At 41.4% G+C, this 72089-nt stretch overlaps 1 protein-coding gene and 1 pseudogene across 1 annotated transcript; one reads left to right on the top strand and one right to left on the bottom strand.

Moving 5' to 3' along the window:
• Window positions 1-28869: 28869 nt before the first annotated feature.
• LOC132095766 (uncharacterized) lies at window positions 28870-36829 on the top strand (annotated as a pseudogene).
• Window positions 36830-40913: 4084 nt separating this feature from the next.
• On the bottom strand, window positions 40914-43577 carry LOC132095754 (fucolectin-1-like). The gene is made up of 3 exons (XM_059500862.1): window positions 43406-43577; window positions 41235-41514; window positions 40914-41141 (listed from the first exon to the last, which is right to left on the bottom strand). The coding sequence occupies exons 1-3, from the start codon at window positions 43575-43577 to the stop codon at window positions 40991-40993; spliced, it is 603 nt and encodes a 200-aa protein (XP_059356845.1). The 3' UTR covers window positions 40914-40990.
• Between the last annotated feature and the right edge of the window lie 28512 nt (window positions 43578-72089).

Here is a 72089-nt window from a genome sequence, read left to right as displayed (position 1 = left end):
GCTTGGAGCCACAGCACAAGATGGCCGACTCAACGCCTGAGTCTCCAGACAAGGTGTCACCGACTCGCCATCATAGAGGGCGGAGGAGGAGGAGACAGGCGTCAACCATTCCTCAAAGCCCAGAGGACGTTCCCGAGGCGGTGCCCGATGCTGTTCCGGAGGCCAAGGCGGTGCCCGATGCTGTTCCGGAGGCCGAGGCGGTGCCCGATGCCGTTCCGGAGGTCGATGCTGTTCCGGAGGCCGAGGCGGTGCCCGATGCTGTTCCGGAGGCCGAGGCGGTGCCCGATGCCGAAGCGGGGCCCGATGCCGAGGCGGTGCCCGATGCTGTTCCGGAGGCCGAGGCGGTGCCCGATGCCGTTCCGGAGGCCGAGGCGGTGCCCGATGCCGAAGCGGTGCCCGTTCCCGATGCGGAACGGTTGTGGTGGTACACGGTTGTGGTGGTCTTCCGCTCCGCCCTGGGGGACTCTGGCGTCGACCACGAGGACGTGGTGGTCCTCTGCTCCGCCCTGGGGGGCTTCTGCTCTGACCACACGGACATGGTGGTCTTCTGCTCTTTCTGGGGGACGCTTGCCCTGACTACACGGTTGTGGTGGTCTTCCGCTCCGCCCTGGAGGACTCTGGCCTTGACCACAAGGGTGTGGTGGTCGTCTGCTCCGCCCTGGGGGGCTTCATGTTGTTTTTTCCTTTTGTTTTTGTGTTAATGTCTGTCCATGTTCCTTTCTGTTAGTCTGGCCCTCCGGTCCTCCTCCCTCCTGGTCTTTCTGTGTTGTGTTTACATTCTGGTGCCTGTTCCCCATGTTTTTCTTTTCTGGCCCTCCGTCCCTCCCCCTGAGCCTCCACCTGTCTGCCTCCCTCCTGGTCTCTGTTTTGTGTCTGTCTTGGAGCGTCTGGGAGCCGCTCCGTAGAAGGGGGGTACTGTCACAGTGTCTGGGTTGTGTTCCCTGGGTTCCCACTAGGTGTCCTCAGTTCCCACGGTGTTTATCATATTATCACTTCCTGTCTCCTTATTTGGTCACCTTCCTCCTTGTTTAGTTAATTGATTGTGCCTCACCTGTCTCCTGTTTCCCCATTATCCTTTTGTGTATTTATACCTGGTCTGTCTGAGTCTTAGTCACGGAGTCCTTGTTTAATGTGATGTTAATTCATGTCCGTCATCTTGTCGTGCTCTTGCCTTGTGTCCTTGTTTGTTTATGTTTGGTTTGGTTTAGTTTGGTATCGACCTCTGCCTGGACTGTTTACCCTTTTGGATTGCCCTAAATAAAAGACTTACTCGCAATTGGTTCTATCTCTGTGCCTCATTGGATCCCGGCCGTGACAGGCCAAGCCTGTTGTGATTGGCCCTGAGAGGAGTCCTTGAGCCAGCGAGTGCTACCATTGACAAAGCACCTTTACATAAAACAATAATATAGTGCTCCAATCCGTTCTTGTAATCAGGCATGTGCAGAAGGGGGGTGAGGGGGGTATTTGGGGGCTCAAGCCCCTGCCCTTTTTCATAATCATTCAAAAGTGCCCCTCTCAGACAAAGAGCAATGATATTGGGCTCAATAAAACAAAATGCATTTGAATTATAATTAACATAATGTGTACAAAACAGTAATCAATCGCTCAAAAGTCTGAAAATTCCTGTTTATTTTTACATATTTGTCACCTGAGGCGTTACTATGGTTGAGTGCATTTTACTTGACTGACTGATATTTTACAGTCTGTTTGGAAACCTTCTTTCAAAGAGTGGATCGCCAGAAGGAATAAATAAACTAAACAATATTTAAAACTTGTTTTATCAATAATTAAAGCTAGTGTGTAGATTTAGTTATTTTTAGAATATAACATAATTCATCATTGCCCGGTTGTCATGTATAATACACCAACCACGTTTTAGTTCAAATTTCATTGGACAGTAATAGAAGTGGAGTGGTCATTTTCCATTCTTATTCATAAATCAGTTGAAAATTACATGGACAGTTGTCCTTACATTTGTGGAGCAATCTGGATCTGTGGGTTGTCACATTTTATAAATCAAATTACATTGGTGAGAAAATGGATGCTAAATGACTATAAAAGCACTTCACAAAACTGTGCAGCGCCAAACGTTGCAATAATGGAAATCAGTAGTCTATTCATTTAACTTATATTTACACTGATGACTATTTCATGAAACCATCGTAGTTAATGAAGCCCGAAGTGCCACTTACAGGCCTGTTATGTGAAGTATAGGCTGGCGAAATGGTCATGTGATTAATTAATAATTAATTAATAATTTATGCATTTATCAGATGCTTTTATCCAAAGCAACTTACAGTGCATTCAGACAAAAATTTTTTACCTAACATGTTTCCTGGCAATCAAACCCACAACCTCTTGTACTGCTAATGCAATGCTCTACCAATCCTTCATTTATTTGAACAAAAATACAGAAAATAAAACTATAAAAAAAAATTATAAGAAATTTTACTCAATTTAAAAGAATGTTTTTCTATTTTAATATGTTTTAAAAATATTTATTGCTGTGATCAAAGCTATTAAATAAATTTAACAAATCTTTGATGAATAAAAACTCTTTAAAAAAATGAATAAATAAAAATAAATACCGACTTCAGTCTTTTGAACAGTAGTGTACATTGTTACAAAAGATATATTTTAAACAAATGATGTATTTTTTTTAGTTTTTATTTATCAAAGAATCCTGAAAAAGCATTACAAGTTTCCAACACTGATAATAAATCAGCATTGCATAAAATGTATTTTAAAGTATATTAAAAGTTAGATAAAATAAATGCTGGCTTGATGGCCATAAGTGACTTCTTTGCAAAAGCATAAAATATTACTGTATCTGAAATTTTGACCTATAGTTTGTTTTTCATTGCCCATATTTTCCATTTGAGCCCCTGTCCCTGAGGAACTCTCTGCACATCCCTGCTTAATTCTTCATCATCACTTATGAATCTAGATGTGTTATTTGATAACCTTATTTCCTTAGCTATATTTCTAGCATTTGTAAAACTGCATTTTTCCATCACAAAAATATATCTAAATTACGGCCTATGCTCTCAATGTCAAATGCAGAAATATTAATCCATGCATTTATCAACTGCGGGCGGCAGATCTTTTTCTTATTTGGCGCCTAAACTCTGGAATAACCTACCTAAACAAAACAAAGCAACCTTTATTGGCTTATTGAATATCAGATCCCTTTCTACGAAAACACTTTTTGTAAATAATATGATCACTGATCATAATATAGATGTACTCTGTTTGACAGAGACCTGGCTAAAACCTGATGATTACATTATTTTAAATGAGTCCACCCCCCAAGATTACTGTTATAAACATGAACCACGTCTAAAAGTATGGAAGCAAAATAATGACTTATGTCTTTGAAACAAAAAAGCATGCTGAATAGCACTAACTGAAAAATAATGCATTGAATTAACAGTTCTTGCATTTTAATGCCTTGAATTTCCAGGGCTTGCATTGTTAGGTCCTGAAATTTTATATAGTTGTTCATTTAAGCTGTGAATATTTCAATTAAAAATATTTCACACACCTTTTCATAATTAAAAAAATCAATAATTCATATTCACGTTCCAGAATTCACTTCCAAAATATTAAATCGGTTAAAAATACGATGTATAATATTCAACAGGCAAATTTCGGTCCGTTTTATTTCACTTTCCAAATTCGCTTCCACAAATTCAGTGGTTAAAATTCGGCAGATAATTCGCCCTTCCACATCCGGGAGCTGCAGGAATAGCAGTAGAGCACAGAGGCATGATCTCTATCTACTGTCAGTCGCTCACCAACAGGTGGTGCAAGCGGCTGTTAAATAAGGCCAAAGCAACAGGTGGATTAAGTAATACAGTTACAAAAACTGATCTGCAGAAATTAAGCAAGCGCTAAGTAGAAGTTTTGATTATCGGGGCATGTGGAAAAGCTGATTGTGCGTATGTTTATTTCAACCTCTTTTCTGTTACCAAGTAAGCAGCATTCAAAGGAGATTATTATGGTGTTTTACCCAACGCTGAATTACAGAACTAACATTACATCTAAGGAAGACATATATTGCTTTCGGTTGTTTAGTTTGCCTAACTTTGTGTCATGGCTTGTGCGTCGCTGTGCTGTAATACTGGGGATCCCCTCACGTCACACTCCAGGATTCCCCAATGACAAGTAACGCTTCTCAATCAATTAATACTTTGATATAAGACCTCAGATCTCAGAATAGATTTTATTGATGATTATGCAAACTATATACAGGCAAGCAAATGGGATCAAAAAGAATCCAATGCACTGCATTTTCTTTATAATTGATTTCCATTACCACTGGTCTATAAAGTCGACAGTCACACAAGGATATCAATACCATGATTAGTTTTAACAATATGCAACCAATTTATATTAACATAAAAAAATGAGTTAAAAACAATCTAGGTATATTCTGAAAATGTAAACTGAAGAAATTATTGACGTGCTACCGCACCCAAGGGACCGTCTGACAATTCCACTGACTGGGTTAAAAGGTCCAATGTGTTTTAATTAAAATTCTAAATAACACAGTCAAATTCTTAATCTTGTATTTCTCATAGTGATTTTCTACAGGTGAGATTTTGCCAATACCTCCCTTCATATATTTACAGTATACAATCATTTACATATTAAAGATCCCTGGAAAGGGTTTTCATGTTCCAACAGTTGTAGTACATTGCTAGATACAAGACTGACTTACTAGGGATGGGCGTTTTCCACAAATATCACATTCGACTATTTGAGCTCACAAAAAAAATAATATTCGAATATTCGTTTATTTAAATTAAGTTTAATGAGTCAGACATTTTTCAGCAACATTTGTTTTCGTCATTTTGAACAAGCTTACACACAATAAGCTTGAACATTACACATCGTGTTTTGTAGCTGAAAACCTTTAACAATGCGTGCAAACAAATAAAAGTACAGATTAAAAGCAAAAAAATAATTATAAGTGAACAAAGAAAAAACGTAAAGCAGCCTGCAGCAATTAGGCTATTGTACACTTAACTTTTAAACTGTCAGCAAATCTTTTTTTCTATTGTTTCAAATGTTCTTGTTAAGAAATACGGGCATGTAAACATGATTGGGGGAAAGTCGGCTCCTTAGTCTGTTAACAATAAGGCCAGCCGCGGAGAAAACGCGCTCTGACGCACAGACGTTGTCGGGACTCACAATAACGCTGTGCTAAGCGAATACGTTTTGTGAAGCGCTTCGTGTTTTCGTTTCACCACTGAATGGGATCCTCATCTGGTGGAATACATGGAATACATGGCTCCAGCAAGAACTGTTCCCACTCGTCTCGGCTGGACTCTCTGTAATCATCGCTGAAGTACTGGCTCAGCCTTTTCCTACGAGTTATTGCATCCTCTTCATCGTTGGTGACAGCGGCTGCATCCGCACCACTTGCATCAAGGAAAATGTTCTGATAATGTTCAAATAAAGTTTTTTTTCTTAATTCTCTTATGTTTTCATCGAGAAACCTGAGATGTTTGTGCCGAGGGTCTAGGGCAGACGCGAGAAGAGGAGTTTTCACTGTATTCTCCAAGTTAGCGGTGTTTATTCGTTGCATGAGAGATGCTGCAACAATGTTCTTGAATTTGGTCACTTTCTGTGACTCTCCACGGCATATTTGAAGTACTGTAGAAGACCGCAGTTCTTAGGGGGCGTTCACATATCGCGTCTTTTGCATGCTCAAGGTTGTTATTTCCAATGTAGGCGCGCGGTATGCGCGCTCATAATGGAAGCGACGAGGTCGCGATGCGCACGCGGTGCGACGCGCCCGTTTTTTCCAGGCGCGTCCGAGCAGCATCGAGTTAAAAACATCTCAACTTTCAGAATGCCGCAAGCGCACCGCATGTCATGTGACAAGAACCAAACATTCAGCTTCATCCTTTCCCGTAACAACGTTGAAAGCTCAGCCAAGATGAAGGAACTGCTGATCATAGCTGCTTACTTGGTAACAGCAAAGAGGTTGAAATAAACATAGGCACAATCAGCTTTTCCACATGCCCCGATAATCAAACATTCTACTTAGCGCTTGCTTAATTTCTGCAGATCAGTTTTTGTAACTGTATTACTTAATCCACCTGTTGCTTTGGCCTTATTTAACAGCCGCTTGCACCACCTGTTGGTGAGCGACTGACAGTAGATAGAGATCATGCCTCTGTGCTCTACTGCTATTCCTGCAGCTCCCGGATGTGGAAGGGCGAATTATCTGCCGAATTTTAACCACTGAATTTGTGGAAGCGAATTTGGAAAGTGAAATAAAACGGACCGAAATTTGCCTGTTGAATATTATACATCGTATTTTTAACCGATTTAATATTTTGGAAGTGAATTCTGGAACGTGAATATGAATGATTGATTTTTTAATTATGAAAAGGTGTGTGAAATATTTTTAATTGAAATATTCACAGCTTAAATGAACAACTATATAAAATTTCAGGACCTAACAATGCAAGCCCTGGAAATTCAAGGCATTAAAATGCAAGAACTGTTAATTCAATGCATTATTTTTCAGTTAGTGCTATTCAGCATGCTTTTTTGTTTCAAAGACATAAGTCATTATTTTGCTTCCATATAAAAGGCAAACGTGGAGGTGTTGCTTCAATTTATAACAACGTTTTCAGGATTTCTCAGAGGGCAGGCTACAAGTATAACTCGTTTGAAGTAATGGTGCTTCATATAACATTATCCAGAGAAACAAATGTTAATGATAAATCCCCTGTTATGTTTGTACTGGCTACTGTATACAGGCCACCAGGGCACCATACAGACTTTATTAAAGAGTTTGGTGATTTTACATCCGAGTTAGTTCTGGCTGCAGATAAAATTTTAATAGTTGGTGATTTTAATATCCATGTTGATAATGAAAACGATGCATTGGGATCAGCATTTATAGACATTCTGAACTCTATTGGTGTTAGACAACACGTTTCAGGACCTACTCATTGTCGAAATCATACTCTAGATTTAATACTGTCACATGGAATTGATGTTGATGGTGTTGAAATTATTCAGCCAAGTGATGATATCTCAGATCATTATTTAGTTCTGTGCAAAATTCATATAGCCAAAATTGTAAATTCTACTTCTTGTTACAAGTATGGAAGAACCATCACTTCTAACACAAAAGACTGCTTTTTAAGTTATCTTCCTGATGTAACCAAATTCCTTAGCATATCCAAAACCTCAGAACAACTTGATGATGTAACAGAAACTATGGACTCTCTCTTTTCTAGCACTTTAAATAAAGTTGCTCCTTTACGCTTAAGGAAGGTTAAGGAAAACAGTGTGACACAATGGTATAATGAGCATACTCGCACCCTAAAGAGAGCAGCCCGTAAAATGGAACGCAGCTGGAGGAAAACAAAACTAGAGGTATTTCGTATTGCTTGGCGGGAAAGTAACATATCCTACAGAAAAGCATTAAAAACTGCTAGATCCAATTACTTTTCTTCTCTTTTAGAAGAAAACAAACATAACCCCAGGTATTTATTTAATACAGTGGCTAAATTAACGAAAAATAAAGCCTCAACAAGTGTTGACATTTCCCAACACCACAGCAGTAATGACTTTATGAACTACTTTACTTCTAAAATCGATACTATTAGAGAAAAAATTGCAACCATTCAGCCGTCAGCTACAGTATTGTATTACAGAATTGTATAAACTTGTTAAATCATCTAAACCAACAACATGTATGTTAGACCCTATACCATCTAAGCTCCTAAAAGAGGTGCTTCCAGAAGTCATAGATCCTCTTCTGACTATTATTAATTCCTCATTGTCATTAGGATATGTCCCCAAAACCTTCAAACTGGCTGTTATTAAGCCTCTCATCAAAAAACCACAACTTGACCCCAAAGAACTAGTTAATTATAGACCAATTTCAAATCTCCCTTTTCTGTCCAAGATACTAGAAAAGGTGGTATCCTCACAATTATATTCCTTCTTAGAGAAAAATGGTATATGTGAGGATTTCCAGTCAGGATTTAGACCGTATCATAGTACTGAGACTGCTCTCCTTAGAGTTACAAATGATCTGCTCTTATCATCTGATCGTGGGTGTATCTCTCTGTTAGTTTTATTGGATCTTAGTGCTGCGTTTGACACAATTGACCACAACATTCTTTTGCATAGACTTGAACACTTTGTTGGCATCAGTGGAAGTGCATTAGCATGGTTTAAATCGTACTTATATGACCGCCATCAGTTCGTAGCAGTGAATGAAGATGTATCCTATCGATCACAAGTGCAGTATGGAGTACCCCAAGGCTCAGTACTAGGGCCGCTACTCTTCACGCTTTATATGTTACCCTTGGGAGATATCATCAGGAAACATGGTGTTAGCTTTCACTGTTATGCTGATGATACTCAGCTCTATATTTCTTCACAGCCCGGTGAAACACACCAATTTGAAAAACTAATGGATTGCATAGTCGATATAAAAAACTGGATGGCGAGTAATTTCTTACTGCTAAATTCTGAAAAAACAGAGGTGTTAATTATAGGACCTAAAAACTCCGCTTGTAATAACCTAGAACACTGTCTAAGACTTGATGGTTCTTCGTCATCAGTTAGGAACCTAGGTGTGCTATTTGATCGCAATCTTTCCTTAGAAGGCCACGTTTCTAGCATTTGTAAAACTGCATTTTTCCATCTCAAAAATATATCTAAATTACGGCCTATGCAGCAAGAGTTCTTACTAGAACCAGGAAGTATGACCATATTAGCCCGGTCCTGTCAACACTGCACTGGCTCCCTATCAAGCATCTCATAGATTTTAAAATATTGCTTATTACTCATAAAGCCCTGAATGGTTTAGCACCTCAGTATTTGAATGAGCTCCTTTTACATTATAATCCTCTACGTCCGCTACGTTCTCAAAACAAAAAGCAATTTGATAATACCTAGAATATCAAAATCAACTGCAGGCAGCAGATCCTTTTCCTATTTGGCGCCCAAACTCTGGAATAACCTACCTAACATTGTTCGGGGGTCAGACACACTCTTGCAGTTTAAATCTAAATTAAAGACCCATCTCTTTAACCTGGCATACACATAACATACTAATATGCTTTTATTATCCAAATCCGTTAAAGGATTTTTAGGCTGCATTAATTAGGTAAACCGGAACCGGAAACACTTCCCATAACACCCTATGTACTTGCTACATCATTAGACAAATGGCATCTACGCTAATATTTGCTTCTCTCTTGTTCCAAGGTCACCATGGCCACCAGATCCAGTCTGTGTCCAGATCAGAGGGTCTCTGCAGTCACCCGGATCCAGTACGTATCGAGACCAGATGCTGGATCAGCACCTAGAAAGGACCTCTACATCCCTGAAAGACAGCGGAGACCAGGACAACTAGAGCCCCAGATACAGATCCCCTGTAAAGACCTTGTCTCAGAGGAGCACCAGGACAAGACCACAGGAAACAGATGATTCTTCTGCACAATCTGACTTTGCTGCAGCCTGGAATTGAACTACTGGTTTCGTCTGGTCAGAGGAGAACTGGCCCCCCAACTGAGCCTGGTTTCTCCCAAGGTTTTTTTCTCCATTCTGTCACCGATGGAGTTTCGGTTCCTTGCCGCTGTCGCCTCTGGCTTGCTTAGTTGGGGACACTTCATCTACAGCGATATCGTTGACTTGATTGCAAATAAATGCACATGACACTATTTAACTGAACAGAGATGACATAACTCAATCCAATGATGAACTGCCTTTAACTATCATTTTTGCATTATTGACACTGTTTTCCTAATGAATGTTGTTCAGTTGCTTTGACGCAATGTATTTTGTTTAAAGCGCTATATAAATAAAGGTGACTTTGACTTTGACTTTGACCTTTACATAAAACAATATCGTAGTTAATGAAGCCCGAAGTGCCACTTACAGGCCTGTTATGTGAAGTATAGGCTGGCGAAATGGTAATGTGATTAATTAATAATTAATTAATAATTTATGCATTTTTCAGACGCTTTTATCCAAAGCAACTTACAGTGCATTCAGACTAAAAATTTTTACCTAACATGTTTCCTGGGAATCAAACCCACAACCTCTTGTACTGCTAATGCAATGCTCTACCAAATCCTTCATTTATTTGAACAAAAATACAGAAAATAAAACTATAAAAAAAATTATAATAAATTTAACTCTATTTTAAATAATGTTTTTCTATTTGAATATGTTTTAAAAATATGTATTGCTGTGATCAAAGCTATTAAATCAATTTAACAAATCTTTGATGAATAAAAACTCTTTAAAAAAATGGATAAATAAAAATAAATACAGACTTCAGTCTTTTGAACAGTAGTGTACATTGTTACAAAAGATATATTTTAAACAAATGCTGTTCTTTTTTTTTTTCTTTTTATTTATCAAATAATCCTGAAAAAGCATTACAAGTTTCCAACACTGATAATAAATCAGCATTGCATAAAATGTATTTTAAAGTATATTAAAAGTTAGATCAAATAAATGCAGGCTTGATGGCCATAAGTGACTTCTTTGCAAAAGCATAAAATAGTACTGTATCTGAAATTTTGACCTATAGTTTGTTTTTCATTGCCCATATTTTCCATTTGAGCCCCTGTCCCTGAGGAACTCTCTGCACATCCCTGCTTAATTCTTCATCATCACTTATGAATCTAGATGTATTATTTGATAACCTTATTTCCTTAGCCATATTTCTAGCATTTGTAAAACTGCATTTTTCCATCACAAAAATATATCTAAAGTACGGCCTATGCTCTCAATGTCAAATGCAGAAATGTTAATCCATGCATTTATCAACTGCGGGCGGCAGATCCTTTTCTTTCCATTGTTCGGGAGGCAGACACACTCTTGCAGTTTAAATCTAGATTAAAGACCCATCTCTTTAACCTGGCTTACACATAACATACTAATATGCTTTTAATATCCAAATCCGTTAAAGGATTTTTAGGTTGCATTAATTAGGTAAACCGGAACCGGGAAAACTTCGCATAACACCCTATGTACTTGCTACATCATTAGAAGAATGGCATCTACGCTAATATTAGTCTGTTACTCTCTTATTCCAAGGTCACCGTATAGTGAATAATTATTGTCGAATATAATTTCAATTTATAATAACAGTTATTTATGTAAATACATCTTAAAATGTAATTTATTTATGTGATCAAAGCTACATTTTCAGCAACATCACTCCAGTCTTCAGTGACATCATTCTAATATGCTGATGTGCTGCTCAAGAAACAATTGTAATTAGCAATATAGAAAAAAGTTGTGCTTATTCCTTTTTTTGTGTGGAAACCTTAGTATATTACCATTCAAAAATACAAAAAAAAAAAAAATAAGGATATCGTTACCTCATCAAAATGATATTGTGCCATTTATGCTGTGGCGCCCAGGGAGCAGTTGGGGGTTCGGTGCCTTGCTCACTTTATATGCACTCCCCCCACCTACAATTCCTGCCGGCCCGAGACTCGAACTCACAACCCTTTGTTTGCTTGTCCGACTCTCTAACCATTAGGCCATGACTTCCCCGTGTAAGGGAAACAGGTCAATTTAGCTCAAAGGGAATCATTTAAGATTTTAAAGGGAATTTGAACAGAATCACTGTTTCGCGGCTGATCACTGGGACGCCCTGCTATTCACTGAACGAGCCCTTTAACATCAAATCTGCGCTGGATATTAATATCCAAACTATAGTGAAAACACTATCAATTAGCACAGTAACAAGATCGGCAGTTTAAGGCATTAACTTGTAAGCACAAAACACAAGATACTTCTCTTTTCAATATGAATAAGGCTTTATTAGATAAATCTAAGACATATAAACTAATCTAACATATAAACGCGCGCACGCACACATTCACACAAGTTGCAGGAAGAACGAAAGTTAGGGAAGAATGAGTTCAAGAGAATGAAAATGTGGAATCCCAAGTTAATACGTTAAATTGCATAGACATGAACAACCATCAATCACTTAATTAGCCCTCGCATTGTGTTCCTCAATGAGGTTAAAATTATATTAGATACACCAGTAAAGGTCAGTCTGGAGGTACATTGCCTGTGTTCCCTTTGTTGTCGTTGAAAGGGGGTTTCCCGATGTCGCTGATTGGCTGGAAGTTCAGTAGTTGCTGAAGTGATGTCTTGGGAAGCCCGTGGTTGGGGGTTGGTTGAAGATGCAGAGTTGTGTGGGCTGGTTAAAGTTGAATGGGCACTCGAGGTCAGACGTCAGAGCAGAGACTCGACGTTACAAAACTTAACTCAGAACACGAAACTCTCAAACGGAAAAGAAAAGAAGTAAAGTTTGGCAAGACTAGATGGTGTTTCTTCTCATTGTGGCTAAGTAGCAGCAGGCGTGCAGGCCGAAAAACGCCGGAACAGCGCTCAAAGAACAGTGATGACTAAAAGCATGGCTAAAAGCTAAAGCTAAGAAGCAAAGCTAAAAGCAAACTAAAAGCAGGCATGACTAATAGTAGAAGCTAAGAAGCAAGCTAAAAGCTAAAAGCAAGATTTTATGGTGTCCTAAGTATTTAAACTGGCCTGTTGGCCACACCTCAAATGTTGTCTTGACCAATCAGATATTGTCTTGGCTCGGGGGTATCATAAATCATATGTTATCTTATCAAGCACATGGTCCGAATTTTCCCGCTCTTGCAGGGTATAATTTTGGACATCATTCCTATAACAAGAATATGATACATTTGACAAATAACTGATGGTCATGACTGTTTCAAGCAAGCAAATTCGAATACATACATACTAGACATGAATATGTATCATTAAGCTATCCAATAGTTATTAAAAGACATACACAATAAGTGATTATAACATGATAGTCAAATGTGTGGGTTACATATAAATGAATAAGGAGTGAAGCGATGGACTGATATTCATTTATAAGTCTTTTTGAGTTCATTTTGGTCCATATATATGTAGAAAAGGCATTCTTTTGACAAAGATTTCTGTGGAGACCAGAGGTTAAAAGGCCCCCCTTAGGAATTTCAGTCAGGTGGGGGAAGTGTTTAAGGATATGTTGTATAACTCTCATGGGTTTACATGTGATGTCCGGCGTTGCATCTCAATTACTTGCCCCAGATTTGACAATCTCTTTTCTGAATAGAAATTGTCAGTAATTGTTCTAGTGGTGTTAATGTTGAAAGCTGTTCTGTGAAAGCGTTGGTTGGTTGGTTATCTTGCTTGGGACTTGTGGCACAGAATGTTTTATGACTTCCTGTTGCCTTTCTGAGGGATTTGGCTCGTGTTTCAACCACAGTTCTGATCGACTCTTTAATTTGTCTGATTCGGGTCATATCCGCTACGCCCGTAAAGTTGTTCCAGAGTGTGGGACCAGCCACTTCAAAGGCTCTAGATCCTTTGGTTTTAATCGGGTTCTAGGGGTCTGGAGCACAATTTGCCCTCTGATCTTAGTCCCCACGTCGAAGAATAGGGGTGGAGTAACTTAGACAAATAAAATGGAGCTTGACTGTGATTGTGGAAGTGATTTATAGACCGCAAGGATTTAAACAATTCGATAGTGAACTGGCAGCCAGTGCAATGATTGCAAGAGGAAAGTGGCATGATCCACCTTTTATATCCCTTCAAGAATCTAGTTGCTGCATTTTGAACTTCTTGTAAATGAGAGCTTGGGACTTTGATATACCGTAATAGAGGGTGTTGCAATAATCCAGCTGAGACGTAATAAAGGTATAGATAGCAACCTCTAGAGAGCTTTTTGAGAGAAATGATGGAAGAAGCTAGAACCTACTACAGCACTAATTTGTTTATCAAATTTTAAGGAATTATCAAACACCACACCCAGATTTCGAACATGGGGAGAGATGTTAGATTATTACATTGTGCTTATTTTTTTATTGCTTAAGTGTGTTGAACTTGAATTTTCACGTTGTCCAGGTGTGAAATTACTTTCTCTTCAGCTGGAAACTTATTAATTTAGCTTTTGTTGTGAAAGGGCTTTTACATTTACCAAACAATATAACTTTTTATATTAATAACAAACAAGCCCTTTCCAGATTGAAAAAGTAACGCAAAGGTAACATAATGCATTACTTTCCATAAAAAGTAACTACTGTAAGTAACGTAATTACTTACTCAAGTTACGCAATATTGTAATGCATTATTTTTAAAAGTAACTTTCCCTGACACTGTCAGAAAGTGCAAATGAAGGACTTTTAAAAAGTGGAAAAATTAGAGCAGATATAATAACAGAGAAAAGTATTTTAGGAGTACAGTGATGCTTTTCAATAAGATCTGAAAAATAGAAAGCCTTCCTTCACAGCTCTCAGATATAAGGACAAACAATTCTTCAGAATATCAAAAGAGATTTGCAATTTGTCTTTTTTCCATTTTCTTTGTTTCAAGAAGCGAATGTTATTATCAATCCAAGGTTCTGATTTGGGTTTTAGTTTAAAATGCTTTAAAGGTGCAATGGAATTTAATACGTCCGTCCAAACTTTATTTAAAGAACTGCAATGATGTTCAGCATCAAGATCCGAGAATGATGACTCAACAGTTTATTGTAAAGCTCAGTAAAATCTTCGCAAAAATGTGCCAAGTATATGCTTAGTATATGCTTAGCTTGGTCTTATATCAGGAATCTCAGGAAGACATAATAAATACATTGGGAAGGTGGTCAGATATGAGGTATTCAGTCACTTCAACGTCCGTTATAGAGAGACCAAAAGTCAATAGTAATTCCAAAGTGTGTCCTAGTAGATGTGTAGGATGGCTAACCCATTGCAACAAATTTAAAGAGTCAGTGGTGTTTAGGAATTCAATAGATAACTGCTGGTGGTTCCAGCTAACCCATCATTTCATCAAAAAAATTTTACAGCTGGACAGCCAGAAACCAAAGAGTTGTGATCAATTATAAGTTAAGCTTCACAGACCATATTGCTACAATGACCCGGTCCTGCCTTTGACTTGCATACAGGACGACCACTGGCATGGCACCAGTATACCTAAACTCACTAGTTCAAACTTATGCGCCCTCCAGAAGCTTGTGTTCAAAATCACATTATGTGTACAGACTGTATTTCATGTAGTTGCAACGCTCTCATGTCACTCATGTTTCAGCTATGTTGAATTACAAAAAACTTGATCAAATGTGTTGCAGTGCTTTTAATGTTTATCATAAAAAATACAGAGACTCTGATGGTGAAGCAGCAGCTGTTGCATTCAGTGACTTTCTGTTTCCTTATTTGGTCATCTTCCTTTTCTTGTTTGGTTAATTGATTAATCCCCACCTGTCTCCATTCACCTGATTTCTCCCTCGTGTTTAATTACCCTATCTTCCTCTTTGTTGATGCTCATGTTGTATCCTTAGTTTATGTGTTGTATTATGTTGGATGTGCCCTTATTCTCACGTGATTATTAAAAGTACCCTTTAGTATATCTTCTCCTGCCCTGAATCTCCTGTTTCTCTGCTGGCTCTGATCCCCCTGTGTTTCCTCCCATCCTTCCTCTCTCATCTCCTTCTAGTCCAGCCAGTTTCTCGACCACATCTCCGCTGGTGCCAGTCAGTCCCGCAGCTCACCCTCAGTCAGCGCAATCTGGGTGCGATGGTTCGCCACTGGACTTCCAGCCTTCAGCTCAGCCTTGGCGTGTGGACTCCCTGTCTCCGTCTCCAGCCTCCGAGCTCTGGACTCAATCCTCGATCCTTCGACCCAGCGGCTCCACCTTGGCTCTTAGCTCCCTCGTCTCCGCCGTGGTCCGGCATCCCACCAGCTCCACCGGGCTCCCTCATGCCTCTGGCTCGAACTTGGTCAGTCGTCGACCATCTGCCGCCTCGGGACTCCATTCCTCTGGCTTCGCCTCGTCACTCCATCCCTCCGGCTCTGACAGGCTCCTTCTTCCCTCTGGTTCCGCCTCCATCCTCAGTCACTCCGGCTCTGCAGTGGTCTTCCAGGGCCCCACCTCCGCCTTGGTCACCTGAGCCTTCTGCTCCGCCATGGCCCTCCGGATCCTCGGCTTTACCCTGGCTCTGCGGCTGATCTTCTCCATCATGGGCTCCTCACCCACTGGCGCAGTCTCCGTCTGTCAGCCCCCTGGGTTCATCAGCTCTTCCTCCACCATGGCACCTCCTGCCGTCGACTCCCCCTTGGGTCATCATCCTGGCCGGTCTCTGGAGCAACATCTGGCTCTTCCTGCTCTGGGCTCCTCCCTGGCTCCGCGAGGACGCACCGTTCCGGGAGGGAGCGAACAGTTACATTAAGTGACTTTCTGTTTCCTTATTTGGTCATCTTCCTTTTCTTGTTTGGTTAATTGATTAATCCCCACCCGTCTCCATTCACCAGATTTCTCCCTCGTGTTTAAATACCCTGTCTTTTGAGTTCCTCTTTGTCCGTGATTAAGTTAAGTTGATGTTGTATCCTAAGTTTATGTATTGTATTATGTTGGATGTGCCCTTATTCTCCCGCGAGTACCCTTTAGTATATCTTCTTCTTCGTGTGCCTTTATTCACACACACCAGCAGCCCGTAACAGCAGCTCCATGTCCTGTGTTTTATTAAGGCTCAGCCGCCTTGAACTTCCACTATAAACACAGGTGTGCTGCAAAAACAAAACCATTGAGTAAGTTTCACTGCCTCCTTAACCCGATCCTCCATGAGAGCAACCAAGGGGGACACAATCACAATTATCGCTTCACCGGACAGTTGATAAATTAAACTTTTCCCAAAACCTGTCACGAGTAGGGGCACAACATCACCTCCATTCAAAATGTGAAACAAACACTCTGTGAATAGCATCCCATGTCTCCATATCCGCTGTCGTTTTCGATTTCCCTAACCTAAACTACGATCTTACATTACACGCTTTAGCGTCTACGTCACAGCTCTCAGCCCACCCTCTGTTCGTTGATTGGCCGGCTGTTTTGAGGCTGGAGGAAAACTGGGAGATAGGTCGCTATCTCAGACTGAGTACAGAAGTGAAATGAAATTGAGCGGAAGTACGAAGTCTGACGTAGTCAGGCTAGTGTTTTCCATCCTACAATCAATTTCTGATGTAAAAGAGAACTAATTTTTGCAGCTCATAATAAAAATAATTTAGAGAAAGTTGAAGAGGAGTGAACTGTTAGCATCAGTACAGTGTTAAATTCTGATAACGCATTTCAGAATTTCTGCAGCTAGAGGATTTCCCTGTGAAACTGTGTCATTAAATGTGTCTTGACCCGTGACCTTTCAAACTGAAACTTGGAGCAATTACGTGTGGACCTGAGGTGATTGTTTCAAACCTGTGATGATCAATGAAGTATCTGCTGACACAAACAGAATCGTTCTCAGAAACCGTTTTCTCATTCTGGAGTGAAATTGCTGACTCTGAATTTAATTTAAGGAAAAGGAAAAGGCATACATCTTGTGTCTAATGCATGTCATCAGCAGTCCTTTTCTCAGCTTGCTTCTTAACTTTCAGTAATGGAAGTAAACATTATTTACATAGGCAAAATAATTTGAGCTAACTTTTACATCCAGTACAATTATTTGCACAATCAGGTGCAAAAAAGAAAGTGTAGGGAAATGTTCACATGGATTAGTGCGGCCAAATGAGGACAAGATCACAGGAACCATGTGATCATGCTGCATTTGATTACCTGTGCCCTGAAGGACAAAACAGCTTATTCAAATATGATCTGAGAACACTTGAGAATGTTTACTGAATATTATATCATGTATTAACTTCAAAATATATTTAGCAAAGTACACATCCTCATTTCTGCACCAACACAATGTCCAAGACCCTACAATTTATTGCCATATTATTTGTAATATCTCATTAATATAACTAAGTTTTTAATTATTTAGAATTTGTGAAAAACCGCAGGGGAAATAATCAACAGTTCTCTTACGAGAGCTCTCTCGTACTGCGCCTTAGCTAAGACGCTACGGGAAAAGTCTCTTTTCACGAAATACTGAAGCAAAAAATTATCCTTAATTTTGTATTCTGAAAGCGCATTTGCAGCAGTACACAGCCATAGGCGAGACGGCTCGCTCGCTCATTGGCTGTTCTGCGGCAACTGCACAGCCTATCGAGCGCAGGCTGATGCAACATCAGACCAATAAGCCACTTCTTGCCACTTCCCGCCGAAACGGGTGTGGTCCAACCTATAAAAGGAGCTTGAAAAGACTCACCTGATTTTTCATCTCTTCAGCGAAGCTCACGCATCGCTGGATCACGAAAAAAGCAAGCGCCGTCTGATAAGCATCTCAGCGGGACGAGCCACTTCTGAAGCTTCTGGCCTTCGCCGCCTTCCACTGCCGTTCCTGCTGCACTCTCCGGCGCACATATCCTTTCAATTCTGTTATATCAAACTATTCTTTATGCATGTGTGTGTGTTCGCCCTGCGACACACACTCGTAAAAGAGCTTGCGTCTTTTTTAAGATGCCTTCCTGCGGGCTCGTCAGAGCCCCACTCAGCGTGGGAGACCGTGGGGTACGTCATCTGTGTCTCCTGCCTGGCTGAAGATCATGCAGCGCTCGTGCTCGCTGACGGCGGATGCCCTCACTGTGAGCGGTTGCCATGGTGACTCTGAGGACTCGCTTGGCCTTTTTCTCTGAGCCTGCATTCTCCGCTGCGCTGGGGCGCCGTAAAAGCGCCGCTTCCAGCGGATTCCGGAACCGTCTTCAGCTCAACAGAGCTCGCCGATTCGCCCTGCTTCACCGGCCTCCCCTGCATCGCTTCCCGATGGGCAGCGCCCGCTGTTTGCCGCCGCGTCGTCCGAGGAAGTCGATCTAAGGGCCGCATCGGGGGAAGAGGACACGCGCTCTCTGCCAGCTTCGGGCAGTGAGGGCTGGGCGAGCTCCGAGGATCTCGCGCCTTCTTCTCAGAAGCCCAGCAAACGAGTTGACATCGAGAAGGAGCCGAGGCGAGTGCTCACGCTGGCCGCGACAAGTCTCGGCCTCGAGTGGTCTGCACCAGCGCCCCCCCCCCCCTCTCGTTCCTGGCTGGATGGTAGTTTCCTTTCGGATGAGCGTACTTCTCAAAGCCCACCTCATTTCTTCCTGATCTTTACGAAGATGTGGCAAAGGCTTGGAACGCTCCATATTCAGCGCAAACTCGTTCGTCTGTCTCACTAGCATTCTCCACACTGGATGATGCTAAGAACAGGATCTACAAGTCACTTCCGCCGGTGGAACAGGCGATAGCAACACACCTTTATCCGCCCTCTGCTGGACGGCGGACGAAAGCGGTGTTGCCATCTAAAGCCTGCTGCATGACGTCACCTCTGCTCACGCGAATCCTTTCTGCTGCTGAGCAGGCTGCGTCTGCACTACACACGATGGCTGCTTCATCGAAGCGCCGATGTACGAGTTCCGCTGTGGCCGAGCTCTCACCCAAGCGTGCCGCTGTTTCAGTTCCAGGAATTGTGACTGTCTCAGTGTTTTCTGCAACGCGCAAGCCTGCACAGTTGCCAGCTTGCCTGCACACAAAAGCCGTTATCACAACAGCTTCAGCAACGCAGCTCGAGACCCCCGTTCTCGCTCTACCGGCTGTCGCCCTGCGCTGCGGGGACCACGGCAGAGGATTACGGTGAGGCCGAAGCCATCCTAGGAAAGCGCCGGTGCACAAGTCGCCGCGGCCGAACTCTCACCTAAGTGCGCCGCTGTTTCAGTTCCAGGGATTGTGACTGTTTCAGCGTCTTTTGCAATGCGCAAGCCTGTACGGTGGCCCGCTTGCCTGCACAAAAAAAAAAAAAAACGTTATCACGGCTACCCAGATATTTCCCGAAAAAGGTTTTTTTCTGGTTTCCCGGCCACAACTGATGGTGCTATAAATGCAGTGGCGATGCATATCTCATATATGCATATCTCGATGCCCATCTCCACATATAAGCACAGCCCTTCATACAGGGCTCGCGCCCATAAAAGCGACTCAAGTCGATCGCGCGCACTGCATAGTATACGTGCCCACTCCTCAGTGCCCACAATCACTATGTCACACGCGTCATGTGATTTCTGTAAAAACGAAACCCGTGCACGTTCGTCCGGCCACGGCCGATGGTGCTATAAATGTAGTGATGATGCCCACTCCTCAGTGCCCATCTCCACATGTAAGCACAGCCCTGCACACAGGGCTCGTGCACATAAGATCGACTCAGGTCGGTCACGCGCGCCACATAGTAAACGTGCCCACTCCCCAGTGCCCGCATACACTATGTCACACACGGCGCGTGGTTTCTGTAAAAACGAAACCCGTGCACGTACACTCTGCCCAGGCAGACAGCGAGTCGAAAGTGGTAAATGTGCACACTTGCAGCCCACAGTTACTCGCAGACATCAGGAGTCCCACGGGACCCGCTCAGCCCTCCCCCAATCAGTTAAGCACCGGGACGGGGTCGAGGAGGAGCGATCTGCCCGCTGTGATCAGCGCACTCCCCGCCTCAAATGTCACAGGCGTAACGCCCATGGTGCAGCGCACCCAAGCGCCGCCGTTGCCCAGTCAACAGAGCGTGCTTCGCATCCAGCCCTTAGCCATTCATGCAGATGCATGGTCAGCGCTTCCAGGGGTTTCGGATTGGGTGCTAGGCATTATAAAGAGAGGCTACGCGCGTCGAAACTACGATCAAAACAGAAGTAGCACACATACTTCGGGCCGAAATATCAAAACTGTTGAGCAAAGGGGCTGTAGAGCCTGTGTCTCGAGCTCAAAGCGAGGGGGGGCTGTACAGCAGATACTTTCTGGTGCCCAAGAAAGACGGGGGTCTCAGGCCCATACTGGATCTAAGACAGCTGAACAAGGCATTGGTGAAACGCAGTTTCAGAATGCTTACGACCAGGAAGCTCCTAGCGCAGATTCGCAGAGGAGACTGGTTCATGTCAATAGATCTGAAGGACGCGTATTTTCAAATACAGATAGCGTCAAGTCACAGGCGATATTTGAGATTCGCCTTCGAGGGCCAGGCATACCAGTTTACAGTCCTGCCGTTCGGCTTGTCCGTAGCTCCTCGTACGTTTACGAGGTGCATGGACGCAGCGCTCGCTCCTCTCAGACTCAGAGGCATGCGAGTGCTGAATTATTTGGACGACTGGCTGATTCTGGCTCGATCACGAGCGGAGCTCGTGGAGAACAGGGCCGTTTTACTCGATCACCTCGAGAAACTCGGTCTCAGTGTCAATTGGACGAAGAGTTCGCTGAACCCCAGTCAGACGATACTGTTTTTGGGTATAGTTCTGAACTCGTGTTCCATGACGGCGTGGCTGTCACCACAGAGCGCGTTGGGCATTCAGCGCGCAGCGAGTTCTTTCCGCTGCGGCGCGACCATTTCGCTCAAACACTGTCAGAAGGTGCTGGGCCTCATGGCCTCAGCATCTCCGGTTCTGCAGCTGGGCCTGCTCCGCATGCGCCCCCTGCAGCTCTGGCTGAAGGCGAGGATATCTGGCCGACTGCGTCTCAAGGTCGATCAGGGCTGCGTCACAGCAAACGGCTGGTACCAATCAGGTGTAAGCCTGGGGACTTCCTCGAATCTGAAGATGGTGTCGACGGACGCCTCCACTTCGGGATGGGGAGCGCTGCTCGAGGGCAGACCGTCCTTTGGCCTGTGGTCAGAACGGGAAAAGCTCCATCATATCAACTGTCTGGAAATGATGGCAGTGGAGAACGCGCTGACGCGCTTTTGTCCCCAAATCAAGGGCCACCACATCTTAGTACGTTCGGACAACATGTCTGTGGTGTCCTATATAAATCGCCAGGGCGGATCTCGGGTCCCGAAACCTGTACAGGCTGGCAGAACGCCTCCTGGTTTGGGCTCAGCGCAACTTGCACTTGCTGAGGGCAGTTCATGTGCCTGGGCTACAGAATCTGGGTCCAAACAGGCTCTCCAGAGACAATGTTCCCACGGGCGAATGGTCTCTACACCCGCAAACAGTCCGGCTGTGGTGGGAGAGATTAGGCAGGGCAGAGGTGGACCTCTTTGCGTCCCACGAAAACGCTCATTGCCCTGCATTCTTTTCCAAGAACGAAAGCGCGCTGTCACGGAAATGGCCGTGCTGCCCGCTTTATGCTTTCCCTCCCGTCTCCCTCCTTCCGCAGGTGATAGAACGGGTGAGAGAAACGAGATGTTCAATACTGCTTGTAGCACCTTTTTGGAAGAAACAACCATGGTTCCCAGATTTGATGCAGTTAGCAGATGTCGCCCCGTGGCCAGTGCCGTTGAGGAGGGACCTCCTCTCGCAGGCCAGGGGTTCGATTTGGCACCCTCAACCGGAGTTGTGGTCCCTCCATGTGTGGGCGCTCAACGGTTACCCGCTGATCTCGCAGTGGGAGTGCTAAATACCATCACTCAGGCTAGAGCTCCGTCGACACGACGGCTGTATGCCTCGAAGTGGTCGGTGTTCTCCAGCTGGTGCACAGCTCGGGGATGTTCACCCCTTAGTTGTGAGGTGACGGAGCTGTCTGAAACAGCGCTCGGTCAGTCAATAGGAAGGAACAATTTGGTCATCCGCTTCCTTAGAGGAGCTAGGAGGCTGAATCCTCCCAGACCTCCGTCAGTCCCTATGTGGGACCTTGCGGCGGTTTTGGAGGCCATGAAGGGTCCCCCTTTTGAGCCTATCCAATCGATTAGCCTCCAGCATCTGTCGTTCAAGACAGTATTCTTGTTGGCTCTCGCTTCAGTGAAGGGTGTGGGTGACCTGCACGCGCTCTCGGTGAGCCAGTCGTGCTTGGAGTTTGGGCCTAATGACTCAAGGGTCATACTCAAACCTAGGCACGGTTATGTGCCAAAGTCCCTCAACACGCCATTTCGGGCTCAGGTTATTGCCCTGTCGGTGTCAGGAGAGGATAGAGACTCGAGTCTTCTTTGCCCTGTTAGGGTTTTAAGAGCTTATGTGTCTCGCTCCGCTGTCTTTCGACAGACTGAGTAGCTGTTTGTCTCGTTCAGTCGACGTTTCAAGGGAATGGCTGTTTCGAGACAGACTCTATCCAGATGGATAGTTGACGCCATAGCATTAGCTTATGCTTCAAGGGGCCTTCAGTGCCCACTGGGCGTCAGAGCACACTCCACAAGGGGCGTCGCATCATCGTGGGCGTGGTCTACTGGGATCCTTGCAGGATATATGTATGGCGGCAGGTTGGGCCTCGCCGTCTACATTTATCAGGTTCTATAACCTGGAAGTTCCCGCCTTGCAAGCAAGGCTGCTGTCGGTATAGTCGAATCAGGGCCCTGAGGGGAACTCTGAGTTGGTGAGAGTTATGCGCTGCCGACTGTTATATGGGCAGTATTGCATAAGACCAGCATTGCCACATTGGTCAGGCCTTGCCTCGGCTGTGTGATGTCATATTGCCGCATCTGCGGATACTGCTAGATATGGGAAGGAAGGGTTTTCCCCCTTCCTGTCCTGGACTCTCTGTGAGTCCCTCGGGTGACTGTGCACTGTAAATCCTGGGCGTTGCTTCAGGTTTATTGGTGTGTGATCCCTGCGCGCACTGCGTTTTACATAGGGTTCCCGTAGCGTCTTAGCTAAGACGCAGTACGAGAGAGCTCTCGTAAGAGAACGTACTCGGTTACTAACGTAACGTCGGTTCTCTCTAGAAGAGCGAACGAGTACTGTGTTCTCTGCCGTGCGTACGATTCACTCTGGTTCGCCTTTTCAAGCTCCTTTTATAGGTTGGGCCACACCCGTTTCGGCGGGAAGTGGCAAGAAGGGCGCGAAGCGTCCTTATTGGTCTGATGTTGCATCAGCCTGCACTCGATAGGCTGTGCAGTTGCCGCAGAACAGCCAATGAGCCAGCGAGCCGTCTCGCCTATGGCTGTGTACTGCTGCAAATGCTCTTTACAAAAATACAAAATTAAGGATAATTTTTTTCTTCAGTATTTCGTGAGAAGAGACTTTTCCCGTAGCGTCTTAGCTAAGACGCAGTACTCGTTCGCTCGTCTAGAGAGAACCGAGGTTACGTTAGTAACCGAGTACGTTCTCAAGTAGCTCGATTCCGTGAGAAAACCATGAACTTGACAATCATGAGACTGGAAACCATTTGGTAATGGTTTTAATCATATTGTGAAATATTTGTGTTGAAAACTTTAAAGAATGTCAAAATAACACAATTTGAAATCAATTCTATTGTAGGAAGATATATTTATTATTTTAAATCCAGCCATGACCAAGTTTATAAGTGTATAAAGGTGTATTGGACATACTAGATTAACTCATGGACATTTATTGGTTGGTGAAGAAGAACCAAAATGTCGGTATCGCAGGACTCACGTGAGAGTAAAACATGTGCTTTTGGTCTGTCCAATATTTAATGTCATGAGACAAAGATTATCAACAGGACAACCTCTGAAGGACATGTTTTAGAAGACTTTTTATAAGTTTTTTTTTTTTACAATTAATTTCAAAACATTTTTATAGAAATGTCTGTGTTATACTTTGTTATATAACTGTTATTAATTATTTGATGTTTGTATTTGTATTTTGTGTTCTACTATATGTTTAATGTATAATCTTTGCCATGAAATAGTCTGTGTGAAGCTGATGTGGCAATAAACTTCAATTAACTGTTGACAACTTTTATTTATTTTTGTCTTTTTAATTAGAGAGAAAAATAAATGCCATATTTGTAGTTGCATCATGTGCCAGCAGAGGCTGTGAGGTGCTCACTAACCTGCTGCCTGAGTGCACTGTAGTGTTCACAGCTGGCTCGTGCTCAGTTCATGAGAAGATGCAGCACAGCCAGTTACACAGCTTTACAACACATTAAAGGTCCCGTTCTTCGTGATCCCATGTTTTAAACTTTAGTTTTAAACTTTAGTTAGTGTGTAATGTTGTTGTTAGAGTATAAATAATATCTGTAAAATTCTAAAGCTCAAAATTCAATGCCAATCAAGATATTTTATTTAACATAATTCGGCTACAAAAAACGACCCATTTGGACTACATGCCTCTAGTTCCTGCAGTAATGACGTCACTTAAACTGTTTTTTTACTAACCTCCGCCCACTTGAATACACAAAAATGGGGCGTGGTCTTGTTGTGCTCCGACGGAGAAGAGGAAGAGCTGCGTTTGTGTTTGTGGCCATGAAACGCTGTTATTTTCAACTCTGAGTCCAATCACCTTTGTTTGGGCCGAAAATTATAATCCACATGTAAAACTATGTGCAGCACATTTTGCTGAGGACAGCTTCCTCAATCTCAACCAGTTTAATGCCGGATTCGCACAAAGATTATTCTTGAAAGATGGAGCAGTTCCCTCTTTGTCTGGAGAAGGCGTTGTTTATGGACCACAGCCGATAATTGTATTTTATTATTTAAGTTGGTGCATTTAACAGTTTCTGTAACTTATTACACAAAAGGGCAACGCTGTTTAGCTTTGTTAACTAGATGGTAGGGCTGTGAAAAAAAATTAATGCGATTTTCATGCGCATCTCGTTAGTAAAAATGCTCCTGTGATTATAAGTACATCTCCAGCACATGCTCCTGCACACTTGCTTCTCAAAACTAGCCCAATCGCGTTTCCAGAAGGGCAGCGTGTGCTCAGCTGCTGTCGAATCACAACACAGGAACCACTGGCACAATCAGAACTCATTATGTGTTTCTGAAGAAGGGACTTTATAGAACAAGGAAGTCATCAGCCCGTTTTTATGAAAGTGAAAACAGCGGTATACAGATAGGTGAATTGTGTGAAAAATACTTTGTTTTTTTACACGCGAAACATGAACACATGTTATATTGCACACTGTAAACACAATCAAAGCTTCAAAAAAGTGTGAAAAACGGGACCTTTAAGGCATAAAGATGCATTCAAAACAGGATGATTTGTTTTGTTTATTTTTTACCAGGAAGTTTCATCTCAGGACAGAAGCAGCGATCGGCAGTTTGCAGAGTCTGTCCTTTGTCTGATTCATCAGTGCTTTTTATATGAAAAGATAACCTAAATTTGTGGTTTCCTGTGATGTTCTAAATTAGTAAATTGTTAAATTTGGCTGATGTAAGTGTTTCACCATGTCATCTTGTTGACTGATATACATTTTTTAAGTTATATATAAACAATCATGACCAAAAATATTGTCACCCTTGGTAAATATGAACAAATATGGCTGTGAAAATGAATCTGCATTGTTAATCCTTTTGATCATTTTTTTTAAATCACAAAAAGCTAACCTTTCATTGGATAATAAGAATTTAAAATGAGGGGAAATATAGTTATGAAATAAATGTTTTTCTCAAATACATGTTGGACTCAATTAAGGACACCCCTAGAAATTCTTATGATTAAAATCTCTCTGAAGTATATTCCCATTCATATTCACAATTTTGAGCACTCCAGGGTTATTATGAACATGAAATTATCCAGCCATTGCTTCCTGTTTCACAGAAATATAAAGAGGAGGGAACACAAAAATGAATTCCCTTAATCATCCATCACAATGAGAAAAAATGTGCAGCAAAAGAGGATTGAGCTTCACAAACTAGTGAATTAGTGAAGTGGCTTTAAGAAAAGAGCTAGAGCAATGAGAATTCCCATTTCCACCATCAGGGCAATAATCAAGGGGTTCCAATCAATAGAACATTTTACGAAACAATGGCCAAAGACTCTTCACACCTGGAGACCTGCAGAAAAAAAGTTGAGTCTCAGAATTCTCCTAGCTCATCCAAAAACAAACTAAAGCACATTTAGTTTTCAGACACGACTGGAACTTCAAACGGGACTGGCTTCTATGATGAGATGAAACTAAAAAATGCGCTTTTTCAGCAGCAAACACTCAAGATGGGTTTGGTGAGCACAGAGATAAAAAATACCCCATGTGTGCAATGAAATATACTGCTGTATTTTTGATGCTGTGGGCCTATATTTCTGCTGGAGGTCCTGGACGTCTTGTTTAGACACATGGCATCTTTGATTATATCAAATACCAACAGATAAAAAATAAGTAAGTGACTGACTCTGTTAGAAATCTTATAAAGGGCCATGTTTAGATCCTCCAACCTTACAATAATCCAAACACAAACCTCAAAAATAACAAAAATGTGTCTACTGGGCACAAAACCATTCCAGTCCTCTGACCGGAACCCTACAGGAAATGAGAGGAGTGAACTGAAGAGGAGAAGCACCAACATGGAACTGGGAATGTAAAGGGTCTGGAGTCATTCTGGATGAACCCTTACGAAAAATAACCATGGTTTTATTATAGTAAAAGTGTAGTAAACCATGGTTTTTTGGCGTGTTGACTACCATTTGTATAACCACAGATTTACTACAAATACCATGGTTAAACTATGGTTAATTTAGCAAAACCATGGTTAATTTGTGGTTACCATGGTTTAACTATAGTAACCATGGTTTTTTGGTTTTATTTGTAGTAAAACCATGGTTAATTTTCATAAGGGAAGGAATGGTCTCTTATCTCTTGTCAGGTGTTCTCTAACCTCATCAGGAATCACGGAATCCAGTCATAAAAACAGAATTTACAGTTTAACGCGGAATATCACGGAATTTGTCAAATTTTGAATGAATTAATCAAAAGTAGGTCATTGCACTTACATCAAATCACGATATCGACCAGTACCTGTCAATATTAAGCTGAATTTAAATATCTATTTAAATATGAATCCTTCATGTTCTGTGTGTCTGTGTTAATGAATGGCGCAGAAGCGTGGCTTCGTTTATTAAACACACGAAAGCACGAGTGACGCTCACAGTGATTTCAGCATCTGCTGTCTCTTGAACACAAGAACAACATCTCCAGAACTGCACTAACAGTCACTTCATGAGCATCTGACCGTTCGATTTCAGTAAAACTAGCGTCATCACACACACGGAACTGTAAAGGAATTCACGGTATTTGCCAGAAATGTATTACTATTGTTAACATTTCATAGGGCCCTAAACATGTAATTTTTGTTAAACTTTTAATAAATTGTTGTTAAAACTTAAATATTATGATTTTAATTCATTAGACATGCTTTTTGATTAATACAATTTAAAAAAAAAATCCAAAAGCACATACATTTTCAAAAAGAAAGCATATTTCCTCTTCCGCTTACCATGGGTGTTGGGTCCCCACATCTTGATCCTCCACCCAAATTAATCCAACCCCTGGCCACATGAGCCAAGACCTGGCAGGCCATTTCCAGAGTGTCAGACTGGGTTTTGGGTTTAATAAAACAAGGTTACACTCAGTAACCCTCTAGCAAGTGTGGCCAGGGGACTGGTTCTTTTCTCTGGATCTAAAAGACACATAACATACTGTCACATCCAAATAGCCCCACATCACAGATGATTCTTGAGATTCACCTTCGAGGCAGTGGTATATCAATACATGGCTCTTCTATTCAGACTATATCTAGCACCTCCAATTTTCCACTCTTTGTACCGCTCTTTCTCCTCTGAGACAGATGGCAATCGCCTTTCTAAATTATCTCAATGACTGGCTTGTTTTAGCCCAGTCGGAGGACAAACTATTATCTCACAGATTCTTTCTCCCCAGACAATTTGAATGCCTGGGGCTCATGGCCAAATTTGCCAAGAGCACTCTGTCTCCCAGGCAACGGATATCGTTTCTGGGAGCAGTTTTCCACTCGGCCATCAAGCAGCTTGTGGCCTCTTTAAAAATAGTCTCTTGCCCAGTCAAGGCATTTCAGAAGACGCTAGGTCTTATGGTCTCCATGTCTCCAGTACTAAAGTTGGGCTTGCTTCATATGCGACCCCTTCAGTACTGACTGAAACCGTTAGTTCTGTCCCACGCCTGGCATCGCAAACGCCTTCATATCAAGGTGGACCAGGCCTGTGTGGCAGTTCTGAAACCTTGGAAAGACTCTCATTGAAAGGAATGGGGTGTGACCCTGGGCATGGTCTGCAGAAGGAAGGCAGTTTTGACAGATGCTTCCAAAATGCAATGGCAAACTGGCTTTCAGCCTTTGGTCGAAAGAAGAAGGACGGCTACACATCGGCTAGTCTGATCGGACAGCATGACGGTAGTGTGCTACATAAATCGCCAGAGAAGACTCTCCTTGAGGCGCCTCTTTACTCTGGCAGCGCATCATCTAAAACGGGCTCAGCACAACTTGAATTTTTTGAGAGCGACACATGTGCCAGGCAGGTTGAACCAAGGAGCAGTGTCCCTTCTGAATAGTGGATGCTCCACCCCCAAACAACTCAAATAATCTTGGAGAACTTTGGCAAGGCAAAGGTTGACCTCTTTGCTGCTCCATGCTGCTATGTTCACTAGAATATGATCTAGAGGTTTTCTCTTGATCATATTCTAGTGAACATAGCAGCATGGGGCACAGTCAGTCAATCAACATCACTTAATAACTTGAATGGCCAATATGCTCTGGATGGGAAAAACTATACCTGTACTCATACTTTGACACAATCTGACCCATGGTGGATGCTGGATCTGCTGAAGACATACAGCGTGAACAGAGTGACCATCACTAACAGATTTGACTGCTGCAACACCAGGATAAATGGGTCAGAGATTCGGATTGGAAACAACTCTTCAGATTTTTTCAGCAATCCAGTGTGAGTCTCTGTGATATATTTTCATATAGCCAACATAAAATCTGGCCAGTTGGTCAGTACATCACTTAAAATAATGTAAACCTGCAGTTAAGTGAGTCAGACGTTGATTCATTAAATGATTACTCTGACAGAATCAACACTTTCGATTCAATTACATGACTCATTTGTTTATGAATCTCACTACACTCAGACTCAAAACATGCTCATCTGCAATATGTCTATAGGACATTTCCTATCATATGTCAAATAGATGTTTAGAATATATCTTTATGATTTACAATGTATGTAAATCTGTATAAATCTTAAAGACATCTATCAGATTTGTTTGTTCACAGCAGATGCTTTCCAGATTAAGTGATTATTTAACAGACATCTTGCAGATGTATGTGTGCCATATGGAAAGAGCGTTGTCAAATAAAATGAATCACTCTTTGGTCTTTGTCCAGATGTACTGTAGTTTCTACAATTCCAGCAGGAGCTACCTACAGCTACTCGTGTGATGGGATGGAGGGACGTTATGTTACTATGAATATTCCTGGAACTTCAAAGATTCTTACTCTCTGTGAAGTGGGAGTCTATGTGATTTTTCCAGGTAGTTCAGAGCTACTTAACAATTTTGACTTTTAAGCTATTCTCATTTCATAAAAGTGTTTTTTAATGTGTAGTTCTAGTCAATGTCCATAGTCTTCAGAAATATACCCACACAGTGTTGAAAGCAAATGTCATTCTAAACTGGCCCAAATCCAAAAATACTACTGACCTTAATGTGTATCAGTCACTCCTCTCTTCCTTCTCTGCTAATGTCTTCACTGTTAAAAGGACATACTACCATAACAAAATTAACAATTCGTCTAACTCTTGGATGCTTTTTAAAACATTTTCTTTGCTCCTTTGTTCTTCTCCTCCCCCTACTGCATCAACTCTAATAACTGACGACTTAACCACGTTTTACATTTAAAAAATTAAATACATCATTGCACCACACAATCCACACCACAATCTTTCAAACACATCTCACCAGTAAACATACACTCATCCTTTCTAATCATCCTTCTACTTGTCCACTTGATCCCATTCCATCTCATCTCCTTCAAGCCATTTCTCCTGCAGTTGTGCCTACATTCACTCGTATCATCAACACATTCCTCCACACTGGTGTTTTTCCCTCATCATTTAGACAGGCTCGTATAACTCCACTACTTAAGAAACCTACCCTCAACCCATCTCTTTTAGAGAACTACAGACCAGTTTCCCTTCTTCCTTTCATTGCAAAAACACTTGAATGACTGTGTTCAACCAAGTCTCTGTCTTTCTCAGACAGAACAACCTCCTTGACAACAACCAATCTGGCTTCAGAAGTGGACATTCAACTGAGATTGTCTTGCTCTCATTTGTTGAAGCCCTAAGACTGGCAAGAGTGGAATCCAAACTTCACTACTTATTCTGCTTGATCTGTCCGCTGCTTTTGACACAGTTAATCACCAGATCCTCATATCAACCCTACTGGCAAAGGGCATCTCAGGAACCACACTTCAGTGGTTTGAGTCTTACCTATCAAATAGGTCCTTCAAAGTATCTTGGAGAGGTGAGGTATCCAAGTCACAACATCTAACTACTGGGGTGCCTCAGGGCTCAGTTCTTGGACCACTTCTCTTCTCTGTCTACATGGCATCATTAGGTTCTATCATTCAGAAACATGGCTTTTCATACCGCTGCTACACTGATGACACTCAACTCTACCTCTTATTCCATTCTGATGATCCGACAGTATCTGCTCGCATCTCAGCTTGTCTAACAGACATTTCTTGCTGAATGAGGGACCGTCACCTTCAACTCAACCCTGGCAAGACAGAACTGCTTGTGGTTCCAGCAAACTCATCGTTTCATCACAATTTCACCATCAAGTTAGGCACATCAATCATAACTCCTTCAAAAACAGCCTGTAGCCTTGGAGTTATGATTGATGATCAGCTGACTTTCTAAGACCACATTGCTAAAACTGTCCGATCCTGCAGATTTGCTTTATTCAACATCAAGAAGATCAGGCCATGTCTTTTTAGAACATGCTGCACAACTCCTTGTTCAAGCTCTTGTTCTGTCCAGGCTGGACTATTGCAATGCAGGTCTTAGCAGGTCTTCCAGCCAGTTTCTATCAAACCTTTACAATTTTATTCAGAACACGGCAGCAAGATTAATTTTTAACGAGCCAAAAAGAATACACATCACACCTATGTTTATCAATTAGCACTGGCTTCCAATAGCTGCTCGCATAAAATTCAAGGCATTGATGTTTGCCTACAAAACTACCACTGGCTCTGCACCCATTTACCTAAATTTGTTACTTCAGACTTATGTGCCCTCTAGAAGCTTGCGTTGTGCAAGTGAACGTCGCTTGATTTTGCAATCCCAAAGAAGCACAAAGTCACTTTTACGGACTTTTAAATTAAATGTTCCCTCTTGGTGGTGTAATGAACCAGAACTCGACATGGGATCCATAATGCAGGCTTTATTATAAAGACTTGTAGTCGTACAGGCAATGGTCGGAACCGGCAATATCAACAGCATGGGCAGAACAGAGAATCAAAATCCAATAACAAGCAAGGGGTCGGTAGGCAGGCAGCAAAGGTACGTAAGAGATTTTTTTTTTTATTAAGGACCATGTACAATTTCTAACATAAATGTTGCCATTTTATGCATTGTACCAGAGTTAGCCGCAGGCTAATTTACATCTGCAGTCCATACAAATAACACTCCCCCACCTCCAATACAAAAGAGAAAAAAAATAAAAATAAATAAAATATGAAAAACACACACACAAAAAAACACAATTTGACAGTAGCACATCAATGTAAGTGATTACAAATTTGATTGTTTTTCAGAGAAACTTTCAGTTCGGATTTAAAACTCTTAATGGAACTGCAGCTTTTTGTAACATCTGTGCATTCCACTGTGTGGTTGCTTTAAAAGAAAAAGCAGATTGTTTAAAAGTCGAGCGGCAATAAGGTATGTTACAGTCAAAAATAGACGCTATTCTAGTAGATTTGACAGAAATCGCAGAACGAGTGTGAACATAAACCAATAAGCATGCAGGGGCCAGGCCATGTAGAATCTTATACACTAGAGTCAAGTTAGAAAAGAGTATAAAGTTTTCAAAACTCAATAGATTGTGTTTCTCTAGAATCTTACAATAGTGGTATCGAAATGGCTTTTTATCAAAGATTTTTAAAGCTTGCTTATATACTGATTCTAGAGGTCTAATGGCAGATTCGCTGGCCTGTCCCCAACAGGTTACACAATATGAAATATGTGAAAAAATTAAAGCATGCATAAACACTTTAGCTACATCCATTGGGAGGGATGATCTAATCTGTCTGAAGTTTGCTAAATTATATTTTATAGTTTTTTTCATTTTCTTGATATGTTTCTTAAAGTTAAGATTCAAATCTAAAATTATACCAAGGTATTTAAAGTCGGTAACTATATCAATTAATTAATTTTTAATAAAAATGTCTGCAGTTTGAATCTGTCGCTTATTTTTATAAAAGAACATACCTTTTGTTTTGTTAATATTTAATGTAAGACAGGATTCTTCAAGCCACTCAACAACGCCTTGCATGGCACAAGTTAATTTATCAGCCGCTAGTTGAGCATTTTTTGCATGTGTGTACAACACAGTGTCATCGGCATATAATTGTATATCAACACCGTGACAATACTGTGGAAGATCATTAATATAAAGACTAAAGAGTAAAGGACCTAATACAGATCCTTGAGGCACACCAGTTGTGTTTTTCATATAACTCGAGCGTGCATCTTTAATTCTAACACACTGCATTCTATTTGATAAGTACGATGAGAGCCAGAGTTTGTGCTGAAAAGTTAAAAGTAGAAAGCTTTGAAATAAGGACCTCATGATTTACTGTATCAAAGGCTTTGCGCAAGTCCAAGAATACAGCAGCAACAACTCCTCCCTTATCAAGCTGTGTTCTTACTTTTTCTGTGAAGTGCAAAACGGCTGTTTCGGTGCAATAGCTCTTCCTGAAGCCAAATTGCATAGGATTTAAACCAGGGTTACAGTTATCTAGATGCGTTGTCAGCTGTTCTTTGATAATTTTCTCCATTACCTTGGATAATACTGGTAATATACTTATTGGTCTATAGTTACTTGCTTCATAGTGGTCTCCAGATTTAAAGATAGGTGAGATGACTGCATGCTTCCAGTTCTCAGGAAAGCAGCTGTTCGTAATTGAAAGATTAATTAAATGTCTAATTGGGGTGGTTAAAGTCTCTGAATGTTTCTTAACTAACATACTATCCATGTTAAAAGCATCTGTACTTTTAGAATTCTTTAAAGAAGCAATGATCTTTTTAACTTGTCCTTCATTTGTTGTCATAAAATTAAAACCCTGTCCTTTATTAATATGTATAGTAGTAACGCTTTTTTTTAATGATTTCTTAACTCATGTAATGACTCAATAAAAAAGGAATTAATGATAGAAGCAATCTCCACATTTTCTTCAATTTTCTTATCCTGAAATCTGAGCTGTATATCTCTTGTATGAAGTTGTTCTCGCCCTATGAGATTATTAATATTTTTCCAGGTTTCTTTACTATTACCTTTACTCTTATTTATTACTTGAAGATAAAAGCGTGATTTGGCTAATCTCAATTCCTTAACCACTTTATTCCTCAGTCCTTTATAAATTAAAATATATATATCTATTTTAGACTTATTAGCTTTTTTTAAGGCTGCGTCTCTACACTTCATCATTCGCCACAAGTTGTCACTAAACCAAGGTAGATTGACTCTCTTTCTGGGTTTTCTCTTGACCTTCACAATAAAATTCCTTCTAACAAATTCCTTCTATTTTTTGTTGTAAATAAATCACAACCATGATTCACATCTTCTATTGACAGAATATCATCCCAAACCAAACCATCGATCTCACTGTCAAATGCAGGTTGTTTACTTTTAGGTACATGACACATAATGTCTGTGTGATATGATGTTAAATTCTTAAATCGGTTTTTAATTAATTTCCTTGCTACAAGCGTCAAATTATGATCAGATAGCCCAGTGATCAGATTGTAGCTTTCTGTTATCCTCTCTGGTCTACTAGAGAAGACAAGATCCAACACTGTACTTGTTTTTTATGCAATTCTAGTTGGGCCTTTGATCAACTGTTTTAAGTTATATTTTTCTGTAATTGTTTTAAGTTTTCTCCTCTTCCCCTTGTCTGCCCAGTTTAAGTTAAAATCACCCATAAGAATAAGCTCTTTATTAAGATTACACTCTTTTAACATATCAATGAGTTGATCATAAAAAGTGTGATGGAGGTCTATAGAATCCTATTAGAGTAAAAGACATTTGTTGGGACAATACGACTTTTAAAGCAACGTATTCCAATGTATCTGCTGCTTTAAAAAGAATGCGCTCACATTTATAATGTTTAACGGTAGACCCACTACATGATGTGTCTGCCAAAAAGTGTGTTTTGCCACGCGATAGGTGGCCTTTCTGATGTAATAAGAGGTGCGGGTCGGCACCCTTATGAAAATTAACCATGGTTTTTACTACCAATAAAACCAAAAAACCATGGTTACTATAGTTAAACCATGGTAACCACAAATTAACCATGGTTTTGCTAAATTAACCATAGTTTAACCATGGTATTTGTAGTAAATCTGTGGTTATACAAATGGTAGTCAACACGCCAAAAAACCATGGGTTACTACAGTTTTACTATAATAAAACCATGGTTATTTTTCGTAAGGGCAACCCCTGCCACACAACATCTCCGCACGCAGCACTTCCGCAACGCCGCCGCCGCCATCTCCGATCTCATCAGGTCAGATAACAGACAAGATCGGTGACAGAAAATCAAACACGGGTAGTAACGCTCAGAAATGACAGACACATCAAATCAAGAATTCGCGTTTGAACTATGGTGGTAGTCCAGCTTATATACACAGTCTTTGATGATGATCACCTGTGCAGGTGATCAGAGTCCAAGGACGGGGCTTATGGGAAGTGTAGTGTCATCAGTGTAAGTGAATGAATGGATGCGTGTGTGTCAGTATTCAGGTGAGGGTGCCCTCCGCTGGCCAACAGAGGGAACCAAGGGGTTCGTCTCCATGACAGGTGGAATGACCTCCCCAACTCAATCCGAGCAGCTGAGTCCTTAGCCATCTTCAAAAATTGGTTTAAAACACATCTCTTCCATCTTTATTTGACCCTCTAACTTTAACACTCACTATTCTAATTCTATTAAGAGAACATCTAACTGCCTTTCTAATCTTTATGTATTCTATTTTCTTTTCATTCATTATGCAATTTGTGTGTGTTTGTGTATGTGTATATTTATATATATATATATATATATATATATATATATATATATATATATATATATGTTTGTGAGTGTGTGTGTGTATGTGTTTGTGTGTGTGTGTGTGTGTGTGTGTGTGTAAAGACCTCTAACACTAGCTTGCTCTATTCTTTTTTATTCTGTTTTCTTTTTATTTATTATATCATTTAAAAGCCCATGCTACGTGTACTGTGTTATCTAACTGAGACTTGTTATAGCACTTATATATCATTGCTCCTTTTGTTGTTTTTGATTGCCTCCACTGTCCTCATTTGTAAGTCGCTTTGGATAAAAGCGTCTGCTAAATAACTAAATGTAAATGTAATAAATGTAAATGTAAGTAAGCCTCCTGAAACACTTTCAAATATAACATTTGCTGACTAAAACTATTTCTTGACATTGTGACATCTTCCGGATAATTTGGCAGCTGGAAGAAACGTCACACAGTCATAAATTTATGGCCTCTGGTCTGCTGAACATGCCATTGATTTCAATCCATAATTAACAAAATCATTGTCAGCATGTTCCTCAACCAAATTTCAGACTAACCCCTGGTGGAGGGTGGATCTGAGTTCTGTGTACAGAGTAAGTAGCGTCGTAATTACAAACAGATCAGAATGCTGTCCTGAACAAATAAATTGAGCGGAGATTCGCATCGGAAACTCTCTGGAGAACAACGGCAACAACAATCCCATGTGAGATCGATCCTCTTTCGGTGGCTTAATATCCATAAAAATCCCTGAAAACACACATAAAGAAAGACTAGAAGTCTAAATTATGTTTTCTCTGATTCTCTTTAGATTCGCTGTGATTTCTAGCATTCCAGCTGGTGTTTCCTCCACCTACATTTGTAACAATATGGAGGGTCGATACGTGAATCTGATCATTTCTGGAGATTCAAGGTTTCTTACTCTGTGTGAGGTGGAGGTCTATGGAGAAGATGTGATCAAACACAGAAAATAAAGCTATAAATGAATGAACTTATTTTGGGCTGTTGATTCCAAAACTAGTGTCTGTTTTGCTTGAGCTTCTCACAAGATATGATGCTTTTTGTAGCATTTTTGCTTTTGAAAACCGTTTGCAAGGTGAAGAAGTCTTGTATTCTGTCTTAATCAGCAGAAAATTGCACAAACACATGACTCATGTCTGAATCTGAGCCACATTACAACCATTTGTTCAATTCTCAACCCATTTTCACGTATGTGACATTATTTTATACCTAATCCTGATTTCAATTATTGCCAGTGACGAAAATGCAAACATGAGCCAGATTTTTTCTGCTATATCTGTACATTAACAAAGTTTATGAAAAACATATTTATTCACTTATATATGTTTATAAAAAGTAAAATGGTTTTCAGACTAAGTTTAATAATACATACATCCTAAATACTTTTGTCATTAAAACCAAAATTTTGACATTTGACTTTTGTTATTTTGATAAGTGCATTAAAGCTGATACACAAATATAATTTGAATTTAAATCCTCATCATTTGATAAAAAAACGTGATGGAAGTTTTTGTTTATATTTTTAAACTCACTATAATCAAATCATTTGCAAATCAGTTGAACTCCAAGATGCAGGGATGTAATTGATTAATTGTTTTTAAAATGCAACATTTCTAAGGTTTCATGCTCTTCACTACATAGAAAGCATTTGTGTTCAACACTAAACCATATCCATCCTTACTGGAAGTGAAACTGTATTTAATATCCTCTCTGGGTCATATTTTGTTTTACTTTGTTTACTTTTGTTTATGATTTCTGAGGATAACTACACAGTCTGCACTTCAGTAACTGTCTGGTTCAGCTCAGCTTCTAAATCGGACCTCAGAAGACTACAGAGGGTAGTCCGGACTGCTGAGCGAATCATCGGTTCAACCCTCCCATCTATTCAAGAACTGTACTTATCCAGAGTGAGCAAAAGGGCTGTTAAAATCACTCTGGACTCCTCACATCCAGCACACTCCCTCTTTGAACTGTTGCCATCTGGTCGACGCTACAGAGCACTGAGCACCAGAACGACCAGACACAAGAACAGTTTCTTCCCTCAGGCAATCCATCTTATGAACAGCTGATACACACTGAACACACTGAACACACTACACTTTATATTTATATACACATACACTTAATTTATCTAACACACATACTTAGTATACACTTAAATTTTGCACATAATATACATGTACATACATAACTGCATTTTTGTAATATACCTGCCTACAATTGTCAATTTGTATATTGTCATTCCTTGTCTACTTATTTGTATTTTTTGTATTTTTATATTCTTTTATTATGTGTTTTATGTTCTGTCGCTGTCATTCTGTTGTACTGCGGAACTTCTGTCACGAAAACAAATTCCTCGTATGTGTAAACATACCTGGCAATAAAGCTCATTCTGATTCTGATTCTGATTCAGTCTCTTCATGTTGCACCCATTAATCAATCTTAAATGACAGATGCATTTGCACTAAATTCTGTAGATTATTGTAGACAATGTCAAAGGTTATTTGATTTCATGTCAAAAACAAAGGATGCAATGATAAGATCATATATTTTGGTATTCTAAAGATGCATGTTTACTTTATCAGTTGCATTTTATTATTTGCTGTTCCCTTCTGTCTATATTTGTTCACTCTCATATGCTTGTTAAGTGAAAGTGAAGTGAAAGTGACATTCAGCCAAGTATGGTGACCCATACTCAGAATTTGTGCTCTTCATTTAACCCATCCGAAGTGCACACACACAGAGCAGTGAACACACACACACACACACACACACACACACACACACACACACACACACACACACACACACACACAGAGCAGTGGGCAGCCATTTATACTGCGGCACCCAGGGAGCAGTTGGGGGTTCGATGCCTTGCTCAAGGGCACCTAAGTCGTGGTATTGAAGGTGGAGAGAGAACTGTACATGCACTCCCCCCACCCACAATTCCTGCCGGCCCGGGACTCGAACTCACAACCCTTCGATTGTGAGTCCGATTCGCTAACCATTAGGCCACGACTTCCCCATTAAGTTCCTTTACTGAAGAAAACAAAAGGAATGTTGATTTTGAAGTAAAAGTATTAAAATGAGTATGTATAGATTACAAATGAAATGGAAAGGTATGTCTATTTAATATAATTAATCATTTTATTTATAGCTCAGTGTGCTTGAAGAAAGAGATGATGGGCAAAACTCTCATCAGATCACCTTCATATTTCATTTACAACATTCACTTGAAATTGCTTCAAAGTATTTTGGGAGATGCGAGCTCCAGGGCGTCGGTGGCTGTTCAGTGTTTTTTTTTGTTTGTTTGTTTTTTTTTTATGACATTATTCCTCCATTAGATGGCGACAAGACACTGTTTTTCTGAGTCAGAAGTAAAAACTTTTATATTGAAATAGACTGAAACAGGGTTGTAAACAAGGAAATAGTTTTTACATTCAACAAAACATTGTAAGATACAGCAAATAAATGCACTGAGCAGCGCTGTCATCGGAAATGACCCTTAACAGATTAAAGGACAGTACAACAATGATATAGCTTTCCTCAGTGGACATTTAAACTAATGTTTTATTGTGAAGATGAGATTGAGCAGAAGATTGAATTAAATTTAACACACCCTCAAAGCAATCTAAGATATAACCACCATTTGGGGCAATAATGCTATTTTTCCTGTTATTATATTGTCATATCAACCAAATGTATGGGTCCATAACTTAAAATGCTACAGTAAAAATGTATGAAAATGTTTGTGTTTACAATCAAGTGCACTTTGAATATGACCTCAGTGAATCTTTTAATGCACCCTCAATATAAAGCAATCAATTGAGCCAATAATGCAATTTCTCCTGTTATTTTATTCACATATCAGCCTGATTTATGTCCACAACTTACAAATGCTACAGTAAAAATTCCATGGTAACAGTAAATGGCCCTGGGAATAAGACCCTAGTGAAACATTCAACGCACCCTCAAGGACTCCTGAGATATAGTGCGTCCAACACAGCAATCATTGCAACTGTATTCTCACGTCAAATAGTTTGGTCCAAATGGTACAGTAAACATATATATATATATATATATATATATATATATATATATATATATATATATATATATATGTGTGTGTGTGTGTGTGTGTGTGTGTGTGTGTGTGTAGCCTATACATTTGTTGTGGTTGTTGTACACTGTATAAAAATCCCCCTTGAAAACTTAAAAAAAATTGTTGGAGATAACAACAATGCAATGGCTCATTCAGTTTAATTCACATTTATTTGTATAACACATTTCACAACACATATTGAGACATATTCAGCTTTACAGAAAATGCATGTTTTTCTCTTACAAAATCCTTTATAGACTTTATAGGAGCTTGTATCAGAAAGAGCAGTTGAAATCTAAATATAATTGATGTTATAATATTTACAAACACCAGATATGCATTCAAGCAAAATCTTTGTGCATTTTAAAGCAATGAAAATGTCATAATTTTGTGTCTGCAGTCCTTGCAGTGTAGCCATCATCTACTCACAGGTGCTGGGTCATATGGAGTCTTCACAGGAGGCTAGATGGAAAAATATATATATATAATAAATAAATAAATAAATTTACTCTCACAGTGAGTAAATTTGGGGGCATTTTAAAACAATGCATTTTGGGAGGGCATGGCAAGTCTTAACTTTTATAAAGAAAATATTTCTTTGGGCTTGATACTTTAGACTTTGCAACTTTAGGGATCTTATCTATTCACAAACAGCTTGTAACACTCCAAAGAGAAAAGAAAACTAGAAAACACATCATATGACCACTTTAAAATAGTAACATGAATAAGAAGGGCAGAAGCATCACATTTTTAAGCTGGAAGAAGTTGGATTCAGTCTCGTAGAATAAGAATACCAGAGTTTACCACAGTGTCAAAAATTCCCCACACTGATTTCACTGCATGTTAAAGTTGATCATGCAAATTCAACCAACAGAAAGATGCTGGGCTTGAAAGTGACATCATTGTGAGCTATGCTTCGTACATCACTATTGTGTTACATATGTTATTGACAATGGACCTATGTTTTTCCATGTGAAATTTCACTAATGTGACAGCAATCTAGAATGAGGTGTTAGAAATTACCTGCTCCATAAACCTCCACCTCACACAGCGTGAGATACTTCTTGATGTTGGGAATGTACATGTTCACATAACGACCTTCCATTCCACCGCAAGAGAAACTGACAGAACTGCCTGCTGGGAAAGATGAAGTGACACCACATCTACAGAGAGAAAGAGAGAAACCATGACACACTCAGCTGACCTGCTCAAATCCAGTTCTCCTGACACGTTCATAACTGTTTTCATAACTTCACCTGGGATTGTTGTTGCCGTTGTTTTCCAGAGAGTTTCCGATGCGGATCTCTGCTCCAGTCGTTTGCTCCGGACAGCAGTCGGCTCTGTTGGTGATGGTCACTTTGTAAATGGAGTAAGAATCCAGCAGGTCCAGCCTCCACCACGGGCTGAGATCGTTACCTGTGTGGGAGCAGCTTGAGCCTGGACCTGGAGCGTATCTGATGCCGTCGATGGCCTTTGCAGCTCCCCAGGTGTAAAATGTGCTCGACTGTACAGCCTTTCCTTTTAATGCCAAATTCTCTAAAAACATTTAAAGAGACAGAGGGTCAAGACTCAAATTTGTGAAGTTTCAGTACATTACATTTTGGGTTCAGATATGAAATTCCAATCCAAAACACTCAGTTCCATTTACTACTACATTAAAATCTGAGGTTAATATTTTAATGGATCTACACTTACTATGAACTTACTATGAGCAGTTGTACTTTATTAACCAACTATAACAAGGTTTTTTTTTTTTTTTGGTTAATGTTAATGGATTCATGTTAATTAATGGGACTTTAGTTACTACTTTTTACCTTCCAAGTTTTCTGAACTCCCCTGAATGGAAAAGACACCTGTTACAGAAACAAATTTCCATTGCTTTCTGAGATGTGGATCAATTTTATGTTGCATTTGATTCTTTAAATATTTTCATAAAGAATAGCTAAACAGCATCTATAATTGTACATCATTTGATTAATGTGTGTAATTTATACTCACCTAAAAGTAAGAACAGATAAGAGAGTCCCATCATCTTGTTTTATAAAGACCAATAACCAGATAAGTGTGATGGTCAGATATGACAAGGGTGTGATTTTCCCCTTCTGCTGTCTCTTCTACTATATATCCCTCTTTTTATTTGTGTTTCTCTTAGCAGCTCGAGTCTCCACCCTTAGGAAAATCTGGCTGGATGTTTGCTGAATATATTTCACACATCACAGGACCTCCAGAACTGCTTTTCTCAGAACACCTCTCAGGTCAAGTCTGATTTACTAAACAAAACTGGCAAAATCCCCCCAATTTTTTTTTTTTTTCAGTATTGGTTAAAATTAAGATAATTTCTTTAAAGAAATCATCTAAAAAAAAGTTGTATCAACATAATTAGATTTATACAGTTTCTTCTATAATTCTAGCAGTTCATACTGAATGAGAAAAACAATGTGGTAAAGTATCATCTTAATGAAAGCAATGGGATAAATAGTCTAGAAATACTTGTGTAATTAAGAAGATATTCAAAATAAGAATGCATGTTTAAAAAATGAGGAAAGTGTTTAATTTTATCATTGACAGCTTGACATGAACAGTATTTGTGTTTTTATTCCCATGTAATTCCAATTATATTAAACACACACACAGTTGTATTTCATGTTTTATGGAAAATCTGAGCTGTTTCCGTCATGGGGAGAAAAATAAAACTATATAATAACTTCATAAACAAACATATCACTAACTAAACCCAGGGACTCTAAGTAGCCTATGCCAAAGAAAAAGGAAACAAATGTTAGCAGTCTTCCCCAACTCCCAATCTGAAGCATAAAAATGACATTTACAATAAAGAAAACAGGGTGTGATATGTCTGAGGTACAGACGCGCGTTTTGTTAGGGCTCCTCTCCAAGGCCTCAACAGAGTTATTATTTATCCGTGTTTTTACTTAGTTTTATGCCATCAAAGGGTTTCTACTTTGCTATTTAATGTGAATCTCTGTCTCAATTCAATAATGCCGAAGTCAAATGCCTCCAAAGTAAAGAACTCTGACGACCAAGTATCAGGAGCTAACACTAAAGCTAGCTCACTTGTCATGGTGAAAAAAAAATACCAGATACCGTTTATGCTATATGCAAGGAGATACAGTATATAAAGAGATGTCCGAGTCAATTTTGCAGGGAGTTAACCCCACTTTGATGCTTTCAAACTCAACTTGCAGAAGCTTGAGACATCGGAGGCTGAGCTACAGGCTCATGTGGCTAATAAAGAGCTGGCTACGAACAACTATGAAGCACGGATGCAAGAGTTGGAAACCAAGTACTCAGAGCTGTCTTAGCAAAATAATCAGCTCTGTGCTAAAGTGTTGGATCTAGAAGCTCAGTTAAGAAGGTATAATATTAAGATCGTGCGGATACAAGAGTGCGAGGAGGAGGGTAAACTCACTGAATTTGTCTCCAGGCTGATCCCCCAACTGCTCAGAGAAGAGCATTTTCCTCGCCTGGTTTAAGTGGATCAAGCACATCGTTCTCTTCAGCCTAAACTGGTAGTTGGTGAGAAACTGTGCACAATCCTGGTGCGCTTTCACCACTTTCAAGAGAAGGAGCTGATTCTGCATCGCGGGACAGTGCAACCACTCGAATACAAGGGCAAAAGGGTCCTGATTTTTACTGATTATACCACTGAGCTGATGTCTCAACAGAATGCTTTTCAGGACATGATCCAAACCATGTGCAAAAAGGGAATGAAGTTCACGCTGCGGTACCCAGCGAGGCTGCAAATCCATTCACATGGAGGAGAGACACCTACAATACTTGAAGATCTGATGGAGGCAGCGCGATTCATGAAAAGGTGTGATATGAACTAAGGAAAGTTAACTCAATTATGTTCGAACATGTTAAGGGGCTAGGACATGCTATAAAGAGAGAAAAAGTATTTAGACACCTTAAATCATTATCGACAGATGTGATTTTTCTACAGGAGACTCATATTAAAGCAACTGAGCAGAAAAGGTTGCCTTGCAGTTGGATATCTCAAGTTTATCAATCACCATTCAATTCTAGGTACAAGTTTTAAATAACCTGCTTAATTGACGAAATTAGTGGATATTTGGTGAATTCAGCACCCTGTTGACGGAGATTATTTTTACTATTCAGATGTCCACAAGTCTTATAGAAGAATATATTACTTTCTGGTTGATTCTGAGTTAATTTCGCATGTTACTGATACCAGGTACCACAGCATATTGATCTCAGATCACAGCCCCCTTACCAAGTCCATCTCTCCCGAAGCTATCTTATTCTTGGCGTTTCAATCAATCTCTGCTTACTGACAGTAAATTTGTAGAATACATTACCATCAAACTGAAAGAGTCAACTCAATATAAGGAGCTGGAAACTTTTACCTTTGTTAATGATTGGGCATATAAATTAAGTAAAAATAGTTTCTCTTCCCAGATTCCTATATCTTTGCCAGAATCTCCCTGTTTTTCTTACCTCTGCTTTCTTATGTGAACTGGACTCTGTAATCCTCTCTTATGTTTGGAACTTTAAGACACATACAGGATCTCTAAAATGCATCTACAAAAATCCCAATCTGGAGGTTGTCTGGGTATGCCTGTATTTAAGCTTTATTATTATTATTGGGCCACCAATGTTAGGGCTTTAATGTATTGGGTGGAGGGGACTCTGACCAGTTTGACCCCTGATGTCCCACTGTGGGCACAAATGGAGACTGGCCTGGCTGTTGGCACTTCCTTAGCAGCCATGTTGTTCTCCAAGTTGGATAGGCCCACAACGAAATTTTGTGTTAAAGAATTCAGTAAAAATTTTAAATCAGGTGAGGAAAGTCTTTTCCAGAGACCTCTGTTCATATGCCAATTTGTTATAATCATTCTTTTTTACCCCCCTGGACTGATAGAACTTATTTGTCTGGAAGAAGAAGGGCTTAGAGTCCATCAATAATAAATTTAAAAGAAGATAAATTTGATTTGCCTCATGCACACTTCTTTCGTTATCTACAAATTAGGCATTATGTAAAATTTAAAACTTGTAATTTCGCTGAAAACTCCCTGAAAAGTGTGTGACATTTTTCTAGATCCTCCAGATTCTAGGCATCATATTTCCAAATGTATTTGTTTAATTGAAAGCTTTGTTGAAGCCTCCACTAAGAATTTTAAGCAGCTTGGGAGGAAGACCTGGGAGTCGAGCTCTCTGATGATATGTGGGACAAGCGTCTGGCCACAATACCGGACTGCTCAGTTAACAGCAGACACCAACTGATCCAGTTCAAGGTTGTTGATCACTTGCATTACACAAAAAAGTCAAACTGCACAAAATGTCCCCCTCTGTCTCACCAATGTGTGACCGGTGCAAGGTGGCAGAGGATACAACTTCTCATGCTTTCTGGTTTTACCCTTTATTGTCTGGGCTTTGGTGAGAAATATTTGACTGGTACTCCAAGGCTTACACTATGCATCTTCCACAAGATGCAGAACTTGCTATCTTTGGTTTTCACAGCGCACCTCCTGCATCCCAGGGACAATACAACAGTCTTTAACCCTAAGTATGATTGTGTCTTAGAGACTTGTGCTTAAGAACTGGAAGTCACCCTTACTCCCTTCCTTTTGAATGTGGATTATGGACATGGTCTCTGTTAATCAAATGGAAAGACTCAAATTCTTGATGACTTATTCCATTGAAATATGTTCCGCTGTCTGGGGTCCATTTCTGGGCCATTTGGACAAATCAACTGATCAACCAGCACCTAGTGGCTCCTCAGGTTGAAGCTGAACACCTTTCTGGGCACCTTGCAGGTTTTTACCACAGTACTACTTTTGTTTTTGTTTTTTTTCACTTGTGTAGTCCGAGACACTGTTGTTTAACCCTTAAAATAAAGTATATGTAAAAAAGAGGTGCCAGAAAACTGGCACAGAATCCCTACACTACTATTTACAATATTTACAAAGTACAAAAGAATAGTGGCACACTCGCCAGCTCACAACACTCAACAGAGAGAAAGAAATGGGGATTTTTTAAAAGTAGATGAATGGCTTTGGCAAAAACACAAAGAAAAATTAAGATATTAATCAGAGATATACACAACAGAATTCTAAACATGATATTGATAATAATATGAGACTCTAACACAACTACAACTGCTCTGCTCTCTCCTCTTCCACCTTGTTACATCCTGATATTTCAAAAGATGCTGGACTTCGGGTGATGAAAGTGTAGACAGCTGTAGAAAGTTGCCTTTTACTTTGTCCAATGATGAATTATACTGTATGTCGTAATATCTTCTGTATATAGACTTGATGTACAGTATGTTAACTATAGTAGCTCTAGATCAGGGGTGGCAAACTCAATTCCTGGAGGGCCGGAGCCCTTATTAAACTCACCTGGAATCAAGTCCTTCAGGCTTATTTGAAAACAACATGCTCTCTTTTTTGGAGCAGGGTTGTAACAAAACTCAGCAGGGCTCAGGCCCTCCAGGAATTGAGTTCGACACCCCTGCTCTAGATGAACCCACAGATCTTTAGTTCATGATTACCACTCCATCAGTCTGTTCGCTGATCATTTCCATGTTGTTTTGTGTGTATTTGAATGATCTCAGGCAGGATGTAAATCAGGAGCTCCACAGGAGTACATCATCTGCTCAAAGTTCAAGCAAAGAGCCGTCACTTCGCACAGATCTCAGACAGATCTCATTTTTGGCTGTTTTGCTGCAGACTCAGACATAAGCAACACTGTAAGCTATTATTGTTTGTCACAGTTTGCACAGTTTCAGGGAGAACGCAGGAGTCAATAATCCATTTAACAGTTTTTAATACAAACAAGCTGGAGAAATCCAGCAAAGGAAACTTTTCAGCAAGCTCACACAAAAAAACTAGTAACTAAGTAGACCAGACAACCAACTAAGGAACAGACAGGAACTAATAAAGACAGAATAATTACAAACTCAGATGAGATGAATAATCAATCAACCAAACAGGAACAGGATACATGACCAAAAAAGGAAAACAGAAACTAGGACAGAAGTACATTATTTTCCTTCACATGACTGATATCTTCTTTCGTGAGGTCAATCACCCAACTTTCAAAATATATTTAGGTCTAAATTAAAGATTTATGTGTTTAAATTACAGTTTGAGCCTTAACTAAGAAATGTATGTATGATGCATATTTTTTCAGCCATAAATAAAACAGTTTGTGGTTTTTTGTTTTTGTTTGTTTGTTTGCACTAAAAAAATGGCTAATTTATTTTAAAGGTCCCGTTTTTCGTGTTTTTTTTTTAAGCTTTGATTGTGTTTACAGTGTGCAATATAACATGTGTTCATGTTTCGCGTGTAAAAAAAAAAGTATTTTTCACACAATTAACTTATCTGTATACCGCTGTTTTCACTGTGATAAAAACGGGCTGATGACTTCCTTGTTCTATAAAGCCCCTCCTTCAGAAATACGTAACGAGTTCTGATTGTGCCAGCGGTTCCTGTGTTGTGATTCGACAGCAGCTGAGCGCACGTTACCCTCCTGGAAACACGATTGGACTAGTTTTGAGAAGCAACTGGGCAGGATTTGTTTTGAAAACCTGGCAACCCTGATCTGAACGCACATGCTGGAGATGTACTTATAATCACAGGAGCGTTTTTACTGACGAGATGCGCATGAAAATCGCATTCGTTTTTTTTGCACAGACCTAACATCTAGTTAACAAAGCTAAAAAGCGTTGCCCTTTGTGTAATAAGTTACAGAAACTGTTAAACGCACCAACTTAAATAATAAAATACAATTACCGGCTGTGGTCCATAAACAACCCCTTCTCCAGACAAAGAGGGAAATGCTCCATCTTTCAAGAATTATCTTTGCAAACCCCTTCCTTCAATAAGCCTACTCTGCTCTGATTGGTCAGCTGGCCATGTCACAGTGTCTGGGTTGTGTTCCCTGGGTTCCCACTAGGTGTCCTCAGTTCCCACGGTGTTTATCATATTAGAAGGACTCCGTCCCAGTAAGAACCAGCGGTATGTCTGCCTATGTCTCATCCCCAGCCACAGAGCGGGAGAGAGACGGTTTTGAGGGAACTCGCCTGGTGGTTTTCCGGGGGACCAGGGGAGGTCGACGAGGAGGGAGTGGTCGAGAGGAGACTCAGCATCACTCTCAACCATGGCCTCCCTTCGACCCGGGTCTCGTGTGGGATGGATCAGAGCCACCGTCTCACCATGGCGGACGGAGAGGGGAGAGGAAGCGCACGTCCGCCACGGTGGCGCCACTGCCCATGATTGCCGCGAGTCCAGCGCCACGGTGCAAAATGGCCAGCTCAGGGCCAACGCCCAAGAAGGCCGCTGACTCATTCTTGGATTATTTCGCTACCCTGTCCAAGATCCTAGAGATTCCCAAGACGGTTAACGTCATGGCTGCTGAGCCAGCGCCTCAGCACAAGATGGCCGCCAGCCCAGAGCCACAGCACAAGATGGCTGCCAGCCCAGAGCCACAGCACAAGATGGCTGCCAGCCCAGAGCCACAGCACAAGATCGCCGCCAGCCCAGCGCCACAGCACAAGATGGCCGCCAGCTTGGAGCCACAGCACAAGATGGCCGACTCAACGCCTGAGTCTCCAGACTAGGTGTCACCAACTCGCCATCATAGAGGGCGGAAGAGGGGGAGACAGGCGTCAACCATTCCTCAAAGCCCAGAGGACGTTCCCGAGGCGGTGCCCGATGCTGTTCCGGAGGCCAAGGCGGTGCCCGATGCTGTTCCGGAGGCCGAGGCGGTGCCCGATGCCGTTCCGGAGGTCGATGCTGTTCCGGAGGCCGAGGCGGTGCCCGATGCTGTTCCGGAGGCCGAGGTGGATGCCGTTCCGGAGGCCGATGCTGTTCCGGAGGCCGAAGCGATGCCCGATGCCGTTCCGGAGGCCGATGCTGTTCCGGAGGCCGAGGCGGTGCCCGATGCTGTTCCGGAGGCCGAGGCGGTGCCCGATGCTGTTCCAGAGGCCGAGGCGGTGCCCGATGCTGTTCCGGAGGCCGAAGCGGGGCCCGATGCCGAGGCAGTGCCCGATGCTGTTCCGGAGGCCGAGGCGGTGCCCGATGCCGTTCCGGAGGCCGAGGCGGTGCCCGATGCCGAAGCGGTGCCCGTTCCCGATGCGGAACGGTTGTGGTGGTACACGGTTGTGGTGGTCTTCCGCTCCGCCCTGGGGGACTCTGGCGTCGACCACGAGGACGTGGTGGTCCTCTGCTCCGCCCTGGGGGGCTTCTGCTCTGACCACACGGACATGGTGGTCTTCTGCTCCGCCCTGGGGGACGCTTGCCCTGACTACACGGTTGTGGTGGTCTTCCGCTCCGCCCTGGAGGACTCTGGCCTTGACCACAAGGGTGTGGTGGTCGTCTGCTCCGCCCTGGGGGGCTTCATGTTGTTTTTTCCTTTTGTTTTTGTGTTAATGTCTGTCCCTGTTCCTTTCTGTTAGTCTGGCCCTCCGGTCCTCCTCCCTCCTGGTCTTTCTGTGTTGTGTTTACATTCTGGTGCCTGTTCCCCATGTTTTTCTTTTCTGGCCCTCCGTCCCTCCCCCTGAGCCTCCACCTGTCCGCCTCCCTCCTGGTCTCTGTTTTGTGTCTGTCTTGGAGCGTCTGGGAGCCGCTCCGTAGAAGGGGGGTACTGTCACAGTGTCTGGGTTGTGTTCCCTGGGTTCCCACTAGGTGTCCTCAGTTCCCACGGTGTTTATCATATTATCACTTCCTGTCTCCTTATTTGGTCACCTTCCTCCTTGTTTAGTTAATTGATTGTGCCTCACCTGTCTCCTGTTTCCCCATTATCCTTTTGTGTATTTATACCTGGTCTGTCTGAGTCTTAGTCACGGAGTCCTTGTTTAATGTGATGTTAATTCATGTCCGTCATCTTGTCGTGCTCTTGCCTTGTGTCCTTGTTTGTTTATGTTTGGTTTGGTTTAGTTTGGTATCGACCTCTGCCTGGACTGTTTACCCTTTTGGATTGCCCTAAATAAAAGACTTACTCGCAATTGGTTCTATCTCTGTGCCTCATTGGATCCCGGCCGTGACAGGCCAAGCCTGTTGTGATTGGCCCTGAGAGGAGTCCTTGAGCCAGCGAGTGCTACCATTGACAAAGCACCTTTACATAAAACAATAATATAGTGCTCCAATCCGTTCTTGTAATCAGGCATGTGCAGAAGGGGGGTGAGGGGGGTATTTGGGGGCTCAAGCCCCTGCCCTTTTTCATAATCATTCAAAAGTGCCCCTCTCAGACAAAGAGCAATGATATTGGGCTCAATAAAACAAAATGCATTTGAATTATAATTAACATAATGTGTACAAAACAGTAATCAATCGCTCAAAAGTCTGAAAATTCCTGTTTATTTTTACATATTTGTCACCTGAGGCGTTACTATGGTTGAGTGCATTTTACTTGACTGACTGATATTTTACAGTCTGTTTGGAAACCTTCTTTCAAAGAGTGGATCGCCAGAAGGAATAAATAAACTAAACAATATTTAAAACTTGTTTTATCAATAATTAAAGCTAGTGTGTAGATTTAGTTATTTTTAGAATATAACATAATTCATCATTGCCCGGTTGTCATGTATAATACACCAACCACGTTTTAGTTCAAATTTCATTGGACAGTAATAGAAGTGGAGTGGTCATTTTCCATTCTTATTCATAAATCAGTTGAAAATTACATGGACAGTTGTCCTTACATTTGTGGAGCAATCTGGATCTGTGGGTTGTCACATTTTATAAATCAAATTACATTGGTGAGAAAATGGATGCTAAATGACTATAAAAGCACTTCACAAAACTGTGCAGCGCCAAACGTTGCAATAATGGAAATCAGTAGTCTATTCATTTAACTTATATTTACACTGATGACTATTTCATGAAACCATCGTAGTTAATGAAGCCCGAAGTGCCACTTACAGGCCTGTTATGTGAAGTATAGGCTGGCGAAATGGTCATGTGATTAATTAATAATTAATTAATAATTTATGCATTTATCAGATGCTTTTATCCAAAGCAACTTACAGTGCATTCAGACAAAAATTTTTTACCTAACATGTTTCCTGGCAATCAAACCCACAACCTCTTGTACTGCTAATGCAATGCTCTACCAATCCTTCATTTATTTGAACAAAAATACAGAAAATAAAACTATAAAAAAAAATTATAAGAAATTTTACTCAATTTAAAAGAATGTTTTTCTATTTTAATATGTTTTAAAAATATTTATTGCTGTGATCAAAGCTATTAAATAAATTTAACAAATCTTTGATGAATAAAAACTCTTTAAAAAAATGAATAAATAAAAATAAATACCGACTTCAGTCTTTTGAACAGTAGTGTACATTGTTACAAAAGATATATTTTAAACAAATGATATATTTTTTTTAGTTTTTATTTATCAAAGAATCCTGAAAAAGCATTACAAGTTTCCAACACTGATAATAAATCAGCATTGCATAAAATGTATTTTAAAGTATATTAAAAGTTAGATAAAATAAATGCTGGCTTGATGGCCATAAGTGACTTCTTTGCAAAAGCATAAAATATTACTGTATCTGAAATTTTGACCTATAGTTTGTTTTTCATTGCCCATATTTTCCATTTGAGCCCCTGTCCCTGAGGAACTCTCTGCACATCCCTGCTTAATTCTTCATCATCACTTATGAACCTAGATGTGTTATTTGATAACCTTATTTCCTTAGCTATATTTCTAGCATTTGTAAAACTGCATTTTTCCATCACAAAAATATATCTAAATTACGGCCTATGCTCTCAATGTCAAATGCAGAAATATTAATCCATGCATTTATCAACTGCGGGCGGCAGATCTTTTTCTTATTTGGCGCCTAAACTCTGGAATAACCTACCTAAACAAAACAAAGCAACCTTTATTGGCTTATTGAATATCAGATCCCTTTCTACGAAAACACTTTTTGTAAATAATATGATCACTGATCATAATATAGATGTACTCTGTTTGACAGAGACCTGGCTAAAACCTGATGATTACATTATTTTAAATGAGTCCACCCCCCAAGATTACTGTTATAAACATGAACCACGTCTAAAAGGCAAACGTGGAGGTGTTGCTTCAATTTATAACAACGTTTTCAGGATTTCTCAGAGGGCAGGCTACAAGTGATTTCTCAGAGGGCAGGCTACAAGTATAACTCGTTTGAAGTAATGGTGCTTCATATAACATTATCCAGAGAAACAAATGTTAATGATAAATCCCCTGTTATGTTTGTACTGGCTACTGTATACAGGCCACCAGGGCACCATACAGACTTTATTAAAGAGTTTGGTGATTTTACATCCGAGTTAGTTCTGGCTGCAGATAAAATTTTAATAGTTGGTGATTTTAATATCCATGTTGATAATGAAAACGATGCATTGGGATCAGCATTTATAGACATTCTGAACTCTATTGGTGTTAGACAACACGTTTCAGGACCTACTCATTGCCGAAATCATACTCTAGATTTAATACTGTCACATGGAATTGATGTTGATGGTGTTGAAATTATTCAGCCAAGTGATGATATCTCAGATCATTATTTAGTTCTGTGCAAAATTCATATAGCCAAAATTGTAAATTCTACTTCTTGTTACAAGTATGGAAGAACCATCACTTCTAACACAAAAGACTGCTTTTTAAGTTATCTTCCTGATGTAACCAAATTCCTTAGCATATCCAAAACCTCAGAACAACTTGATGATGTAACAGAAACTATGGACTCTCTCTTTTCTAGCACTTTAAATAAAGTTGCTCCTTTACGCTTAAGGAAGGTTAAGGAAAACAGTGTGACACAATGGTATAATGAGCATACTCGCACCCTAAAGAGAGCAGCCCGTAAAATGGAACGCAGCTGGAGGAAAACAAAACTAGAGGTATTTCGTATTGCTTGGCGGGAAAGTAACATATCCTACAGAAAAGCATTAAAAACTGCTAGATCCGATTACTTTTCTTCTCTTTTAGAAGAAAACAAACATAACCCCAGGTATTTATTTAATACAGTGGCTAAATTAACGAAAAATAAAGCCTCAACAAGTGTTGACATTTCCCAACACCACAGCAGTAATGACTTTATGAACTACTTTACTTCTAAAATCGATACTATTAGAGAAAAAATTGCAACCATTCAGCCGTCAGCTACAGTATTGTATTACAGAATTGTATAAACTTGTTAAATCATCTAAACCAACAACATGTATGTTAGACCCTATACCATCTAAGCTCCTAAAAGAGGTGCTTCCAGAAGTCATAGATCCTCTTCTGACTATTATTAATTCCTCATTGTCATTAGGATATGTCCCCAAAACCTTCAAACTGGCTGTTATTAAGCCTCTCATCAAAAAACCACAACTTGACCCCAAAGAACTAGTTAATTATAGACCAATTTCAAATCTCCCTTTTCTGTCCAAGATACTAGAAAAGGTGGTATCCTCACAATTATATTCCTTCTTAGAGAAAAATGGTATATGTGAGGATTTCCAGTCAGGATTTAGACCGTATCATAGTACTGAGACTGCTCTCCTTAGAGTTACAAATGATCTGCTCTTATCATCTGATCGTGGGTGTATCTCTCTGTTAGTTTTATTGGATCTTAGTGCTGCGTTTGACACAATTGACCACAACATTCTTTTGCATAGACTTGAACACTTTGTTGGCATCAGTGGAAGTGCATTAGCATGGTTTAAATCGTACTTATATGACCGCCATCAGTTCGTAGCAGTGAATGAAGATGTATCCTATCGATCACAAGTGCAGTATGGAGTACCCCAAGGCTCAGTACTAGGGCCGCTACTCTTCACGCTTTATATGTTACCCTTGGGAGATATCATCAGGAAACATGGTGTTAGCTTTCACTGTTATGCTGATGATACTCAGCTCTATATTTCTTCACAGCCCGGTGAAACACACCAATTTGAAAAACTAATGGATTGCATAGTCGATATAAAAAACTGGATGACGAGTAATTTCTTACAGCTAAATTCTGAAAAAACAGAGGTGTTAATTATAGGACCTAAAAACTCCACTTGTAATAACCTAGAACACTGTCTAAGACTTGATGGTTCTTCGTCATCAGTTAGGAACCTAGGTGTGCTATTTGATCGCAATCTTTCCTTAGAAGGCCACGTTTCTAGCATTTGTAAAACTGCATTTTTCCATCTCAAAAATATATCTAAATTACGGCCTATGCAGCAAGAGTTCTTACTAGAACCAGGAAGTATGACCATATTAGCCCGGTCCTGTCAACACTGCACTGGCTCCCTATCAAGCATCGCATAGATTTTAAAATATTGCTTATTACTCATAAAGCCCTGAATGGTTTAGCACCTCAGTATTTGAATGAGCTCCTTTTACATTATAATCCTCTACGTCCGCTACGTTCTCAAAACAAAAAGCAATTTGATAATACCTAGAATATCAAAATCAACTGCAGGCAGCAGATCCTTTTCCTATTTGGCGCCCAAACTCTGGAATAACCTACCTAACATTGTTCGGGGGTCAGACACACTCTTGCAGTTTAAATCTAAATTAAAGACCCATCTCTTTAACCTGGCATACACATAACATACTAATATGCTTTTATTATCCAAATCCGTTAAAGGATTTTTAGGCTGCATTAATTAGGTAAACCGGAACCGGAAACACTTCCCATAACACCCTATGTACTTGCTACATCATTAGACGAATGGCATCTACGCTAATATTTGCTTTTCTCTTGTTCCAAGGTCACCATGGCCACCAGATCCAGTCTGTATCCAGATCAGAGGGTCTCTGCAGTCACCCGGATCCAGTACGTATCGAGACCAGATGCTGGATCAGCACCTAGAAAGGACCTCTACATCCCTGAAAGACAGCGGAGACCAGGACAACTAGAGCCCCAGATACAGATCCCCTGTAAAGACCTTGTCTCAGAGGAGCACCAGGACAAGACCACAGGAAACAGATGATTCTTCTGCACAATCTGACTTTGCTGCAGCCTGGAATTGAACTACTGGTTTCGTCTGGTCAGAGGAGAACTGGCCCCCCAACTGAGCCTGGTTTCTCCCAAGGTTTTTTTCTCCATTCTGTCACCGATGGAGTTTCGGTTCCTTGCCGCTGTCGCCTCTGGCTTGCTTAGTTGGGGACACTTCATCTACAGCGATATCGTTGACTTGATTGCAAATAAATGCACATGACACTATTTAACTGAACAGAGATGACATAACTCAATCCAATGATGAACTGCCTTTAACTATCATTTTTGCATTATTGACACTGTTTTCCTAATGAATGTTGTTCAGTTGCTTTGACGCAATGTATTTTGTTTAAAGCGCTATATAAATAAAGGTGACTTTGACTTTGACCTTTACATAAAACAATATCGTAGTTAATGAAGCCCGAAGTGCCACTTACAGGCCTGTTATGTGAAGTATAGGCTGGCGAAATGGTAATGTGATTAATTAATAATTAATTAATAATTTATGCATTTTTCAGACGCTTTTATCCAAAGCAACTTACAGTGCATTCAGACTAAAATTTTTTACCTAACATGTTTCCTGGGAATCAAACCCACAACCTCTTGTACTGCTAATGCAATGCTCTACCAAATCCTTCATTTAGTTGAACAAAAATACAGAAAATAAAACTATAAAAAAAATTATAATAAATTTAACTCTATTTTAAATAATGTTTTTCTATTTGAATATGTTTTAAAAATATGTATTGCTGTGATCAAAGCTATTAAATCAATTTAACAAATCTTTGATGAATAAAAACTCTTTAAAAAATGAATAAATAAAAATAAATACAGACTTCAGTCTTTTGAACAGTAGTGTACATTGTTACAAAAGATATATTTTAAACAAATGCTGTTCTTTTTTTTTTCTTTTTATTTATCAAATAATCCTGAAAAAGCATTACAAGTTTCCAACACTGATAATAAATCAGCATTGCATAAAATGTATTTTAAAGTATATTAAAAGTTAGATCAAATAAATGCAGGCTTGATGGCCATAAGTGACTTCTTTGCAAAAGCATAAAATAGTACTGTATCTGAAATTTTGACCTATAGTTTGTTTTTCATTGCCCATATTTTCCATTTGAGCCCCTGTCCCTGAGGAACTCTCTGCACATCCCTGCTTAATTCTTCATCATCACTTATGAATCTAGATGTATTATTTGATAACCTTATTTCCTTAGCCATATTTCTAGCATTTGTAAAACTGCATTTTTCCATCACAAAAATATATCTAAAGTATGGCCTATGCTCTCAATGTCAAATGCAGAAATGTTAATCCATGCATTTATCAACTGCGGGCGGCAGATCCTTTTCTTATTTGGCACCCAAACTCTGGAATAACCTACCTAACATTGTTCGGGAGGCAGACACACTCTTGCAGTTTAAATCTAGATTAAAGACCCATCTCTTTAACCTGGCTTACACATAACATACTAATATGCTTTTAATATCCAAATCCGTTAAAGGATTTTTAGGTTGCATTAATTAGGTAAACCGGAACCGGGAACACTTCGCATAACACCCTATGTACTTGCTACATCATTAGAAGAATGGCATCTACGCTAATATTAGTCTGTTACTCTCTTATTCCAAGGTCACCGTATAGTGAATAATTATTGTCGAATATAATTTCAATTTATAATAACAGTTATTTATGTAAATACATCTTAAAATGTAATTTATTTATGTGATCAAAGCTACATTTTCAGCAACATCACTCCAGTCTTCAGTGACATCATTCTAATATGCTGATGTGCTGCTCAAGAAACAATTGTAATTAGCAATATAGAAAAAAGTTGTGCTTATTCCTTTTTTTGTGTGGAAACCTTAGTATATTACCATTCAAAAATACAAAAAAAAAAAATAATAAGGATATCGTTACCTCATCAAAATGATATTGTGCCATTTATGCTGTGGCGCCCAGGGAGCAGTTGGGGGTTCGGTGCCTTGCTCACTTTATATGCACTCCCCCCACCTACAATTCCTGCCGGCCCGAGACTCGAACTCACAACCCTTTGTTTGCTTGTCCGACTCTCTAACCATTAGGCCATGACTTCCCCGTGTAAGGGAAACAGGTCAATTTAGCTCAAAGGGAATCATTTAAGATTTTAAAGGGAATTTGAACAGAATCACTGTTTCGCGGCTGATCACTGGGACGCCCTGCTATTCACTGAACGAGCCCTTTAACATCAAATCTGCGCTGGATATTAATATCCAAACTATAGTGAAAACACTATCAATTAGCACAGTAACAAGATCGGCAGTTTAAGGCATTAACTTGTAAGCACAAAACACAAGATACTTCTCTTTTCAATATGAATAAGGCTTTATTAGATAAATCTAAGACATATAAACTAATCTAACATATAAACGCGCGCACGCACACATTCACACAAGTTGCAGGAAGAAAGAAAGTTAGGGAAGAATGAGTTCAAGAGAATGAAAATGTGGAATCCCAAGTTAATACGTTAAATTGCATAGACATGAACAACCATCAATCACTTAATTAGCCCTCGCATTGTGTTCCTCAATGAGGTTAAAATTATATTAGATACACCAGTAAAGGTCAGTCTGGAGGTACATTGCCTGTGTTCCCTTTGTTGTCGTTGAAAGGGGGTTTCCCGATGTCGCTGATTGGCTGGAAGTTCAGTAGTTGCTGAAGTGATGTCTTGGGAAGCCCGTGGTTGGGGGTTGGTTGAAGATGCAGAGTTGTGTGGGCTGGTTAAAGTTGAATGGGCACTCGAGGTCAGACGTCAGAGCAGAGACTCGACGTTACAAAACTTAACTCAGAACACGAAACTCTCAAACGGAAAAGAAAAGAAGTAAAGTTTGGCAAGACTAGATGGTGTTTCTTCTCATTGTGGCTAAGTAGCAGCAGGCGTGCAGGCCGAAAAACGCCGGAACAGCGCTCAAAGAACAGTGATGACTAAAAGCATGGCTAAAAGCTAAAGCTAAGAAGCAAAGCTAAAAGCAAACTAAAAGCAGGCATGACTAATAGTAGAAGCTAAGAAGCAAGCTAAAAGCTAAAAGCTAAAAGCAAGATTTTATGGTGTCCTAAGTATTTAAACTGGCCTGTTGGCCACACCTCAAATGTTGTCTTGACCAATCAGATATTGTCTTGGCTCGGGGGTATCATAAATCATATGTTATCTTATCAAGCACATGGTCCGAATTTTCCCGCTCTTGCAGGGTATAATTTTGGACATCATTCCTATAACAAGAATATGATACATTTGACAAATAACTGATGGTCATGACTGTTTCAAGCAAGCAAATTCGAATACATACATACTAGACATGAATATGTATCATTAAGCTATCCAATAGTTATTAAAAGACATACACAATAAGTGATTATAACATGATAGTCAAATGTGTGGGTTACATATAAATGAATAAGGAGTGAAGCGATGGACTGATATTCATTTATAAGTCTTTTTGAGTTCATTTTGGTCCATATATATGTAGAAAAGGCATTCTTTTGACAAAGATTTCTGTGGAGACCAGAGGTTAAAAGGCCCCCCTTAGGAATTTCAGTCAGGTGGGGGAAGTGTTTAAGGATATGTTGTATAACTCTCATGGGTTTACATGTGATGTCCGGCGTTGCATCTCAATTACTTGCCCCAGATTTGACAATCTCTTTTCTGAATAGAAATTGTCAGTAATTGTTCTAGTGGTGTTAATGTTGAAAGCTGTTCTGTGAAAGCGTTGGTTGGTTGGTTATCTTGCTTGGGACTTGTGGCACAGAATGTTTTATGACTTCCTGTTGCCTTTCTGAGGGATTTGGCTCGTGTTTCAACCACAGTTCTGATCGACTCTTTAATTTGTCTGATTCGGGTCATATCCGCTACGCCCGTAAAGTTGTTCCAGAGTGTGGGACCAGCCACTTCAAAGGCTCTAGATCCTTTGGTTTTAATCGGGTTCTAGGGGTCTGGAGCACAATTTGCCCTCTGATCTTAGTCCCCACGTCGAAGAATAGGGGTGGAGTAACTTAGACAAATAAAATGGAGCTTGACTGTGATTGTGGAAGTGATTTATAGACCGCAAGGATTTAAACAATTCGATAGTGAACTGGCAGCCAGTGCAATGATTGCAAGAGGAAAGTGGCATGATCCACCTTTTATATCCCTTCAAGAATCTAGTTGCTGCATTTTGAACTTCTTGTAAATGAGAGCTTGGGACTTTGATATACCGTAATAGAGGGTGTTGCAATAATCCAGCTGAGACGTAATAAAGGTATAGATAGCAATCTCTAGAGAGCTTTTTGAGAGAAATGATGGAAGAAGCTAGAACCTACTACAGCACTAATTTGTTTATCAAATTTTAAGGAATTATCAAACACCACACCCAGATTTCGAACATGGGGAGAGATGTTAGATTATTACATTGTGCTTATTTTTTTATTGCTTAAGTGTGTTGAACTTGAATTTTCACGTTGTCCAGGTGTGAAATTACTTTCTCTTCAGCTGGAAACTTATTAATTTAGCTTTTGTTGTGAAAGGGCTTTTACATTTACCAAACAATATAACTTTTTATATTAATAACAAACAAGCCCTTTCCAGATTGAAAAAGTAACGCAAAAGTAACATAATGCATTACTTTCCATAAAAAGTAACTACTGTAAGTAACGTAATTACTTACTCAAGTTACGCAATATTGTAATGCATTATTTTTAAAAGTAACTTTCCCTGACACTGTCAGAAAGTGCAAATGAAGGACTTTTAAAAAGTGGAAAAATTAGAGCAGATATAATAACAGAGAAAAGTATTTTAGGAGTACAGTGATGCTTTTCAATAAGATCTGAAAAATAGAAAGCCTTCCTTCACAGCTCTCAGATATAAGGACAAACAATTCTTCAGAATATCAAAAGAGATTTGCAATTTGTCTTTTTTCCATTTTCTTTGTTTCAAGAAGCGAATGTTATTATCAATCCAAGGTTCTGATTTGGGTTTTAGTTTAAAATGCTTTAAAGGTGCAATGGAATTTAATACGTCCGTCCAAACTTTATTTAAAGAACTGCAATGATGTTCAGCATCAAGATCCGAGAATGATGACTCAACAGTTTATTGTAAAGCTCAGTAAAATCTTCGCAAAAATGTGCCAAGTATATGCTTAGTATATGCTTAGCTTGGTCTTATATCAGGAATCTCAGGAAGACATAATAAATACATTGGGAAGGTGGTCAGATATGAGGTATTCAGTCACTTCAACGTCCGTTATAGAGAGACCAAAAGTCAATAGTAATTCCAAAGTGTGTCCTAGTAGATGTGTAGGATGGCTAACCCATTGCAACAAATTTAAAGAGTCAGTGGTGTTTAGGAATTCAATAGATAACTGCTGGTGGTTCCAGCTAACCCATCATTTCATCAAAAAAAATTTACAGCTGGACAGCCAGAAACCAAAGAGTTGTGATCAATTATAAGTTAAGCTTCACAGACCATATTGCTACAATGACCCGGTCCTGCCTTTGACTTGCATACAGGACGACCACTGGCATGGCACCAGTATACCTAAACTCACTAGTTCAAACTTATGCGCCCTCCAGAAGCTTGTGTTCAAAATCACATTATGTGTACAGACTGTATTTCATGTAGTTGCAACGCTCTCATGTCACTCATGTTTCAGCTATGTTGAATTACAAAAAACTTGATCAAATGTGTTGCAGTGCTTTTAATGTTTATCATAAAAAATACAGAGACTCTGATGGTGAAGCAGCAGCTGTTGCATTCAGTGACTTTCTGTTTCCTTATTTGGTCATCTTCCTTTTCTTGTTTGGTTAATTGATTAATCCCCACCTGTCTCCATTCACCTGATTTCTCCCTCGTGTTTAATTACCCTATCTTCCTCTTTGTTGATGTTCATGTTGTATCCTTAGTTTATGTGTTGTATTATGTTGGATGTGCCCTTATTCTCACGTGATTATTAAAAGTACCCTTTAGTATATCTTCTCCTGCCCTGAATCTCCTGTTTCTCTGCTGGCTCTGATCCCCCTGTGTTTCCTCCCATCCTTCCTCTCTCATCTCCTTCTAGTCCAGCCAGTTTCTCGACCACATCTCCGCTGGTGCCAGTCAGTCCCGCAGCTCACCCTCAGTCAGCGCAATCTGGGTGCGATGGTTCGCCACTGGACTTCCAGCCTTCAGCTCAGCCTTGGCGTGTGGACTCCCTGTCTCCGTCTCCAGCCTCCGAGCTCTGGACTCAATCCTCGATCCTTCGACCCAGCGGCTCCACCTTGGCTCTTAGCTCCCTCGTCTCCGCCGTGGTCCGGCATCCCACCAGCTCCACCGGGCTCCCTCATGCCTCTGGCTCGAACTTGGTCAGTCGTCGACCATCTGCCGCCTCGGGACTCCATTCCTCTGGCTTCGCCTCGTCACTCCATCCCTCCGGCTCTGACAGGCTCCTTCTTCCCTCTGGTTCCGCCTCCATCCTCAGTCACTCCGGCTCTGCAGTGGTCTTCCAGGGCCCCACCTCCGCCTTGGTCACCTGAGCCTTCTGCTCCGCCATGGCCCTCCGGATCCTCGGCTTCACCCTGGCTCTGCGGCTGATCTTCTCCATCATGGGCTCCTCACCCACTGGCGCAGTCTCCGTCTGTCAGCCCCCTGGGTTCATCAGCTCTTCCTCCACCATGGCACCTCCTGCCGTCGACTCCCCCTTGGGTCATCATCCTGGCCGGTCTCTGGAGCAACATCTGGCTCTTCCTGCTCTGGGCTCCTCCCTGGCTCCGCGAGGACGCACCGTTCCGGGAGGGAGCGAACAGTTACATTAAGTGACTTTCTGTTTCCTTATTTGGTCATCTTCCTTTTCTTGTTTGGTTAATTGATTAATCCCCACCCGTCTCCATTCACCAGATTTCTCCCTCGTGTTTAAATACCCTGTCTTTTGAGTTCCTCTTTGTCCGTGATTAAGTTAAGTTGATGTTGTATCCTAAGTTTATGTATTGTATTATGTTGGATGTGCCCTTATTCTCCCGCGAGTACCCTTTAGTATATCTTCTCCTTCGTGTGCCTTTATTCACACACACCAGCAGCCCGTAACAGCAGCTCCATGTCCTGTGTTTTATTAAGGCTCAGCCGCCTTGAACTTCCACTATAAACACAGGTGTGCTGCAAAAACAAAACCATTGAGTAAGTTTCACTGCCTCCTTAACCCGATCCTCCATGAGAGCAACCAAGGGGGACACAATCACAATTATCGCTTCACCGGACAGTTGATAAATTAAACTTTTCCCAAAACCTGTCACGAGTAGGGGCACAACATCACCTCCATTCAAAATGTGAAACAAACACTCTGTGAATAGCATCCCATGTCTCCATATCCGCTGTCGTTTTCGATTTCCCTAACCTAAACTACGATCTTACATTACACGCTTTAGCGTCTACGTCACAGCTCTCAGCCCACCCTCTGTTCGTTGATTGGCCGGCTGTTTTGAGGCTGGAGGAAAACTGGGAGATAGGTCGCTATCTCAGACTGAGTACAGAAGTGAAATGAAATTGAGCGGAAGTACGAAGTCTGACGTAGTCAGGCTAGTGTTTTCCATCCTACAATCAATTTCTGATGTAAAAGAGAACTAATTTTTGCAGCTCATAATAAAAATAATTTAGAGAAAGTTGAAGAGGAGTGAACTGTTAGCATCAGTACAGTGTTAAATTCTGATAACGCATTTCAGAATTTCTGCAGCTAGAGGATTTCCCTGTGAAACTGTGTCATTAAATGTGTCTTGACCCGTGACCTTTCAAACTGAAACTTGGAGCAATTACGTGTGGACCTGAGGTGATTGTTTCAAACCTGTGATGATCAATGAAGTATCTGCTGACACAAACAGAATCGTTCTCAGAAACCGTTTTCTCATTCTGGAGTGAAATTGCTGACTCTGAATTTAATTTAAGGAAAAGGAAAAGGCATACATCTTGTGTTTAATGCATGTCATCAGCAGTCCTTTTCTCAGCTTGCTTCTTAACTTTCAGTAATGGAAGTAAACATTATTTACATAGGCAAAATAATTTGAGCTAACTTTTACATCCAGTACAATTATTTGCACAATCAGGTGCAAAAAAGAAAGTGTAGGGAAATGTTCACATGGATTAGTGCGGCCAAATGAGGACAAGATCACAGGAACCATGTGATCATGCTGGATTTGATTACCTGTGCCCTGAAGGACAAAACAGCTTATTCAAATATGATCTGAGAACACTTGAGAATGTTTACTGAATATTATATCATGTATTAACTTCAAAATATATTTAGCAAAGTACACATCCTCATTTCTGCACCAACACAATGTCCAAGACCCTACAATTTATTGCCATATTATTTGTAATATCTCATTAATATAACTAAGTGTTTAATTATTTAGAATTTGTGAAAAACCGCAGGGGAAATAATCAACAGTTCTCTTACGAGAGCTCTCTCGTACTGCGCCTTAGCTAAGACGCTACGGGAAAAGTCTCTTTTCACGAAATACTGAAGCAAAAAATTATCCTTAATTTTGTATTCTGAAAGCGCATTTGCAGCAGTACACAGCCATAGGCGAGACGGCTCGCTCGCTCATTGGCTGTTCTGCGGCAACTGCACAGCCTATCGAGCGCAGGCTGATGCAACATCAGACCAATAAGCCACTTCTTGCCACTTCCCGCCGAAACGGTGTGGTCCAACCTATAAAAGGAGCTTGAAAAGACTCACCTGATTTTTCATCTCTTCAGCGAAGCTCACGCATCGCTGGATCACGAAGGAAGCAAGCGCCGTCTGATAAGCATCTCAGCGGGACGAGCCACTTCTGAAGCTTCTGGCCTTCGCCGCCTTCCACTGCCGTTCCTGCTGCACTCTCCGGCGCACATATCCTTTCAATTCTGTTATATCAAACTATTCTTTATGCATGTGTGTGTGTTCGCCCTGCGACACACACTCGTAAAAGAGCTTGCGTCTTTTTTAAGATGCCTTCCTGCGGGCTCGTCAGAGCCCCACTCAGCGTGGGAGACCGTGGGGTACGTCATCTGTGTCTCCTGCCTGGGTGAAGATCATGCAGCGCTCGCGCTCGCTGACGGCGGATGCCCTCACTGTGAGCGGTTGCAATGGTGACTCTGAGGACTCGCTTGGCCTTTTTCTCTGAGCCTGCATTCTCCGCTGCGCTGGGGCGCCGTAAAAGCGCCGCTTCCAGCGGATTCCGGAACCGTCTTCAGCTCAACAGAGCTCGCCGATTCGCCCTGCTTCACCGGCCTCCCCTGCATCGCTTCCCGATGGGCAGCGCCCGCTGTTTGCCGCCGCGTCATCCGAGGAAGTCGATCTAAGGGCCGCATCGGGGGAAGAGGACACGCGCTCTCTGCCAGCTTCGGGCAGTGAGGGCTGGGCGAGCTCCGAGGATCTCGCGCCTTCTTCTCAGAAGCCCAGCAAACGAGTTGACATCGAGAAGGAGCCGAGGCGAGTGCTCACGCTGGCCGCGACAAGTCTCGGCCTCGAGTGGTCTGCACCAGCGCCCCCCCCCCTCTCGTTCCTGGCTGGATGGTAGTTTCCTTTCGGATGAGCGTACTTCTCAAAGCCCACCTCATTTCTTCCTGAGCTTTACGAAGATGTGGCAAAGGCTTGGAATGCTCCATATTCAGCGCAAACTCGTTCGTCTGTCTCACTAGCATTCTCCACACTGGATGATGCTAAGAACAGGATCTACAAGTCACTTCCGCCGGTGGAACAGGCGATAGCAACACACCTTTATCCGCCCTCTGCTGGACGGCGGACGAAAGCGGTGTTGCCATCTAAAGCCTGCTGCATGACGTCACCTCTGCTCACGCGAATCCTTTCTGCTGCTGAGCAGGCTGCGTCTGCACTACACACGATGGCTGCTTCATCGAAGCGCCGGTGTACGAGTTCCGCTGTGGCCGAGCTCTCACCCAAGCGTGCCGCTGTTTCAGTTCCAGGAATTGTGACTGTCTCAGTGTTTTCTGCAACGCGCAAGCCTGCACAGTTGCCAGCTTGCCTGCACACAAAAGCCGTTATCACAACAGCTTCAGCAACGCAGCTCGAGACCCCCGTTCTCGCTCTACCGGCTGTCGCCCTGCGCTGCGGGGACCACGGCAGAGGATTACGGTGAGGCCGAAGCCATCCTAGGAAAGCGCCGGTGCACGAGTCGCCGCGGCCGAACTCTCACCTAAGTCCGCCGCTGTTTCAGTTCCAGGGATTGTGACTGTTTCAGCGTCTTTTGCAATGCGCAAGCCTGTACGGTGGCCCGCTTGCCTGCACAAAAAAAAAACGTTATCACGGCTACCCAGATATTTCCCGAAAAAGGTTTTTTTCTGGTTTCCCGGCCACAACCGATGGTGCTATAAATGCAGTGGCGATGCCCACTGCTCAGTGCCCATCTCCACATATAAGCACAGCCCTTCATACAGGGCTCGCGCCCATAAAAGCGACTCAAGTCGATCGCGCGCACTGCATAGTATACGTGCCCACTCCTCAGTGCCCACAATCACTATGTCACACGCGTCATGTGATTTCTGTAAAAACGCAGTTTCAGAATGCTTACGACCAGGAAGCTCCTAGCGCAGATTCGCAGAGGAGACTGGTTCATGTCAATAGATCTGAAGGACGCGTATTTTCAAATACAGATAGCGTCAAGTCACAGGCGATATTTGAGATTCGCCTTCGAGGGCCAGGCATACCAGTTTACAGTCCTGCCGTTCGGCTTGTCCGTAGCTCCTCGTACATTTACGAGGTGCATGGACGCAGTGCTCGCTCCTCTCAGACTCAGAGGCATGCGAGTGCTGAATTATTTGGACGACTGGCTGATTCTGGCTCGATCACGAGCGGAGCTCGTGGAGAACAGGGCCGTTTTACTCGATCACCTCGAGAAACTCGGTCTCAGTGTCAATTGGACGAAGAGTTCGCTGAACCCCAGTCAGACGATACTGTTTTTGGGTATAGTTCTGAACTCGTGTTCCATGACGGCGTGGCTGTCACCACAGAGCGCGTTGGGCATTCAGCGCGCAGCGAGTTCTTTCCGCTGCGGCGCGACCATTTCGCTCAAACACTGTCAGAAGGTGCTGGGCCTCATGGCCTCAGCATCTCCGGTTCTGCAGCTGGGCCTGCTCCGCATGCGCCCCCTGCAGCTCTGGCTGAAGGCGAGGATATCTGGCCGACTGCGTCTCAAGGTCGATCAGGGCTGCGTCACAGCCCTGAAACCCTGGACAGCAAACGGCTGGTACCAATCAGGTGTAAGCCTGGGGACTTCCTCGAATCTGAAGATGGTGTCGACGGACGCCTCCACTTCGGGATGGGGAGCGCTGCTCGAGGGCAGACCGTCCTTTGGCCTGTGGTCAGAACGGGAAAAGCTCCATCATATCAACTGTCTGGAAATGATGGCAGTGGAGAACGCGCTGACGCGCTTTTGTCCCCAAATCAAGGGCCACCACGTCTTAGTACGTTCGGACAACATGTCTGTGGTGTCCTATATACATCGCCAGGGCGGATCTCGGGTCCCGAAACCTGTACAGGCTGGCAGAACGCCTCCTGGTTTGGGCTCAGCGCAACTTGCGCTTGCTGAGGGCAGTTCATGTGCCTGGGCTACAGAATCTGGGTCCAAACAGGCTCTCCAGAGACAATGTTCCCACGGGCGAATGGTCTCTACACCCGCAAACAGTCCGGCTGTGGTGGGAGAGATTAGGCAGGGCAGAGGTGGACCTCTTTGCGTCCCACGAAAACGCTCACTGCCCCGCATTCTTTTCCAAGAACGAAAGCGCGCTGTCACGGAAATGGCCGTGCTGCCCGCTTTATGCTTTCCCTCCCGTCTCCCTCCTTCCGCAGGTGATAGAACGGGTGAGAGAAACGAGATGTTCAATACTGCTTGTAGCACCTTTTTGGAAGAAACAACCATGGTTCCCAGATTTGATGCAGTTAGCAGATGTTGCCCCGTGGCCAGTGCCGTTGAGGAGGGACCTCCTCTCGCAGGCCAGGGGTTCGATTTGGCACCCTCAACCGGAGTTGTGGTCCCTCCATGTGTGGGCGCTCAACGGTTACCTGCTGATCTCGCAGTGGGAGTGCTAAATACCATCACTCAGGCTAGAGCTCCGTCGACACGACGGCTGTATGCCTCGAAGTGGTCGGTGTTCTCCAGCTGGTGCACAGCTCGGGGATGTTCACCCCTTAGTTGTGAGGTGACGGAGCTGTCTGAAACAGCGCTCGGTCAGTCAATAGGAAGGAACGATTTGGTCATCCGCTTCCTTAGAGGAGCTAGGAGGCTGAATCCTCCCAGACCTCCGTCAGTCCCTATATGGGACCTCGCGGCGGTTTTGGAGGCCATGAAGGGTCCCCCTTTTGAGCCTATCCAATCGATTAGCCTCCAGCATCTGTCGTTCAAGACAGTATTCTTGTTGGCTCTCGCTTCAGTGAAGGGTGTGGGTGACCTGCACGCGCTCTCGGTGAGCCAGTCGTGCTTGGAGTTTGGGCCTAATGACTCAAGGGTCATACTCAAACCTAGGCACGGTTATGTGCCAAAGTCCCTCAACACGCCATTTCGGGCTCAGGTTATTGCCCTGTCGGTGTCAGGAGAGGATAGAGACTCGAGTCTTCTTTGCCCTGTTAGGGTTTTAAGAGCTTATGTGTCTCGCTCCGCTGTCTTTCGACAGACTGAGTAGCTGTTTGTCTCGTTCAGTGGACGTTTCAAGAGAATGGCTGTTTCGAGACAGACTCTATCCAGATGGATAGTTGACGCCATAGCATTAGCTTATGCTTCAAGGGGCCTTCAGTGCCCACTGGGCGTCAGAGCACACTCCACAAGGGGCGTCGCATCATCATGGGCGTGGTCTACTGGGATCCTTGCAGGATATATGTATGGCGGCAGGTTGGGCCTCGCCGTCTACATTTATCAGGTTCTATAACCTGGAAGTTCCCGCCTTGCAAGCAAGGCTGCTGTCGGTATAGTCGAATCAGGGCCCTGAGGGGAACTCTGAGTTCGTGAGAGTTATGCGCTGCCGACTGTTATATGGGCAGTATTGCATAAGACCAGCATTGCCACATTGGTCAGGCCTTGCCTCGGCTGTGTGATGTCAAATTGCCGCATCTGCGGATGCTGCTAGATATGGGAAGGAAGGGTTTTCCCCCTTCCTGTCCTGGACTCTCTGTGAGTCCCTCGGGTGACTGTGCACTGTAAATTCTGGGCTTTGCTTCAGGTTTATTGGTGTGTCATCCCTGCGCGCACTGCGTTTTACATAGGGTTCCCGTAGCGTCTTAGCTAAGACGCAGTACGAGAGAGCTCTCGTAAGAGAACGTACTCGGTTACTAACGTAACGTCGGTTCTCTCTGGAAGAGCGAACGAGTACTGCGTTCTCTGCCGTGCGTACGATTCACTCTGGTTCGCCTTTTCAAGCTCCTTTTATAGGTTGGGCCACACCCGTTTCGGCGGGAAGTGGCGGGAAGTGGCAAGAAGGGCGCGAAGCGTCCTTATTGGTCTGATGTTGCATCAGCCTGCACTCGATAGGCTGTGCAGTTGCCGCAGAACAGCCAATGAGCCAGCGAGCCGTCTCGCCTATGGCTGTGTACTGCTGCAAATGCGCTTTACAAAAATACAAAATTAAGGATAATTTTTTTCTTCAGTATTTCGTGAGAAGAGACTTTTCCCGTAGCGTCTTAGCTAAGACGCAGTACTCGTTCGCTCGTCTAGAGAGAACCAAGGTTACGTTAGTAACCGAGTACGTTCTCAAGTAGCTCGATTCCGTGAGAAAACCATGAACTTGACAATCATGAGACTGGAAACCATTTGGTAATGGTTTTAATCATATTGTGAAATATTTGTGTTGAAAACTTTAAAGAATGTCAAAATAACACAATTTGAAATCAATTCTATTGTAGGAAGATATATTTATTATTTTAAATCCAGCCTTGACCAAGTTTATAAGTGTATAAAGGTGTATTGGACATACTAGATTAACTCATGGACATTTATTGGTTGGTGAAGAAGCTCCAAAATGTCAGTATGGCAGGACTCACGTGAGAGTGAAACATGTGCTTTTGGTCTGTCCAATATTTAATGTCATGAGACAAAGATTATCAACAGGACAACCTCTGAAGGACATGTTTTAGAAGACATTTTATAAGTTTTTTTTTTTTTTTTTACAATTTATTTCAAAAGTAAATTTAAAATATTTTTATAGAAATGTCTGTGTTATACTTTGTTATATAACTGTTATTAATTAATTGATTTTTGTATTTGTATTTTGTGTTCTACTATATGTTTAATGTATAATCTTTGCCATGAAATAGTCTGTGTGAAGCTGATGTGGCAATAAACTTCAATTAACTGTTGACAACTTTTATTTCGTCACAGAGCACTGATATTTTTGTCTTTTTATTTAGAGAGAAAAATAAATGCCATATTTGTATTTGCATCATGTGCCAGCAGAGGCTGTGAGGTGCTCACTAACCTGCTGCTTGAGTGCACTGTAGTGTTCACAGCTGGCTCGTGCTCAGTTCATGAGGAGATGCAGCACAGCCAGTTACACAGCTTTACAACACATTAAAGGTCCCGTTCTTCGTGATCCCATGTTTTAAACTTTAGTTAGTGTGTAATGTTGTTGTTAGAGTATAAATAATATCTGTAAAATTCTAAAGCTCAAAGTTCAATGCCAATCGAGATATTTTATTTAACATAATTCGGCTACAAAAAACAACCCGTTTGGACTACATGCCTCTAGTTCCTGCAGTAATGACGTCACTTAAACAGTTTTTTGACTAACCTCCGCCCACATGAATACACAAAAATGGGGTGTGGTCTTGTTGTGCTCCGACGGAGAAGAGGAAGAGCTGTGTTTGTGTTTGTGGCCATGTCGTCGAAACGCTGTTATTTTCATCTCGGAGTCCAATCATCTTTGTTTGGGCTTCCCAGGGACGCTGAACTTGGAGATTAATGGTTATAATTTATGTTTAACTCGGTTCCCGAAAATTATAATCCACATGTAAAACTATGTGCAGCACATTTTGCTGAGGACAGCTTCCTCAATCTCAATCAGTTTAATGCCGGATTGGCACAAAGACTATTCTTGACTATTCTTTGTCTGGAGAAGGGGTTGTTTATGGACCACAACCGCTAAGTGTATTTTATTATTTAAGTTGGTCCGTTTAACAGTTTCTGTAACTTATTACACAAAGGGCATCGCTGTTTAGCTTTGTTAACTAGATGGTAGGGCTGTGCAAAAAAATTTATGCGATTTTCATGCACATCTCGTCAGTAAAAACGCTCCTGTGATTATAAGTACATCTCCAGCACATGCTCCTGCACACTTGCTTCTCAAAACTAGCCCAATCGTGTTTCCAGGAGGGCAGCGTGCGCTCAGCTGCTGTCGAATCACAACACAGGAACCACTGGCACAATCAGAACTTGTTGCGTATTTCTGAAGGAGGGACTTTATAGAACAAGGAAGTCATCAGCCCGTTTTTATGAAAGTGAAAACAGCGGTATACAGATAGGTGAATTGTGTGAAAAATACTTTGTTTTTTTACACGCGAAACATGAACACGTTATATTGCACACTGTAAACACAATCAAAGCTTCAAAAAAGTGCGAAAAACGGGGCATAAAGATGCATTCAAAACAGGATGATTTGTTTTGTTTATTTTTTACCAGGAAGTTTCATCTCAGGACAGAAGCAGCGATCGGCAGTTTGCAGAGTCTGTCCTTTGTCTGATTCAATCAGTGCTTTTTATATGAAAAGATAACCTAAATTTGTGGTTTTCTGTGATGTTCTAAATTAGTAAATTGTTAAATTTGGCTGATGTAAGTGTTTCACCATGTCATCTTGTTGACTGATATACATTTTTTAAGATATATATACACAGTCATGACCAAAAATATTGTCACCCTTGGTAAATATGAACAAATATGGCTGTGAAAATGAATCTGCATTGTTAATCCTTTTGATCATATTTTTTTTTATCACAAAAAGCTAACCTTTCATTGGATAATAAGAATTTAAAATGAGGGGAAATATAGTTATGAAATAAATGTTTTTCTCAAATACATGTTGGACTCAATTAAGGACACCCCTAGAAATTCTTATGATTAAAATATCTCTGAAGTATATTCCCATTCAAATTCACAATTTTGAGTACTCCAGGGTTATTATGAACATGAAATTATCCAGCCATTGCTTCCTGTTTCACAGAAATATAAAGAGGAGGGAAAACAAAAATGAATTCCCTTAATCATCCATCACAATGAGAAAAACTGTGCAGCAAAAGAGGATTGAGCTTCACAAACTAGTGAATTAGTGAAGGGGCTTTAAAAAAAGAGCTAGAGCAATGAGAATTCCCATTTCCACCATCAGGGCAATAACAAGGGGTTCCAATCAATAGAACATTTTACGAAAAAATGGCCAAAGACTCTTCACAGCTGGAGACCTACAGAAAATAAGCTGAGTCTCAGAATTCTCCTAGCTCATCCGAAAACAAACTAAAGCACATTTAGTTTTCAGACACGACTGGAACTTAAAACGGGACTGGCTTCTATGATGAGATGAAACTAAAAAATGAGCTTTTTAGCAGCAAATACTCAAGATGGGTTTGGTGAACACAGAGATAAAAAATACCCCATGTGTGCAATGAAATATACTGCTGTTTGTTTGATGTTGTGGGCCTATATTTCTGCTGGAGGTCCTGGACGTCTTGTTTAGACACATGGCATCTTTGATTATATCAAATACCAACAGATAAAAAATCAGTAAGTGACTGACTCTGTTAGAAATCTTATAAAGGGCCATGTTTAGATCCTCCAACCTTACAATAATCCAAACACAAACCTCAAAAATAACAAAAATGTGTCTACTGGGCACAAAACCATTCCAGTCCTCTGACCGGAACCCTACAGAAAATGAGAGGAGTGAACTGAAGAGGAGAAGCACCAACATGGAACTGGGAATGTAAAGGGTCTGGAGTCATTCTGGATGAAGGAATGGTCTCTTATCTCTTGTCAGGTGTTCTCTAACCTCATCAGGAATCGCGGAATCCAGTCATAAAAACAGAATTTAACGCGTTTAACGCGGAATGTCACGGAATTTGTCAAATTTTGAATGAATTAAAAGTAGGTCATTGCACTTACATCAAATCACGATATCGACCAGACCTGTCAATATTAAGCCTA

This window comes from Carassius carassius, chromosome 2, assembly GCF_963082965.1.
Source record: "Carassius carassius chromosome 2, fCarCar2.1, whole genome shotgun sequence".
NCBI lineage: Eukaryota > Metazoa > Chordata > Actinopteri > Cypriniformes > Cyprinidae > Carassius > Carassius carassius.
Note: the sequence above shows the minus strand (reverse complement) of the source record. Positions and strands in the feature narration are given on the sequence as shown.

Coding starts and splice junctions, on each gene's coding strand:
- LOC132095754 (XM_059500862.1), bottom strand. CDS start 43,577: ATGCAGAATCAGCTCCTTCTCTTGAAAGTGGTGAAAGCGCACCAGGAT. Junction 41,515..43,405: donor TCAGCCTGGAGACAAATTCA/GTGAGTTTACCC, acceptor AAATGTTTTTAG/AGAATTTGGCATTAAAAGGA. Junction 41,142..41,234: donor AACGGCAACAACAATCCCAG/GTGAAGTTATGA, acceptor TTCTCTCTGTAG/ATGTGGTGTCACTTCATCTT.